General features: G+C 36.7%; 1 pseudogene across 1 annotated transcript; it reads left to right on the top strand.

Annotated features, from left to right (window-relative positions):
- The first annotated feature begins 28,566 nt into the window (after positions 1-28,566).
- Positions 28,567-45,581, top strand: LOC308337322 (small ribosomal subunit protein uS5-like; annotated as a pseudogene). Its single transcript has 2 exons — positions 28,567-28,666; positions 44,826-45,581. The product of its transcript is annotated as a small ribosomal subunit protein uS5-like (transcript).
- The last annotated feature ends 11,621 nt before the right edge of the window (positions 45,582-57,202 follow it).

The following is a 57,202-nucleotide window of genomic DNA, read 5'->3' on the forward strand; positions in this document are numbered from 1 at the left end:
TCTATGTGTCAAAGAGACATATTTTGGGGTGCTAAATTCTGTTCCCCTTTATTATTAAATTACTATTATGTACCAGTCACTATACTAAATGCTGGAGACACGACCCCCCAAAATTTACCTTCCTGTACCCAGCTTTCTATTAAGGAAGGCTCATAATAATTAATTAACAAATATATTTGTTAAATAAATAACCCTTTTATAATGTGACAGATGATATGAAGAAAATTTAACACAGAAGGATTAGAAGTGGGAAAGGAGAAAGATTGGGATCTTTCTGATAAGGTATTCAACAAAGGCCTTTCTAAGAAGATGGCATTTGAGCAGAGACCCAAGTAATGATAAGGACTCAAATTGGGGAAGAGCATTCCAGAATGAGCAAACAGCAATAGTCTATACAGGAATAAGTAGATTTTTATGCATGTTAGGCAGGCAGTAAGCATTCATTATTATACAGATGTACACTTCTTTAAGATGATGAATCTGTAAAATATTCTCAGGCAGTAAGTGAAAAAATTCACGAGTTCCTTAGAAACAGAGTTCTGCAACTAACTGAAGGATGCTTGAAGAAAGCCCTGAAATACTTAATTCCCAGTGAATCTAAAATGTTAGATCAATTTCAGCAGCATGGATGTATAACCTAAGTTTTATTTCATTCATTTATCTAACTCTGGAAACAGCAAATGAAGGAAACTTAGCCAAGGAAAATAACCTCTTAGCCTTGTTCTGCATCTTACTAATCGTATGACTTTAAACCAGTCATTTCCTCTTTTGGATTCTTAATTTCCTAGTGTGTGAGAAAATGAACATTAATTCCTATTTTACTTAGTTTACCAGGTGGCTATGGAGATTAAATGCAATAATAAATGTGCAATACATTTCTTGAACAAAAGGCAATATCAGAAAAAGAGCTTTATTTGAAACAAAATGGCATTTCATAGAATCTGCAAGTAGTTGTTAACTGATCTATCATAGCCTCAAATTCAGGAACCAAATAGGTGAGCCCTGCCACACTGCCATAGCCAACTGTTCCATTCTGGAGAATCATGAGGGGGCTGGAAAAGTCGAAATCATAGCTCCTGGCTGGGTTTGCCAATACTGTTGTGAAACAAACTCAGATAAACTCATGTCAGGAGAAACCAATAACTCAAGATGAGTTTGGAAAAGAAAAAGTGTGAAATTTATTTTAGGTGCCAGCAGCTAGAGGAGTTGGCAGGCTCAAGCTTTACTACCTGACCTCTCTGTCAGCAAGATGGACACCTAGAGTTTTAAAGGGAGAGTTTCAGGGGGTACAGGCAAAAGAGAAGGTAAAGAGTGCATGATTGTAGTTAGGGAGCAGTATGTGTTCAGCGCAGGCATGTTCATCATGGGCAGGGAAAGGGATGTGTGGAGTGTGGTCTTCTGGCCTTATTGCTGTCAAGGTTTTTCTGGCCTGGTGGTTGGAATGTTCTGGTCATTGCAAAACATCTTCTTCAGTGCCTCAAGGAAGTACAATAAGAAATAAGCACAATGGTTTTCAATTAGAGCATGAGTTAAGTGGTCTTGTCTATTTCTGGTTTTAATTGTTGGGGTCTATAGTTGAGCAAGAGACTTACTGACATAATTAGATAAACAGAAATAATATTTATTGAGCAACTACTAAGCAACAGGAATGTTCTTTGCACCATATATACATCAACACATGAAAAGGGCAAAATTCTTGCCCTTATGGGGCTTACCTTCTAGCAGAAAAGCCAAACAAGAAAAAAGTAAAAAAAAAAAAAATTGTAATAAAAGAGTAACAAGTGTTATAGAGAAAAAGCAAAGTAAGAGGATAAAATATACTTAGCCAGGAATGAGTTATTCAGTTTTAGATAGGTTGGCCTGGGAAGAGTACACAGAGGGAATATGAGGAAGGGAACTTTGTGGATAGCTGGAGGATGCATAGGCAAGGCAGAGGAGACATTAAAAGGCCAAAACCTTGGTGTAAGAATATGCCTGGCACAGTTAAAAACATTGCTGAGGTCAGTGGGACTATATTGGAATGAATTCTGAGGACAGTAGTAGGAGATAAGATCAAAAGGAATTACAGGCCAGAAATTAGAGGATGTTATTAGCCCCTATAAAGATTTGGGTTTTACTGATTAAAATGCAAGCCCATTGAAGGGTTTGAGAAGATGAGTTGAAATAATCTGACTTAATTTTTATTTATTTATTTACTTATTTACTTAAGATTTTATTTATATTCAAGATAGTTAACATATAGTGTATTATTAGTTTCATGGTTAGAATTTAGTGATTCAGCATTTGCATATAACACGAGTGGTCATTATATCAAGTGCTCTCTTTAATGCCCATCACCCAATTACCCCATCCTCCCACTTACCTCCTTTGACTTAATTTTAGAGGAATCACTCAATTTATATATTATTGTTATTTTATTCTATATATTATTGCTATCATTCCAAATCCTTTGTGAAATAGAGCAGAATACATAAAAATAGAGTATACTAATAGTTAACATAAGTAGAATATTTGGTAGGGTCTTATGGATGGAGTACATGTCTACATTTTTAAAAAATGTTACTCAGAAACTCATGGAGTAGATTTTAGATGTTACCCCCATTTTATAGATGGAGAAACAGAGATCCTAACTGGCCCCAAATCATATATCTGTTAAATTGCAGAGCCAGGATTTGAACCAAGATCTGTCTGACTGCATAGCTGATCCATAGACCACTAAAAAAAATTGTAGTCTGATGTGAAAAAACAGACACAATGTATAAATTATCTTTTCGTATTTTTAATAATGTTTATTGAAAGTCTATACAAACTTCCAGTTTTCCAAGGCACATATTTTCATTAGTATTTATACTACTCACCAATGTAGGGACGGAAAAGCAATTTTCCTTCTACTCTTCTAGGTTCTTCCAGAGATTCTCTCCCAAAATCCCATAATAAAAGACAAATTAACAGAAGAAAAGCAAACAGAAGTTTAATAACATGTATACCTCCTGCAAACATGGGAGAGACCCAGGAAAACTGAGTAGCTCCCCTTAAATACTATCTCCAACTAAAGACAAAAGAACATGTTGGGGGGGTAGAGGTGCCAGTTATGGGAGGTTACCATGAAAAGCCTCATTAACAATGATATAGTTATGAAGATTTATGTTTTGCCTTTTTTACTGATCGAATTTCAAGAGATTTAGAGTCATCCTCCTATTCCTGCAACAGAGAGGAAGACACCCTTACAAACAGATTTCCCTTAAAAATAAAGTGTCTCTTACAAAGGGTAACTTCTACTCTGTTTTCAGAACTTCTCCTTTGCCTGCCATTTCTTAAAAATAACCAGCTCCAGTGGTGCCTGTGTGGTGCAGTCAGTTATGCTTCTGACTCTTGGTTTCGGCTCAGGTCATGATCTCAGGATCCTAAGATCAAGCCCACTGTGGGGTTCTGTCTCAGCATACAGTCTGCTTGGGACTCTCTCTCACTCTCTCTCTGTACCTCCTTCCCCCAAATAAATTAATAAATCTTTAAAAAAAAAAACAGCTCAAGATAATCCTTATGCCAAAATGGCATATTTTAGGGTGTCAAATTCTGTTCTCCTTCACTAACTATCTAATATTTTCTCTAAAGATGAAAAAGATATTTTTAGATGAAAACCTAAAGAGTATGGTAATAGTCACTTATTTTTATTCTCAAATCCTGGTCATTCTTCAAATCCAGTTGTGAGCCCAAATTCTCCCTGGAAACTTTTCCATAAATGTCAGACTTTAATGATCTTTCTCTTTTATAAACTATTAAACTTACCATACAGATTTTTGCTTAACAGTTCTCTAATAGAACTATTTCCATTTAGTGTATTTTCCCAAATAAGAACCAACTTTCCTAAAAGTAAAATCTATATCTTCTGTTTATTTTGCACTGTATACAACATTTAAAGAAATTTGTGGTCCAATCAACATCTGTTGGTAAGACTGCTTGATAGTATAAGAAATTATTCAATGACTTGTAAAAACTGGTGATTCTTGAGGACACAATTCAATAAAGTACCTAAGCATTACAGTACAATTTCATATAACACTTTGCCAAGAATTCCAAGAACAATTTTGGTGATATTTTAACTTTGTTAAAAATGCTGTTTGAATTACAAAGCTTTCTCAATGTGTAAAGAATATTTTAGGGCTTTCTGATGTAAATTAGAAATTCATGAACTTCTGATGTTCATGATTTAGATTTTACCATTCTACTTGCAAAGGGAAGTAATTTTCACAATAGCAGGGAAGGCTATCTTTGCTAGAACCAAATGAAAAAATATTGATTTGAAGACCCTTAAAGAAAATTTTCAAAGCAGTGTGTGAACAGTATTGGAAACTTGTCAGAGCCATTTTTCAAGTTTATACTAAAAAACAAACACCATTTCCTATACCACAGTGAGGAGCTGAATAAAAGTTTTATGTGTTGTACATCATTTTTATTTTGGAATAAGCTAAGTGCATAAAAGTAGTGTAAAATATCAAACCTCGTTTTTAATTATGTTCTTTCAACTGTAAATACAAAGGAATGAGTTGAGACAAAAACTCCCAGGTTTAATAACCATTCTTTTGATGGCTTTATTATGTCTGAAGTATAGGTGTCAAGGAGCATATGATATTTCACAGTTAAGTCTTTATGCAGGTTTTACTTAACCAAGCAATGAGAAATGACAGGCCTCACTGGACTTGAAATTCAAATTATCTTTTTAAAATTCTCAGTGTTTTCTTCCAGCTATTATGTGCAAAAAATTATATTGAAGTGGATGGCAAGTAACTGACATATCAGTTATCTCAAATAAAATAAATGCTTAGCTCATATATTTAATACTAAAGTCTTAGATAAATAATGATTATGAGGTCCTAATTTTAATTTGTCAAATTAGACATTTTAATATGAAAATAAATGAAACATATTAAAAGGGGAGTTGTATTTCTAAAAAAATTACCAAAGAAACCCCCATAACTGATTATTTATTTCAAATAAGTTGAGCAATGATTTTTAGCACTACAGAACAGAATTAGATGTTCAAAATTCATACATTCTAACTTTGAAATTAAAAACTTCTGATCTTTCCTAATTGGTTTACAATGGCTGATGCACATCTAACTATCTATAAGTTGTTTAACTGAACATCTTCAAAGTTGGGGTTTTTTTTACTATGTAAAAAATTTTTGTTTTTCCTTGTTTGCTGGGGGAGAAGTTTCAGCACACAACAGTGCCTTTGGTTACACTAAAAATCTACATAGTCTTAGTCATTCACTAAATGGAAGCCAACTGATTACGTATGAATTTATCTTGCCAAGATGTAGAGTTAATCGTTTAGTTTTTGAGATGAATGAGGATACTAAGCATTCTGTAGCTGATTGGTATGTCAAGGTTTCTGTAAATGTATACTGCAATCATCCATTCTTTTTAATATTTCAGAAGAAGGGAACACAATAACAGTTTGACTCTACATCAGAAAAGTCACAGAACCTATGCAAATCTGGTGTATGACAGAATAACAGAAACAACAAGTGCAGCCATAATACCAACACCAGTGACAGTTAACACTTACTGAGCACTTACTATATGCCAGGCACTCTGATTTGAATTTTCCATGCATTAACTCATAGACTTTTCGCAACATCCTACAGGGTGGGCACTATGTTTATATTCACTATGTTTATTTTATATGACTTGCTTGAAGGCATATAAATAAGCAGCTGAGTGTATATTAAAACCCAAATTCTAAATCCTAAATTCCTAATGACTATGATTAATAATCAGAACACTGCAAAGTCTCTGAAACACGGTAGGGACTTAAAAATATTAAGTGAGAGTGATTAAATGCTACTTTTATGAATTAGTACATTAAAAAAGAGTAGCTTCCTGTTACATGCAGGCAGGCTGGGATATTTAAATCACTCCTATCATTTTTTTTTATGGGTTAGGGATTCTCTTGTCATTATTGTTAAATTTGAGGCAGATGGGAGAAAATGGAGAAAGGATAAAATGCATTCTGGAAATGGGTTCGTTTGTTTAAAAATATTTTAAACACTGTCTTAAATCCTGTATTAGATGCTAATGATATAACCTGTGTAATTCAGGAAGAGTCCTTCCCTTCTCAGAGTTCACAGCGGAGCTCTTCTCGCACAATAAAATAACCTACCAAATCTTTTCCAGGGAAACTGTTATAAAAGTACAATCTGTTTCTTTTGCTTAAGATGCCCCTCATTTCTTTTCATCCTAGTGGATACCTATTCATTCATTCACCTGCAAGAATTTGTATAAATATTAATTTCTCTAATGAGACTTGCTAATGATAACCACTCCCTTCTTAGTAATATCATTTTATTTTTTTTATTAATTATTTTTATGAACATATAATGTATTATTTGCCCCAGGGGTACATGTCTGTGAATCGTCAGGCTTACACACTTCACAGCACTCACCATATCACATACCCTCCCCACTGTCCATAACCCAACCACCCTCTCCACACCCCCTTTCCCCCAGCAACCCTCAGTATGTTTTGTGAGATTAAGAGAATCTTATGGTTTGTCTCCCTCCTGATCCCATCTCGTTTCATTTTTTCCTTCCCTAACCCCCCAAACACCACACTCTGCCACTCAAATTCCTCATATCAGGGAGATCATATGATAATTGTCTGTCTCTGATTGACTTATTTCACTCAGCATAATACCCTCTAGTTCTATCCACATCATTGCAAATAGGAAGATTTCATTTCTTTTTATGGCTGTATAGTATTCCATTGTATATATTTACCACATCTTTTTTATCTGTTCATCTGTTGATGGACATCTAGGTTCTTTCCATAGTGTGGCTATTGTGGACATTGCTGCTATAAACATTTGGGTGCATGTGCCCCTTTAGATCACTACATTTGTATCTCTAGCTAAATACCCAGTAGTGCAATTGCTGGGTCATAGGGTAGCTCTATTTTCAACTTTTTAAGGAACCTCCATGCTGTTTTCCAGAGTGGCTGCACCAGCTTGCATTCCCACCAACAGTGTACGAGGGTTTCCCTTTCTCCACATCCTCTCCAACTTCTGTCATTTCCCAACTTGTTAATTTTAGCCATTCTGACTGGTGTGAGGTGGTATCTCACTGTGGTTTTGATTTGTAGGTCCCTGAAGCTGAGTGATGTTGAACACTTTTTCATGTCTTTTGGCCATCTGGATGTCTTCTTTGCAGAAATGTCTGTTCATGTCCTCTGCCCCTTTTTTGATTATATTATTTGTTCTTTGGGTGTTGAGTATGATAAATTCTTTCTAGATTTTGGATACTAGCCCTTCATCTGATATGTCATTTCTGAATATCTTCTCCCATTCTGTCAGTTGTCTTTTGGTTTTGTCTACTGTTTCCTTTGCTGTGCAAAAGCTTTTGACCTTGATGAAGTCCCAGTAGTTCATTTTTGCCCTTGCTTCCCTTGTCTTTGGTGATGTTTCTAGGAAGAAGTTGCTGCACAGAGGTTGAAGAGGTTGCTGCCTGTGCTCTCCTCAAGGATTTTGATGGATTCCTGTCTCACATTGAGGTCTTTCATCCATTTTGAGTCTATTTTTGTGCATGGTATAAGGAATTGGTCCAGTGTCATTGTTCTGCATGTGGCTGTCTGATTTTCCCAACACCGTTTGTTGAAGAGACTGTCTTTTTTCCATTGGACATTCTTACCTGCTTTGTCAAAGATTAGTTGACGATAGAGTTAAGGGTCTGTTTCCAGGCTTTCTATTCTGTTCCACTGATCTATGTGTCTGTTTTTGTGCCAGTACCATACTGTCTTGATGATGATGCTCCCAACTTTGGCTTTCTTTTTCAACATTCCTCTGGCTATTGGAGGTCTTTTCTGGTTCTATATAAATTTTAGGATTATTTGTTCCATTTCTTTGAAAAAAAAAAACATGGTGTTTTGATAGGGATTGCATTAAACGTGTAGATTGCTTTAGGTAGCATAGACATTTTCACAATATTTGTTCTTCCAATCCATGAGCATGGAATGCTTTTCCATTTCTTTGTGTCTTCCTCAATTTCTTTCATGAGTACTTTATAGTTTTCTGAGTACAGATTCTTTGCCTCTTTGGCTAGGTTTATTCCTAGGTATCTTGTGGTTTTGGGTGCAGTTTTAAATGGGATTGACTCCTTGATTTCTCTGTCTTCTGTCTTGCTGTTGGTGTATAGAAATGCAACTGATTTCTGTGCATTGGTTTTATATCCTGATACTTTATTGAATTCCTGTATGAGTTCTAGCAGTTTTGGAGGGGAAACTTTTGGGCTTTCCACATCAAGTATCATATCATCTGCAAAGAGTGATAGTTTGACTTCTTTGCCAATTCAGATGCCTTTTATTTCTTTTAGTTGTCTGATTCCTGAGGCTAGGACTTCTAGTACTATGTTGAATAGCAGTGGTGATAGTGGACATCCCTGCTATGTTCCTGACCTTAGGGAAGAAGCTCTCAGTTTTTCCCCATTGAGAATGATATTTGCTGTGGGTTTTTCATAGATGGCTTTGATGATATTGAGGTATGTACCTTCTATCCCTACACTTTGAAGAGTTTTGATCAAGAAAGGATGCTGTACTTTGTCAAATGCTTTTTCAGCATCTATTGAGAGTAACATATGGTTTTTATTCTTCCTTTTATTAATGTATTGTGTCACATTGATTGATTTGCAGATGTTGAACCAAACTTGCAGCCCAGGAATAAATCCCACTTGGTGGTGGTGAATAATCCTTTGAATGTACTGTTGGATCCTATTGGCTAGTATTTTGGTGAGAATTTTCGCATCTGTGTTCATCAAGGATATGATGTGTAATTCTCCTTTTTGGTGGAGTCTTTGTCAGGTTTGGGTATCAAGGTACTTCTGGCCTCATAAAATGACTCTGGAAGTTTTCTTTCCATTTCTACTTTTTGGAACAGTTTCAGGAGAATAACTATTAATTCTTCTTTAAATGTTTGGTAGAATTCCCCTGGGAAGCCGCCTGGCCCTGGACTCTTGTTTGTTGGGAGATTTTTGATGACTGCTTCAGTCTCTTTACTGGTTATGGGTCTGTTCAGGTTTTCTATTTCTTCCTGGTTCAGTTTTGGTAGTTTATATGTCTCTAGGAATGCATACATTTCTTCCATATTGTCAAATTTCCTTGTGTATGGTTGCTCATAATATGTTCTTTTAATTGCATTTCTTTGGTGTTGGTTGTGATCATCTCTCCTCTTTCATTCATGGTTTTATTTATTTGGGTCCTTTCTCTTTTCTTTTTGGTAAGTCTTGCTAGGGGGTTATCATCTTATTAATTCTTTCAAAGAACCAACTCCTAGTTTCGTTGATCTGTTCTACTGTTCTTTGGTTTCTGTTTCATTGATTTCTGTTCTGATCTTTATTATTTCTTTTCTCCTGCTGGGTTTATGCTTTCTTTGCTGTTCCTTCTCCAGCTCCTTTAGGTGTAGGATTAGGTTGTGTACTTGAGACATTTCTTGTTTCTTGAGAAAGGCTTGTATCACTAAATATTTTCTTCTCAGGACTGCCTTTGCTGTGTCCCACAGATGTTGAATAGTTGTGTTTTCATTTTCATTTGTTTCCATGAATTTTTTCAATTCTTCTTTACTTCCCTTGTTGACCCATTCCTTCATCAGTAGGATGCTCTTTAGGCTCCATGTATTTGGGTTCTTTCCAGATTTCCTCTTGTGACTGAGTTCTAGCTTCAGAGCAGTGTGGTCTAAAAATATGCAGGGAATGATCCCAATCTTTTGGTACCGGTTGAGACCTGATTTGTGCCCCAGGATGTGATCTATTCTGGAGAATGTTCCATGTGCACTAGAGAAGATTGGGTATTCTGCTGCTTTGGGATGGAATGTTCTGAATATATCTCTGATGTCCATCTGGTCCTGTGTGTCATTTAAGGCCTTTATTTCCTTGTTGATCTTTTGCTTGGATGATCTGTCCATTTCAGTGAGGGGGATATTAAAGTCTCCTACTCTTATTGTATTATTGTTGATGTGTTTCTTTGATTTTATTATTAATTGGTTTATATAGTTGGCTGCTCCCCTGTGAGGGGCATAGATATTTAAAATTGTTAGATCTTCTTGTTGGACAGACCCTTTAAGTATGATATAGTGTCCTTCCTCATCTCTTATTATAGTCTTTGGCCTAAAATCTAATGTATCTGATATAAGGATTGCCACCCCAGCTTTTTTTTGATGTCCATTAGCATGGTAAATGTTTTTTACTCCCTTACTTTAAATCTGGAGGTGACTTTGGGTCTAAAATGAGTTTCTTGTAGACAGTATATTGATGGGTTTTGTCTTTTTATCCATTCTGAAACCCTGTGTCTTTTGTATAAGTACTGCGCACTAACCGATTGCGCTACTGGAACATACCCCGTGTCTTTTGATTGGGGCATTTAGCCCATTTACATTCCGGGTAACTATTGAAAGATGTGAATTTAGTGTCATTGTATTGCCTGTCAGGTGACTGTTACTATATATTGTCTCCGTTCCTTTCTGATCTACTACTTTTAGGCTCTCTCTTTGCTTACAGGACCCCTTTCAATATTTCCTGTAGGGCTGGTCTGGTGTTTGCAAATTCTTTTAATTTTTGTTTGTCCTGGAAGCTTTTTATCTTTCCTTCTATTTTCAGTGATAGTCTAGGTGGATATAGTATTCTTGGCTGCATGTTTTTCTCATTTAGTGCTCTGACTATATGGTGCCAGTTCTTTCTGGCCTGCCAGGTCTCGGTGGATAAGTCTGCTGCCAATCTAATATTTCTACCATTGTATGTTACAGACTTCTTGTCCCAAGCTGCTTTCAGGATTTTCTCTTCATCACTAAGACTTGTGTGTTTTACTATTAGATGACAGGTTGTGGACCTATTTTTATTGATTTTGAGGGGGGTTCTCTGTGCCTCCTGGATTTTGATGCTTGTTCCCTTTGACATATTAGGGAGATTCTCTACTATAACTCGCTCTAATATACCTTCTGCCCCCTCTCTCTTTCTTCTTCTTCTGGAAACCCAATTATTCTAATATTGTTTCATCTTATGGTATCATTCTTGGATTCTCCCCTCGTGGTCCAGTAGTTGTTTGTCTTGCTTTTGCTCAACTTCTTTATTCTCCATCATTTGGTCTTCTATATCACTAATTCTCTCTTCTACCTCATTTATCCTAGCAGTAAGAGCCCCATTTTTTATTACACCTCATTAATAGCTTTTTTTTATTTCAACTTCGTTAGATTTTAGTTCTTTTATTTCTCCAGAAAGTTTTTTATTTCTCCAGACAGCATTTCTCTAATATCTTCCATGCCTTTTTCAAGTCCAGCTATCACCTTGAGAACCATCATTCTGAGCTCTAGATCTGACATATTACTAATGTCCATATTGATTAGGTCCCTAGCCTTCGGTACTGCCTCTTGTTCTTTTTTTTATGGTGAGTTTTTCTGCCTTGTCATTTTATCCAGATAAGAATATATGAATGAGAGAATGAAATACTAAAAGGGTTGCAAAGACCCCAGAAAAATGTACGCTAACCAAATCAGAAGAGATCCAAAACTGGAGGGAGAAGAAAGTGGGAAAAAATAAATTTAAATATATATGTGTGTGTGTGTGTGTGTGTGTGTGTGTGTGTGTGTGTGTATATATATTAGATTGGTGAGTAGAACAGAGTCACCCACTCACCCACTTGATTTTGGGTGTATTTTGGTCTCTTAGAGGAAACTATCTCCCAAAATTTTAAAGAAAGAGGGGTGCCTGTGTGGCTCAGTGGGTTAAAGCCTCTGCCTTTGGCTCAGGTCATGATCTCAGGGTCCTGGGATCGAGCCCCGCATTGGGCTCTCTGCTCAGCGGGGATCCTGCTTCCCTTCCTCTCTCTCTCTCTGCTTGCCTCTCTGCCTACTTGTGATCTCTGTCAAATAAATAAAATCTTAAAAAAAAATTAAAGAAAGAAATATTTATATACAAAAATAAGGGTAAACATGGTGTAGGGATGGACTATGACTGTGAAGATGAAAATTTTTTTTAAAAATTCTAAAAAAGGAATTGATTCAATAAGTTGGTTGGAAAAAGAAAGAAAAAGGAGGGAATATGCTTAGGCTGGAGACTAGAACAAAGCCATGTCCTAGATTGGGGTATATTTTGATCTATTAGAAGGAATTTTATCCTAAAATTTTTTAGGATATACAAAAAATACAGGTTACAAAAAATATGTATACAAAAAATAAGGTTAAATACAATGAAGGGATAAAATATGACTATAACAATGAAGGTTTAAAAAGTTTTTTTTAAGAAAGGTATTGTTAAGATAAACTAGTTAAAAACATGTTAAAAGAGGAAAGAGTAAAAGTTTTTAAAAAACGAGATAAGAAAAAAAATTAAAAAAAATTAACTTTGCAAGACTGAAGGATCATGGGGAAAAAAGCCATGAATTCTATGAGTTGCTTTTCTCTAGCTCTGGAATTCTGCTGTTCTCCTTGATCAGTAAGCTTGGTCTTGACTGAATGTTCTTGCTGATCTTCTGGGGGAGGGGCCTGTTGCTGTGATTCTCAGATGTCTTTACCCAAGGTGAAATTGCCCCACCCTTGCCAGGGACTGGGCTAAGTAATCTGTCCTGGTTCGCTCTCAAAGCTTTTGTGCCCTGAATGCTTTCCGTACCACTTTGGAGGACAGGAATGAAAATGACAGCTTTCCATTCTCCAGCCAGAGGAACTGAGAGCTCAGGGCCCCACTCCTCAGTGCGCCCTCAGAGATAAGCAGTCAATCACTCCTGTCTCCCTGGTCTCTGGCCACACTCCGAGCTCACCTGGCCTATGACCTAGTGTTTCTATCTCTGGCACAAGGCCCCACCTGGAGTCTCCAAACTCAGCAGGTTCCTGCTGTGCTGGTCCTCTCAGAGCAGGAAGGTGAGTCTCTGCAGGTCTGCAACTTGTGGGGTCGCTGCTCAAAGAACAGTGGCCTAACTGTGCCATGGATCATGGTTTAAGGTAACCCCCGGGCTGAAAGCTCACTCCTTGGCTCCGTCTCTGCTGCCCGCTTCCTGGCTCTGATACCTGGGAGCTCTGCCACACTCAAACACCCCCAAACTTTTTGTGATCCTGCAGGACCTGAGACCGCGCTGTCCCCAGGAGGGCTCCACCTCCGCTTAGCCTCTGGAGCGAGGTCCTCAGTGGAGCAGAATTCTAAAATTACTGATTTTGTGCTCCACTGCTCTGCTGCTTGCTGGGAGCCAGCCCCTCCCCCCTGAGGTCTATCTTCCCATGGCTTCAGATTCACTTTTCCGCACATCCTACCTTTCAGAAACTGGTCGGTTTTCTATTCCTAGAATTGCTGCTCTTCTTTTCTTCAATCTCCTGTTGGGTTTGTAGGTGTTCAGAATGGTTTGATAGCTATCTAGCTGAACTCCTGGGATCTGATGTCATTTCAGTCTGCTACTCTTCCACCATCTTGCCTCTCACCAGTAGTATCATTTTATAATATATGTTTCCTGTGTTATAGCATAAAATATTGTGATCATTCAATTACACATTTGAAGGCAAGAGTTATTGTTATTACTTCACATCATGACTTAGACTTAACGGGTGCTTTTCTTAGGTTTAGAAAAAGACTCTGGGACAAGGAATCCTGATATAAGTGATTTATTAAGGTAGTGTGTGTGACTCAGAGGAAACTGGTAGGGGAGTGGGGCAAGCAGGACAGGCAAAGGGAGGAAGTCAAGTAAGGATGTGATTTCAGGGAAATTCCTGTGGAAAGTAAAACATCACCTGATCCCATGGGGTAACTCTGGAGTGAAAGTTAAGTCTCATGGTTATCTTGATCCAAGAAAAGGAATTGCCCTGCCAGTCAAACAGACTATACATCCTCAGGTACTTCCAGCCCTGTGTGTGAACTAAAACAAAGAGGCACCAGTAGCTCAAGGGCAATCCTGTGGAAATGACCCAAATTTGCTGGCTGTTGGAAGCAAAAGCACGTCAAAGTGTACAGAGGTACACATGTATCTGGTAAAACGGAATCAGATGGATTTGGACACAGCAATGATATTATCAGGTATGGTACCTAATTTTTGTTTCATGAATTAAAGAATGAATGATCTATTCTTGACTCAGGCCAAGGCAGTACCCTTGGAATAGTTTGCATCAAGAACCTATGGGCTAGAGGTCAGGGTTTAGGTAGGGATGAAAAATAAGCAATACCAGTTAGACTATGGACATTAATCTCTCTTAATATGCTGCATCCTTATTCAATTTTCATTACATAATCAGCAACTCTCCCCATTCTTCACTATCGGCTAGGTTAGAACAGGTGTTGTAAAGAAGCAGGTACAGAAGAAAGAATAATACTTGGTACAAGCATTTCCTCATCTGAAGGGCTGGGAGTCACAATCTGGGTCCATGGCCAAGTATTCTCAGATTCTTTTTATCCAAAAGAAGTGAAAAGAACTTTGAATGTAATGTGAATTTAGAGTCATTTATTTTTTTCTCTGTTTTCTATTTTGTTGTATAGTTCTCAGATTTATGTTAGCTGTAGAACTCCCCATTCAAGAAGTTGTATACCCAAATTGTGACTCTCCCAACAGGTTTTATTCTCCAGAGGCTAGGCATAACAATGGGAACAGTATGCATAAAATGTTATACTCACAAACTTCTGATACCTCTCAATTCCTTCCTACCATAAAGCAAACTCCAAATATTATACCTCTCCCCATACTTAGCAAACCTGCATAACAGTAATTTATCAACTAGGATTTTAACTGTGAGTAAATAGCAATAGTTTAGAATATGACAGGTGTGTGCCTCAATTTTTCCTCTGCCATGCATTGCAAGGAACATCTTATGGAATCATTTCACTTAAGCTTCAGTTTCTTCATGTATAAAATAAAAATAGTCATATTATCTAACTGGCAACATTATAAGAGCATTCAATGAGATAATCTGTATAAACTCCTACCTTCAGTGCTTAACAAACAGAAAATAGCCCATATTATGCTAAGCAAAATAAGTCAATCAGAGAAAGACAATTATCATATGATCTTACTGATATGAGGAATTTAAGAAACAAGACAGAGGGTCATAGGGGAAGGGGGGGAAAATGAAACAAGATGGGACCAGGGAGGGAGACAAACCATAAGAGACTCTTAATCTCAGGAAACAAACTTAGGGTTTCTGGAGGGGAGAGGGGTGGGAGGGATGGAATATCTGGGTGATGGGCATTAGGGAGAGTATGTGCTATGGTGAGTGCGGTGACTTGTATAAGACTGATGACTCACAGACCTGTACCCCTGAAACAAATAATATATTATACGTTAATAAAAAAGAAAGAAAGAAAATAGCCCATAGATGGCAGCACATTACCAACACTCAAGCCTCTCTCTCTCTTTCTCTCTCTCTCTTTTTTAAACAGGAGGAACTTTATCATTCAAGCCATAGTAAACTAGGCATAAAGGTCTACATATTTTGGCACAAAACAGGTTACAGATCAGATTTCCCAGTTCATCTAGTGTGAAAATTCAGAGCCTCCAGGAAGTAGGTGCAAAGATGGAGTTAAGTATAAGAGATTTATTGGGACATGACAAAGACTCTTTACTAAACTTTAGATCCTTTCGTCTGAATCAACTTTTCATCCACACCTCATCCTTGGGCCTTGACTTTTGCCTGCCCATCCCAGTTTTAGTAAGAATCCTGCTATGATAGTTGAGGGAGAATCCCCACCTCCCCACCTTGATCTAATCACCCTGACCTGCCTTCAGCAAGAATCCCATTAAGTCAATTTAGCAAGAAACCTCCTAGCCATGATGTCTCATCTTAGTAATTTTCTAACCACTAACTTCCCTCATTCTATTCATTGGCTCTAATTCACAGCTATCTTTGCTATATTAAAAGTTGAGCCTGAGCTCTCTCCCCATTATGATAGTGTTGACATCTATCGCAAAGATCCTGAATAAAGTCTTCCTCACCATCGTAATAAGTGTCAGACTAATATTTGTTACACAGGCAAAACCTATACAAGATAAGGGCTAGGAGAGCAGGAATAGGCAGGGAAAGCCTTCAGATCATGATACAGGCCTGACACCTGTGAAGGGAGGGGAGCAGCTAGGAGGAGGAGACTGGAAAAGCCTCAGACCACAGTGCAGCTCTGAGAAAACCCCAACATTCCAACAGGGAGCCCCAGAATGAAGATTATCCATAAAGAAGACATTGCATTAGGCAGAAATGGTCAGACCCAAATACCCTTGTCATGCTCAGTCATTGGCAGGTGGTGGGCTTCTTGGGGAGAATATATCTTAGGTTTAAATGCCTTTAGCAAATCTGGAATCCTGAAAGCCCTGCAACTGGAGGTTGTGTTTATTGTAGTCCTCACAGCTGCCACACCTAGCCAGGTACTCAGGTGACAGTGTAATATAATTGAAAGCAAAGCGTTTTGGGCCTGTCCCTTATTAGCTGTGTGACCACAAGAAAGCAACTGAAACTCTCTGAGCTTAGAAAAAATATATGTCAGTAGCTGTTCCAGGATAGTCATGAGAGCTCTGACCACCACAGTCCACTATAGGCCATGGATTCTAACAATGGGGTTATTACCAAGGATTTCTTTCCTCCTTTCTCCATTTCCAAGGTCTGACTTTTTCAGGTGCTTATAAAATTTTGATATACCCTTTATGAAAGCAATTGCTTTTTTTGTTATTGTTCTTCTTTTTCTATATACTCATATTTAGTTTTTGCTAGTACTATTGGCTAATAACTTGCATCAGTCAAGACGGTTTTGATTATGTTGCGGTGACAAACACTGAATATTTCAGTGGCTCCGTCATTTCACATGCCCAGCCGGGGTTAGATGGAGCTCTGCTCAACATTGATGGAGCAGCCTTAACCTGGAATAGTGTTGGTCATTGTCACAGAGGGAAGAACATATGGTGAACCACATATTCAGTCTTAAAATTTGTGCTAAAAAGTGACACACTGCATTTGGCCAAACTGAATCATATGACTAACCTTATGTTGGCAGAGCAGAATGCATCATCCTCTTATAGGATTATTCGATAATGAAATCTACTATATAGCCCCATTTTCACACCTTTAACCTAGTATCTGAATGTCATTTTTTCCTTACAACATATGTTCTGGTAGTAGTACTTTGGTTTATACAGTCAACAGAAACTAAGAAATTAACTGCATGTTCTTTGTTAAGAACTCTTTCTGAAGCTCCTTACTTGAGCTCTGTCATTTGTTTGCCTTCTTATCACTGCAGCACCTTAGCAAATATATTCTAAGGATATTGTGGGTTTTGTATGAAATGCATTAATCATTCATGCCATTTTGATTGGCTTCTCTTCTTTTTGCAGTATATAGCAGCCAAACAAGGTCACTTCTATAAGATTTATTACAAAGTATCTTACTGACAATTGATTTTTCTCCTTCTAAAACCTTACTGTGATACATTAGCCTATGAGTTTTACTGGTCTTCTTTTTAGGAGGATAAAAAATAGGACTCTATCCACCCTAATTCTGTGACAGTCAGCCATTGTAAAAGGAAAAACAGAGGGGATGAATTTTTTATGTTCTAATATCTCCCAAGGCATAAATGTGAGATAAGTTGATAAGACCAATAGATTCAGAATATCGACTGGGCCCAGCAATTATTGCCATAGGTACTGGTTCTGTTTTAGTTAGAAGTGTACTAAAATTTTAAAACTACATTAATACGAGGTTGTATCTCTTCTTAGATGGGCCTCTCCCCATTTTTCGTGAGAATGAGTTTGTAATTCCATTGTAATATTGAGCATAGAATGCTAATTTATTGAAGTAGTTTTTTTTTTTAAATTCCAAAGATTAACTGATACCTTATAATGTACTTTTTTCCATGAATGTGTTTTCAGGGAAAAAGCATATAAATAAAAAATATGTTATACAGATCAAATATTTAACTTTTTAAGAAGACATTGAAAGACACATATTGCAACTTCCTGGTTTTTTTTTTTTTAAAGATTTTGTTTATTTATTTGACAGACAGAAATCACAAGTACGCAGAGAGGCAGGCAGAGAGAGAAGGGGAAGCAGGCTCCCTGCAAAGCAGAGAGCCTGATGTGGGGCTCAATCCCAGGACCCTGGGACCATGACCCGAGTTGAAGGCAGAGGCTTTAACCCACTGAGCCACCCAGGCACCCCAACAACTTCCTTTTTTTAATACTACCTGTCACCTCCTCATATTTTTAATTGGAGAACCTGGCTTTCCAATTCTGAATTTTACTCAGTCTTCTGTTTAACAACTGTCACTGCAGTTCCCAAACTGTGTATGAAGGTACCCTAGGACACTAAGAGATATTTTGAATTTTCAAAAGAAGTCCAGTAACATTTATCATAAAAAATTTTTTAAAATTTTTAATTTCTTTTCAGCGTAACAGTATTCATTGTTTTTGCACCACACCCAGTGCTCCATGCAATCTGTGCCCTCCCTAATACCCACCGCCTGGTTCCCCCAATCTACCACCCCCCGCCCCTTCAAAACCCTCAGGTTGTTTTTTATCAGATATGATCTGCACTACTAGGCCAAAGTAGTTCATAGTTCTACCTTTAGATCATATGAAATTCCCTTTGATTAGATTGTGTTTTTGTGAGGCTGGATTTTGGCAGTTGCCATGATAAGAAGCAAGCACCGTACGCAAGTCAATATAGAACAAGAAATGAGGGTGATGGTATCCAAAGTGATTCCAAGATTTGAGATGTGCTGTGCCCAACAGCCAAATACAAATTGTGGTTATTTAAGAATGAAATAAAAGTTATATTTTTTCTTTCAATTTATATGTATTATTTTTTTCCAAATGGTTACTAAATCATTAGTACAGAAATGTTTGTTTGGATCTAATAATCCAATAAACAGAACTCTAGCATATTTATTTTGGCCTAGGATCCCACATGAAAATATTATTAAACACTAAGAGCATCTTGATGTGAGAAAGTTCATATATATATATACATATATATATATATATATATATTATTTCCAGTGTAATATTTGAATAAGACAAGGGATGTTATAGTGGAAATTTTTTTTCAATTTACTCAAAATTATGGATAATGTGGATTTATAAATGTATATAAGATAGTATTATGCTGGATACCTTACATTCTTCATGAATTTAAAAAGGAAAACTTTTGTTACATCTTAATCCCATCTAATACTATAGCCATACATGTTGATAAACAAAAATATTTATATGCATTCATGAATTCTGACTTATTAATGCTTATTTGATCAATTGTTTAAATATGTTATTTTGAACAGTGTAGTAGACATTGATGATTAATTTCCCTGGAATCTACCTACTTACCATCATACACACACACACACATACACATATACATACACAGGAGGTAATCTTGTCATTTGAGCAAGGCTGGCCATCCCCACCCCACCCTACCTATCCCCCTGGTTCCAGTTCTGGGTCTACCCAAACCAATCAACATAACCCTTTCCCATTTGGACAATTATTGGTTAAGGATGAGCATGTGGTATGACCTAGTTGGTCTAAGTAAAGTGTTAACCCCATTCTTTCCCTCTGCCTCACCTCCATCTCGTGCATGTGTGCCTGCTCTCTTTCTCTCTCTAAAATAAATAAATATATATTTTTTAAAGGAAAGTAAGATTGATTTCATATTTCCATGAAAATATTGTACTTATTTAGTGTTCTGTAACTATATGTATGTTTGTTTGTATATGTGAACGTATCTGTAAATACATAGATTCATTGGAAAAACAAAAAAGAAACTAACATCTATTGAGTTTATATCATATACCAAACAAGATGATCATATTTTAAATATGTTTTATCATAGTATTGTTCTACTAAATACCCTCAGACTGTGCAAATGATGAGTAGAGAAAAACAGGTTTTTAAAAAAATATATTTATTTTAGAGAGAGCAAGAGCATGGAAGTGAGGGGTAAAGACAGAGTCCCAAGCAGACTCTGTGCTGAGCATGGAGTCTGATGTGGGGCTTGATCTCATAATCCTGAGATCAGGACCTGAATTGAAACCAAGAGTTGGATGCTTAACCAACTGCACCCCCCAGATGCCTCAAGAAAAATAGTTTTAAATAATTAATTAAATATTCTCAATTTAAAATTTGCCTATCACAAGGATACGCTAGAAAAAAAGTTACGATCATTTAAATCAGTGATTCTCAACCATGGCTGCACATGTCCATGACCACCTCTAAATATATGGATTTATTTTTCTGTACCAAGGTCCAGACATTACTAACAGCTCTCCAAGTGTTTCTAAATGTGGAGTTAGGATTGAGTAACTCTATTTTATCTGATGTAACTCAGAGAGTCTAACTTTGTTTCCACTACCTATGTTTTCTTTAACCTTCTCTGCCAGCTTTCTGACCTAGAAATAGTAAGCCAGATGCTGTTATCCTTTTTTGACTCAGAATGGAAAGTCAGATTGCAGCTACATGCCGGACTTTCTCAAGAACTGATGCAAGGTGTGACCAGCTGGCTTAGTCGGTAGAGCTCGGGGTTGTGAGTTCAAGACCCACTTTGGGCAGAGAGTTACTTAAAAAAAAAAAAAATTGATACTAAAATATTAAACCTATTTTTTCTTTCTACATCTTCTTGCAATAATTCACCAGCTGTCAAACAGCTCTTGTGGATTTTCTGGCTCTTAAGAGTCAGTACTTAACAAAAACACCAGATTACTTCCTTAGCTGGGTTGAAGGGTCTCGCTAAGAAATCTGGGAGGTGTAAGAACAGACTTGGGCATAGACCTTTCAGTAATTTTCCTGGCTATGTCCATGAAGTAACAGTGATTGGATGATTGCTTTTTCCCATATTTCCTCCCAGGCTCTTAAAATGCTAAGCATTACTAATCAAAAGCAGGTAAATTAGTTTCAGTGAAACTGCTGGTGTTTATTCTCAAACACATTAACCACAGAAGGTCTGCTGCAAGCATAACATCTGTGTTTCACTAAAAGAGAAGGTAGGAGAACCATGACTTTATAGCTCAAATCATTGCCACGTTTTGTTTTTGTCTTAATAATGCTTTCTTACCAGTTTTTCCAAATTGCAGGAATCTCTAGAAATGAAATAAATTTCAGTCATAAGTATTATATCTCATTACAATAGGAGAAACAAAAAGTCTTCAAAAATAATTTGATTCCTAATTTTGTAAGATTCAATAGAGATTTTCTGGATAAGGTGGAAACAGGATATACTCTCATTTTCTTGTGATCTGAAGCATACACAATAGTACCAGCTGCTTCCGTTTTCTTACACTGAACAATTGTCTTCACATATTGTCAATAGAGAACAGCACTCTCGGGCATATTAAAGTCATTTGTAAATTGTTGAAGGTAAAGATCACAGTTGAATGTACATTTCCCGGGATGCATTGTCATTAGGAGTTGGACTTATTAAGTCACTTCCTGTCACATCAATGAGATTCTTGGGTCTTGTATATAAGTATTGTGAAAATATAATATAACAAACTACTGAACCATATTCTTCCTGGCTCCTTCAGTAATTCACAGAACAAGCCCTTTAGCCAGCATTGTGAAATGTAAATAAAGTGTAGAATTTTATAGATACAATATCTAGAATATTGGCTACATTTATTTAGTTCTTGATGAAATCATTAAAATCCAGCTAAACTCTACTTTATGTGACATTAAGTGCTGCTAGAACCAATTTAGAACTTTTCCCTATTATTTTGTGGCCTTAATGCAGCCATCTGATATAAGCAGTGATGAGGGAAAAACAACTTTCTCTCATTTTCTATACCTTCTGAAAGACGTTCTGATTTGAAGAAAAAAGCGTGTCTTAGAGAATGAGGTACAGACAAATAGAAGAATCTACACTTGAGAGATACAGTTAAAATGGCATCTGCAGCCAGCAAACTTGTTCTTCCCACCTGACAGACAGAATTCAACTCTTTTCATCAGCATTCAGTTTTAATGCATTTCCAGCAATGCAAACAACAATAAACAAAAGGAAAAGCAAAGGAAACATATCGCTTAGAACCAGACGTCTGATTCAATTATCATGTAATCAGAGGAATCAAAAGCCAGTTTCACTCAATAAAGAAAAAGTGGATATGGAACTTTTATAGCCTATGGTTCTTTCACTGGAGAAGGAAAAAGGTTGTTAATGTGATTATACATATGAAGGTTTACTACTGTCTTTAACAGAGGCTTGCAATATTTTCAGTGCCAAGAGAAAATACTAAAGAAAAAAGACTCATTTTCTTCTTTAATAAGCAAAATCAGTAGCACCTTAATATAGCAATAAACTGAAGATGATTGTGAGTTATACTTTCTGTCAAGGATTTAGAAGGCCCTCTAAATTGGCCTCTGGGTATTTGTGTTGTAATAGGTTACAGGAGAAACATGTAACACATGCAAAGTTCAAAGGATTTTTGAATATGCAAATGCATTGCTGATACTATTGAGAATCCAATTAAGAAGATTTACATATTATGTTCTCAAGTTGGTACCAAAAGTATCATGAAAATTTTGAGTCAGGTAGATCAACTTCCTTCATTTTATAAAGAAACTCAACTGAGAGAGATCAAATGACCTTCACAAAATGTACAGCAGTGAAGTCTCTCAGTTGAGTGGTATGTTTGCCACTACAGCACACCTCACATGGAGGAATCTGAAATGCCACACACTATTGCCATATACAAAACAAAATACAGTGCCTTGAAACACAAACACAACCTTATCATAAATATTAAGATTTCTCTCATTAGACAAACATATTAAATGCAGGAAGCATAAAAGTGAAAGTAAAAACCACCCAGTCACTAGTGTGATTATTTTATTGTTTCCTTGCAGATTTTTTCCCTTGACTACTCCTCCTCTTCACCTTTTTAAACAAGCCTTATTGAGGTATAATTTAGACACAATAGAATACATCATTTTTCTGTAAACAGTGTGATACATTTGTCCATTATATACATGCATGTAACCACCACCCACTCCAGATAGAGTATTTTCATTACATCTGTCTACTTCCTTTATGCACATTTACAGTCAATTTCCACAATTACTCCTGCCTCAGGCAATGCTCATTTACTTTCTATCTCCATAAACCACCTCCTATTCTCAGATTTCATATAATGGACTTATACAGTGTGTACACTTTTATGTCTGACTTCTTTTACTCAGCAGAATACTTTATAGATTCATCCACATTGTTGAATATATTGGCAGTTTGTTCTTTTTATCACATATTCCTTTGTATGGCTATACCACACTCTTTATGCATTCACTGTTGACCATTTCGGTTATATCCAGTTAAGGGCTATTATAAGATATTATGAACTTTCCTATCCATGCATCTTTTTATATGATTTCTTCCTTACCTGGGGTTTGTCTGGTATTCCTCATGCTCACGTTTGAGTTTGCGACCTTCACAGGGTGTCATATCCTATCCATCTGCCCTACATTGGTAATGTTAATTTTGATCACTCTGCAAAAGGTTTATCAATTTTTTCAGTGTGTAATTAGTATTTTTCTCACCTTGAAATTCATAAGCAATCTGTAAGTAAGCACTTGAAGGCCGTGAAGTTATCCCATTCCTCATTAAAACTTCACCCTGGATTTAGTATCTATTGATGATTCTTAAGTGACCCCATTTTTATCATTATGGTTACAAAATAATGACTTTCAAACTCCAGTAATTCCCTTCCCATTTACCAGTCAATCCACAGAATTCTATAAGGGACACCTGGGTGGTTCAGTTGGTTTAGCATCTTCCTTCAGCTCAGATCATGATCCCAGGGTCCTGGAATCAAGCCCCATATCTGGCTCCTTGTTCAGTGGGGAGCCTGGTTCTCTGTTTGCCTGCCGCTCCCCCTGCTTGTGCTCTCTCTCTCTGTCTCTGTGGCAAATAAATAAATAAAATCTTAGAAAAAAAAAAAGAATTCTAGGGGCGCCTGGGTGGCTCAGTGAGTTAAAGCCTCTGCCTTCGGCTCAGGTCATAATCTCGGAGTCCTGGGATCGAGCCCCACATCAGGCTCTCTGCTCAGCAAGGAGCCTGCTTCCCCCTAAAAAAAAAAAAAAAAAAAAAAAAAAAGAATTCTAATATAAGCAAGGCCTCTCCCGCCCCACCTCACACCCATTCATTTATTTATCTATTTATTATGATTGTGAACCCTTGAATTTCTATTTTATCAGTGGTTCATTATGGGTCTTAATTATTTTGTTGCTCAAATTGTCCTAGATTTGACCAGTAGGAGCCCTGTCAAGTTATTCCTATGCTCTTATGAACTGACTTACCAACTTTTTCTTTACTCTTTGTTACTTTCAGACGGAACAAGATGCTCTAGGCTTATCTTGTATCTGTCTGCCTCATTCCTGGACTCAACCATTTCTCCAAGGAGTCCTGACTCCTTCACGAGAAATGGTATTGGAGATCTAGATCTGGGTGTCATATGTGCTCATTGCCCCTGAAGTAACTTTGCTCTGTGGCCCTCTTACTGGATAGAGCGAGGAAAATATGCCTGTTTATACACAGGTATCTAAAAATATACAACAAAACATGCATACACACATACATACACACATGCACATGGATTAGTGCACACACACACACACACACACATTTTAGAAATCATGGATTCTCAGTGACACTTCCAAATCTAATCCATCTCCACAGAGCTTTCTGTTGCCTTTTCCACATTTTATGCTTTTTTCCCCTCACATTCTATACTTCAATGCCCCTTCTTCCACAGTGAGAACACTGCCTCTCAACATCATCAGTTTTGCTCATATGCTACTTTAAGAGTTGTTTCCTCCAAACCAGTAAAATAAAGAAATCTTTTAGAAAGAAATCACAGGGTGCCTGGTGACTCAGGTGGTTTAGTGTCTGCCTTCAGCTAACGTCATCATCATGGGGTCCTGGGATCAAGCCCTGCTCATTGGGGAGTCTACTTCTCCTTCAACCCCTACTCCTTCCCCTGACCCTCTGCTCGTGCTCTCTCTCTCTCAAAAATAAATAAATAAATAATTACATACATACATACATACATAAAAAGAAAAAAAATCTTTAAAATAAATAAAATTTTAAAAAAATTTTTTTAAATCGAAATTTGGGCACCTGGGTGGCTCAGTTGGTTGAACGACTGCCTTCGGCTCAGGTCATGATCCTGGAGTCCCAGGCTCAAGTCCCACATTGGGCTCCCAGCTCCATGGGGAGTCTGCTTCTCCCTCTGACCTTCTCCCGTCTCATGCTCACTTGCACTCTTTCTCCCTCAAATAAGTAAATAAAAATCTTCAAAAAAAATAAAAATTTGTTTACAAATCTCCTCTCCTCCCCACAACCTTGCCCAAGACTAAGACTATATAATCAGGGGCGCCTGGGTGGCTCAGTGGGTTAAAGCCTCTGCTTTCGGCTCAGGTCATGATCCCAGGGTCCTGGGATCGAGCCCCGCATCGGGCTCTCTGCTCGGCGGGGAGCCTGCTTCCTCCTTTCTCTCTGCCTGCTTCTCTGCCTACTTGTGATCTCTGTCTGTCAAATAAATAAATAAAATCTTAAAAAAAAAAGACTATATAATCAAATGCCTCATTCCTAAATTAATTGTATTAGTCCTTTCTGCCTTTCTCCTCAATGTAGATATGAAAATCATTTGAAATAAAATAAAGTTTATTTATTTCCATTTGCTTTCAGTTTTAGATTTTTTTCCTTCCTCATTCTGATTTAATTTCATTTTTTGAATATGTAAAACATTAGCATATGTTCAAAAGTCAAAAATATTCAAAAAGATGCATTCAGGGAAGTGTCATTCATTCCCTTCTGTATTTTTCCCACCCTATTCCTCCATATGTGTAATGATTCATTGTTTTCTGTGTTTCTTTTTGTAAAGATAAGCAGACATGTGCACGTTTTCTTATCTCCATCTTTCTATACATGCAAATGGTAGCATATGTTTGTGCCCTTTTGCACTTTGCCTTTTTTACTTAATATCATCTCCCTGGAAATCACTCTTTATCAGTTCACAGAGATCTTCCTCATTATGTTTCACAACTGTATAATCCTCATGCATACGTATCATAGTTCATTCAACCTATCTCTAAGCTCAGGCATCTAAGCAGTTTCCTATATTTTGCAATCATATGTAATCCCAATAAATCACCTTGATCATATGTATTTTCACATTGTTTGAGTCATATGTTTAGAGTAAATTCTGAGAACTGGGACTGCTAAATTGAAGGACAAATGCCTTGTGGTTTTGTTCGATATTACCAAATTCTCCTCCATTTCTCAAAGCTGGTGGCTTTGCCACCAACAATCTATGAGAGTACCTGTTTCCCCCAGCCTCTATTTATACAAAAATTAACATGACATGGGGTACGTGGGTGGCTCAGTCCGTTAAGGGTCTGTCATTAGCTCAGGTCATGATCCCAGGGTCCTGGGATGGAGCCCCACCTCAGGCTCCCTGCTCAGCGGGAAGTCTGCTTCTCCCTCTCCCTCTGCAGTAGCCCCTGCTTTTGCATGCTCTCTCTCTCTGTCAAAAATAAATAAATAAAATCTAAAAAAAAAAAAGTTTAAAATATGACACCAAAACCAAAGCACGAGCAACAAAAGAAAAAAAATAGATATTCTTTCCTAATTAAAAAATATCACACTGTATCACAGGTACTTTCACACGCCACTAGAGCCCTTTGTGAATGTGATTCTATACAGTTGCATGATAATGCATTGAACAACTATACCATAACTTGGTTTTGGATATTTAGATTTTTTCAAAATACTAATATTTTATATTAAGTGACAATGGACATTTTTAGTGTATAATCATTTGCCCATATGTAGAAGGATTATGTCACTAGAACAAATTTCCAATTTTCCCTCAATATCCTCATTTTACATATGAAGGGCATTGAAGCTTGGAGAGAGAGCAAAAACTTTGCCCATATGTTTGAGAAGTTCATGCCTTCTATGAGACTACTTCAGCAGAAGTATTTTGCTAAAACCAAATCATTTACACCAATCCGTGGGCAATAATATCTTTGTCCAGTATAGTCATTAATGCAGGGAAGAGAGGAAAACTTTAAAAAGTATCAACTGAAGCAATCCCCTTTACCTCCACGAATAATTCAAAATGACTTTTTTTTCATCTGATGTGCGGGGTTTAGTGAGCTTTAGGGTTTTAATAAAGAGCTTCAGAATGATTGCCAAGTACTTCAAGTGCTCTCGGAGTGCACTTGGTGTTTGCAAGGATTTTCATTTCATAGATTACTTTGTGCAGTAATTTGAAAAACTAAGTGCTTTCCTTTAAGCATCCAAAGTTATGATACAATCTGCATTGAAAATGTGTGGCCTTGTATTGCCTTCCTATCTTAGCATTGGTCACTCTCTGAGAAGCAAGTTGAATTTTTAATAGAATTTGCCTTTTCCTTAGGAACCGTGGTAGAATACCTGCTTCCATTAAAACTGCAACACGGCTGTTGGGATTGGAAGTTTTCTCTGTGGATGCAATCATTTTATAAGCTACAAAATACTGGTATTTACACTGATAATCTTGTATCAGTCCTATTCAATGACATGACTGTCCTTCCCTTTGCTGACTGACACGTCAGGCCTCCAGCCTCCCATAGTGTCACACTCAGTAAGGGACCCCTCACTTAAAACCTGCTGGTGTTTCTGCCTCAAACCTTGCCTTGCTGCCTGGCTGCCACCTTTGCCTTGGATTTTGCTGGTCTTAAGCTCAGGTTTGTTTGACAAAGCACCTGCGAACTTCAGCTTTGGTTGTTTCAAGAATCTTACTCCAAATTGCATATTTCTTGGCATAGGGCACATCCATGTCATGTCTCTGGCCTGTTTGCATTGGGCCACATCTGAGGCTGGATCAGGCAATTTCCATCAATAACTCCCTGCCATGAGATGGAGGTGCTCACATGTCAAACTGCAGACTGCATCCTGCTGGCAAAAAGATTTATAACCTCTGGGTCCAGAACTTCAGAGTCACTGTTGCAATCAATATTATAGGTTCAAATATTGACCAGAGAGGTTTTGTCAAGGTTTTATGCTCAGCCCAGTTTTTCCTGGAGTAAATGAGTTGGGTTAAGCTCTTCTACACATTTTTTTAAACCAAAAGGCCAGTTAGTCTCTCACCAAGATAGAGAACATGTTCCTACCTCCCCAAACCCCTAACACTCTCCCTCTTCTTCCCTCTCTCTCACACAAGAACACTATAATTGCACTATAATTTAATTATATTCACAAAATTTGTTAACATGTCCTTCTCTCATTCTAAGCTGTGTACTCCTCATGGGTAAAAAATGAGTCTTATGCATGTTTGTGCTCTGCCCCCTTAGGTCTAGCACATGACCTAGAATAAAGTGGGTTTTCCCGATTATTCTCTTTGAGTGATTAAAACCATAAATACAAGTGTTGATTCCTTTGAAATATTTGTTATGAAAGTTAAACAGGTGTTCAAGAATTATTTCCAAGCTCAAACAGTTTTTCAAAGACTAAAGCAAAAGGAAGACAAATAACAAATTCTGGAGATCCTTTTAGCAATACTTCAACCAAATAGCAAATAAGTACATTCCTTCCATTGATACTTATGAGCTAGAGAATGGTCCCAATTGGCCAGTTTCATGCAGGTCTGAATATACACATTTGGGTTGAATTTGAGCAAGAGACGATATCTGTGAAGATGGTCAATCATACTATCCGTGAGTGGATCTATAGTAAGGACGTTTAACTGTTTCAGCGTTAGAGAGATAAACTTAAGAATTATTACTGTGAGAAATGGGTGAGGGCTTCAATTGATGATAATAGAAGGTAATGCTGAGCAACAATGAGGTTTGAAATCATACATTTATTATGGAGTTATCAACCCATGACTCTGGAAATTTTGATATATTTTTGATATATTTGAGTTTCAAGAACAGTTTGCAAAACCTTGTATTTTATGCCCTGTTTTCTCTTTCAGTATAAACCTTCAATAGGGAGTGAATAAGTCACAGGGATGTAAGGTACAGCATAGGACATATAGTCAGTGGTATTGTAATAGCATTGTATGGTGACAGATGGTAGCTACACTTGTGGTGAGCATAGCATAATGTGTAGAGTTGTTGAATCATTATGTTGTACACCTGAAATTAACATAACATGGTGTGTCAAGTATACTTCATTTTAAAAAAATGAAATAAGTTAATTAAAAAATATATATGCTTACAAAATTGTAAGCTAGTTAATAGTTGGGACCATGTCTTTGCCTCTTTAATAATAAGCACACTCTCATAGTTGGTATCCAAAAATATATTATTGATTGCTTCATACATGAATGGAAGAAATAAGAGTAAGAATATTAAACATGATAGAATTCTCCATATAGCCATTATGGAGTAACAGGTGTCAGACTTACCCTCTTATCATGAAGTACTATAACATTTCACAAATTATTTGTGGTAATAATGTCTAGGTATTGAGCATAGATAGCTCAAAACTTTGATACTTAAGAGAAGGAAACACATGAGGTGAGTTGCTTTTCAATCTGGCTTTTTATCTGGGGCCACTTTTGAGGAGATAGAAAAGGGAGTTGGAACCTAAGTAGAGTAATGGGAGAAACAATACAAATGGTGATTGACCTTTCACCAAAGGTAGTTGATGCCATAACATTATGGAACAACATCTTTAAAATGCTGGAGGAGGGGCACCTGACTTTCTCAGTAAGTAGAGCATGTGACTCTTGTTCTCAGGGTCATGAGTTTGAGCCCCATGTCAGCGTAGAGTTTACTTCAAAAAAAGTAAATAAAAAAAATAAAATGTTGGAAGAAAAAGAAGAAAGAAAACCTATAAATTCAGAATTCTATATCCATTGAAAATATCCTTCAAAAAAGAGGATGATAGAAGAAAACACAAGGAAAATATTTGTGACCCTGAGTTAGGCAAAGATTTCTCAGACATAACACCAAAGGCATATTACAAAACAGAGGAAACTGGTAAGTTGAACTTTATCAAAATAAGGAAAGTTTTGTTTTGTTTTGTTTTTGTTTTTTTTTTTTAAGATTGAGAGCAGTAGTTTGTTACTATCACATGCACTCACAGGCAAGGGAAGGAGGATTTCATATGCTATACAGAACCACAAAGAGGTTGCATTTGGAAATAGAGTGAGAAAACAGAGGCTGTGGGGAGACAGGCTTTGTAGTATCAAAAGGATGGAGTGCACCTTGGTTGTCATTGGCTCCTTTGAATAATTCTGCCACTTGGCAGTGAACTGAACCTTACTTCTGAAATAAATGGGAACTGAACTTGATCTATCTGATAGGGAGTGCTATTTGGCTAGGGAATATTTTCCATGAGAGCAGAGTGGGAAAGAGAACTCACAGTCATCCCATTTGAGGCTCTCCTACTTTTACCTTATGTCAAGGTAGTACATAATATTGGAATGAGTTCACAAGTATCCACTTAAAAAATTTTTTTAACTACATACACTTTCTCTCTCTCTTTATGTCTCTCTTTTTTAATATGATAATTTAAATATAAGAAGAAGTGGTGCTGAAGGAAGAGCGTGAAAGTTGTTTCAATTAGCAATTTAAGTGAAACTCTAGATTAGGTGTCTTCAGAAACAAATATGTGTGTGTGTGTGTGTGTGTGTGTGTGTGTGTGTGTGTGTGTGAGATATGGCTGTTATTGGAATGTCTGCCCTTCAGAAGACACTGTTGAGGCAATAAAATGGCAAACCAAAGACAGGGAAAAATATATGCAAGTCACATATTTGAGAAAGAATTTATGTCCAGAATATATTAACCAACATCAGTAATATGGAAAAAAATTTTAAACAAACAACTTCACCAAAGAAAATACACAAATGGCAAATAGTGCATGAAAAGATGCTTGATATTATTGATCATTAGGGAAATCCAAATTAAAATCATGATGAGGTATCACTACTCATCTATTAGAATGACCAAAAAAAAAAAAAAAAAGAATCCTGATAAGTACTGGCAATGATGTGAAACACCTGGAAATACATCAATAGTGAATGCTAAATGGTACAGCCACTTTGGAAAATAGTTCAGTGGTTGCTTATACAGTTAAATGTACAAGCCATGTATTTACACAAGCAAAATGAATGAAAATATATGTTCACACAAAAATATGTTCACATATGTTTATAGTGGCTTTCTGCATGCATAGTCACCAAAATTTGAAACCACACAAATGTTCCTCAAATGCAGAATGGATAAGCACATTGTGGTGTGTCCACATGATGAAATACTACTCAGCATAAAAAGAATGAATTATTGATATATGCAATGATTTGGATATATCACAAATGTATTTTGTTATGTGAAAGAAGCTAGCATCAAATGGCTACATAGAGCGTGATTTCATTTATATGATCTTCTGGAAAAGGTGAAACTATGGGGACAGAAAGTAGTTCAGTGGTTGCTTTTGACTGGTAGTAGATGGATAGGTTGACTTTATTATTTTTTTATCATCAAGCATTTTTTATTTTATTATTTCTATTAACACATAATATATTATTTGTTTCAGGGGTACAGGTCTGTGATTCATCAGTCTTAAACAATTCACAGTGCTCACCATAGCACATACCCTCCTCAGTGTGGATGGGTTGACTTTAAAGGGTCACATGGGAATACATTTTGGGTGATGACATTGTTCTATAACTTGATTAAGGAGACATTTGACTATGTGAGTTTGTCAAAGCTAGCAGAACTATACAAGAAAAAAAAAGATTTGGAGTGCCTGGGTGGCTCAGTTTGTTGGGCATCCAACTCTTGGTTTCAGCTCTATAGTGATCTCAAGGTTGTGGGATTGGGCTCTGTGCTTAATGTGGAGTCTGCTTGGGATTCTCCCTCTCCCTCTGCCCTCCCCCAGCTCTTTCTCCCTCTCTCTTTCAAACTAAATAAGTAAAATCTTTTTTAAAAAAGATTAATTTTACCTTATGTTATTTGTACCTTTAAAAATGAAAAATAGGGCGCCTGGGTGGCTCAGTGGGTTGAGCCGCTGCCTTCGGCTCAGGTCATGATCTCAGGGTCCTGGGATCGAGTCCCGCATCGGGCTCTCTGCTCAGCAGGGAGCCTGCTTCCCTCTCTCTCTCTCTCTGCCTGCCTCTCTGCCTACTTGTGATCTCTCTCTGTCAAATAAATAAATAAAAAATCTTTAAAAAAAAAAAAATAAATAAAAATGAAAAATAGTAGGGTATAATGACCATTTTCAGATAAACAAAAGCTGAGGAAATTTGTTGCCGGGAGACCTAACCTCTGAAAGATGATAAAGAAAGTTCTTCAGGCTAAAGAGAAATGGCACTAGAAGAAAACTCGAATCTATAACAAAAAAAAATGAAAAGTAATAGAAATGGTAAATATGTGGGTGAATATAAAGGCTGTCTCTTTTTCTTTTAGCTTCTATATTTCTTTAGGAAAAAACTGATATTTGGGCACCTGGGTGGCTCAGTGGGTTAAAACCTCTGCCTTCTGCTCAGGTCGTGATCTCAGGGTCCTGGAATCGAGCCCCGCATCGGGCTCTCTGCTCGGCGGGGAGCCTGCTTCCCTTCCTCTCTCTCTGCCTGCCTCTCTGCCTACTTGTGATCTCTGTCAAATAAATAAATAACATCTTTAAAAAAAAAGAAAAAAAACTGATATTTAAAGCATAAATAATATATTTTGGTATTTTTAATATATGTAGAAGTTAAACGTATAACAAAAAAGCACAAAGTATAGGAGGGAAAATAAAATCATACTCTTTTATTTATTTATTTTTGAAAAGAAAAATAGGGGGAGAGGGAGAGAGAGAATCATTTTTTTTTTTAAGATTTTTTATTTGACAGACGGAAATCACAAGTAGGCAGAGAGAGAGGAGGAAGCAGGCTCCCCGCTGAGTGGAAAGCCCGATGTGGGGCTTGATCCCAGGACCCTGGGATCATGACCCGAGCTGAAAGCAGAGGCTTTAACCCACTGAGCCACCCAGGTGTCCTGGGAGAGAGAGAATCTTAAGTAGGTTCCATGCCCCCAGCATGGAGCCCAACACAGGGCTCAATTTCACAACCCCGAAATCATGACCTGAGCCAAAATCAGAAGTTGGACACTCAACCAACTGAGCCACCCAGGCACCCTGTGAATCATACTCTTTTAAATGTTTCAAGTTTTACATGAAGTAGTACGATAGTAATTCTAAGTAGACTGTGATAAATTAGGGATGCATATTATAATCCCAGGAGAAAGTAGTACAAGTAGGACAAATATAAGAATCAAAATCCAATAGAGGACATCAAATAAAAAACTACAAATGTTCAAATAACACAAAAGAAACAATAAATGAGGACTGAAAAAAATGTAAGGGACAAATAGAAATAGCTTAGAAGGTAGATTTAAATGAAACCATATAAAACCCTGCCAATTCATTAGGAAGACATCACAATCTTAAAAGTGAATGGATCAAATAAGAGAACTATAAAATAGATGAAATAAAAGCTGACAGAACTAAAATAAACACAAAAGGCCACATAGTAGGCAATTTCATTACCCTTCTCTCAGTAATTGATAAAACAAGTGGGCAAAAGATCATATAGGGCTGTAGACTATTTGAACAACACTATCAACTAACTCAACCTTATTGACATTTATAGATCACCTCAACAATTACTGAACATAGTTTTCATGTGCACATAAAATTTCTATCAAGATAGACAATATATTGGGCAGTAAATATGTACCAATAAATCTGAAAGACTAAACACAGAGTATGTTCTTTGAAAACAACAGAAATAAATTAGAAATCAATAATAGTAGGATAATTAGAAGATTCCCCAAACTTTGGAAATTAATCAACACTTTGAAATAATCCATGGGTAAAAGAATATATCACAAAGAAAATTAGAAAATATATCCAACTAAGTTCACATGAAAACAGCATGCCAAAGTTTGTGGGGTGCTACTAAAGTGATATATAGAGGGAAATTTATACCTTCACATGTTTATTTTAAAAATAAGATTTAAAATCAATGACTAAATTTCTATTTTAAAGGCCTTGGACTACCTAATTTCAGGGCTCTCTATAATGCTGCAGTTTCGAGGTATTGTGGTATTATAAATAGATATGCAAATACATCAGAGGAACAGAACAGATCTACCAGAAAAAGACTCACACTTACACACTCAACTGATTTTCAAGGAAGAGTTCAATGTAATTCAAAGGAAAAAGGAAAATATCTTCCACAAGTTGGGTATAATAACCATATGGGAAAAAAATTAACATTGACTCCTTCCTTACATGATACACAAAAAATAATTTGAGGTAGATTAAGATCTAAATGTAACAGTTAAAACTGTAAAAGCTTTAAAAAATATTGCAGAATATCTTTGCAAATACAGAATCAGCAAAGATTTCTTAGAGCAGCCACACAAAAAACATTGAACTTAATGATAAACTGGACTTTGAAATAAAAAAGAATTCTGTTTTTCAATTTTTGTCTTTATGGAAAAGAAATGCAAGCAACACAGAGTTTGAAAATATTAACAACACATATATCTAAGGACTTGTGTCCAGAATATATAAAAATCTGTCAAAAATGGCTAATAAAAAATGGACAAAATACTTAAATGCTACCTGAAAGAAGATATGTGAATAATCTGTAAGTACATGAAAAGATTCTCAATGTTATTAGACATCATGAAAATGAAAATTAAAACCACAGTGGTACAACCACCTGGAAAACTGGTTGGCAATTTCTTAAACAATTAAATATACACCACCCTTATAATCCATTGATTCCACTTCTTGGTATTTTTTTTCCCACTCCTTGGTATTCACTTGAAGTTAAAAATATTGGTTACACAAAGCCTTATATGAGAATGTTTATAGGAGTCTTATTCATAATAACCAAAAACTGGAAATAACCCCAAAGTCTATTAGTAAGATAGTAAAGTGATATATTCATATAATGAAATAATATTTAGCAATAAAAAATAAGGCACATTTACAATAAAATGTCATTGAATTGTGCACTTGCATTAATGCTTATTTCATTATATATAAATTTAATTCAGCAATTTAAAAAATTTATACATTAATTCTTTGAGAAAAGATATTTAAGCTGAATAATACAAGGTGACATTGGTTCATCATGTAATTATTTTTCTTTTCTGATCCAGTTTGTTTGACCTACAAATATTTTATGATATATACCTATGAAACCTTAGTGAAAACAACCTTCTGTTCTCTGGCTCTATTCTTAAGAGTTATTCAAGGTCACCAAAGCACATTTATTGACTCTACAGTCAACATTAGCTTTTCTTTTCTTAAATCTTTTTATTTTTCTGGGACGCCTGGGTGGCTCAGTTGGTTAAGTGGCTGCCTTCGGCTCAGGTCATGATCCCAGCGTCCTGGGATCCAGTCCCACATCGGGCTCCTTGCTCAGTGGGGAGCCTACTTCTCCCTCTGCCTCTGCCTGCCACTCTGTCTGCCTGTGCTTGCTCGCATGCACGCTCGCTCTCTCTCGCTCTCTCTCTGACATATTAAAAAAAAAATCTAAAATAAAAAAATAAAATAAATCTTTTTATTTTTCTTTTAATTAAAAAAATTTTTTTTTCAGTACGTTGCATGCACAGCACGGAGCCCAACACAGGGCTTGAACTCACGACTCTGAGATAATATCAAGAGTTAGACGCATTACCAACTGAGCCACCCAGGCACCCTGTCAACTTTTAACTGAAATCTACATAAACCATATAACTACTGTTATTTCTGTGAATCTAAGTTATCGGCTTTGGCAAGGGGAGTGGGGAGATTAATTTATTTTGCTCAGGGATATTGGAGAATACACCAGGCAGATTATTGAATAATGCTCCCTAAAATACCTTTTAATCTGCAGTGCTGGATAAAAATTAGATAAAAATCACAAACTACATTAGTGGTCTGGATAAAATGAATTCAAACTTACTTTTAAGTTAGTTGGAGTAGAATTATCCTATTTTCCTGCTTATCACTTCTCCTTTAGGAGATGTGTTAATTTGCAAATGGAGCTGTTTCTGGAGGAAATATCAACTATTTGCAACTATTTGCAGCACTTAGATGCAGCAGACCAGAGGACTCTCGACACAAACAATATGATTAGGTGTGACATTGTAATTCACCATAGCAGGTTGCTGAAAATTTAAAGAGGCTGCCCTTTTTTGGTCCTGATTAGAATCCCGTCATTCATCTGTTCTAGCTAATCTCAAAAAGGAAAAGTATGGGGAAACTTAGATGTCTGCAGCTTTCAGAAATTGGTTCATCTGTTGCCAGGCTAGGTGAATTATTTATCAATGACTCAGCACATCTCTGGTGTTTGAAGACATATTGCACAAATTCAAAATAAGCTTTTATTTATTTCTGCAGCCAGGAAACACACCCAATTAAAATAAACAATTTGGAAAGATTTTTGTTTCTGAAAGTTATGAATAATTTCTTCAATATAAAAGTTCAGTGTCTGCATTTTGTGAGCCACTATGTACTTAGACTCCAATGCAATTTCAGTTCCCACCTTTTCACACGTTAAATGGCATGAATAGCTGTTAAATGCCCATGTGTTATAAATAAAATCTCAGGAGATATTAGAATAGAAAATAAAGCAGAATGGAAAATAGCTGAAGCCACACTTAACTCCTTCCTAACAGAACCTCAGTTTTGTTTAGGTATGTACTTCATTTCCTGCTCCAGAGGGAGTTCCCATTTGCCAAAGGAATAAAAGCATAGAATTTCTTCTGGTTATTCTTGCTCCACAAAGGTCATGTGACCTAAGTTAGATAGATCAGAATAAATTTTATTCCATGTTTTGAAGAGAAGTTACTCTTATTTGTTTTACTAAACAAGAAAATAAATACCCCCGTTGCTGTTGGCATTTTCTTGAAAAGAAGTTGTTGTTTAGAAAAGCAAAGAAGAAATTGATATTTTACTGAATCGGTGAATCACTGATGTTTCTATACTTGACCCTGCACTACCTCTAGTCCTCCTGGTATGCAAGAAAATATATTTCCTTATTGTTTAGGAAAGTTTAATTTAGTATTTCTTATCAAAAACTATTCTTCTAAACAACATGGAAGTATGTCATTATCTACTCTGGCCTTGATTCATAGTAAAATATTTTGTTGTTGGACTGAGTTTTAGGCTAAAATGATTCTTGTCTACATTGTTAGCAACAGAAAATAAGTGAATACATTTTAGTTCATATAATGTAATCCAATTCAGAAGGGGTTTACCAAGCCATCTCTAGGAATGTAAGAAGATAGCATTGTTGGTAGCTGAGAGACTGATTCCAAAATCCTCAAAATTACGGAATACCTCGAACTGAAAAAGCCTCAAGTATTAAATTGTCACACATACACACAGAACATAGAGGCAAACAATTATCAACCGAAGGAAATTGGACTGAAGTATAGTAATTTTAGAATATTGAGATTCAAGGAGAAGTAATTTGTATTATATCTACTCTATGACTATTGAATGATCATATATGGCAATGGCCTTGTTGGAAGTTCTCTGCACTGTTAGGGAATTGTGATTCAATTTCATTGAAGAAAGAGCATGAGATCCTGATGAAAAACAGAATGGAGATTATTTCTCTTAAGTGTGACAAATAGGAAAAATATGACCTGTGCATAAACTATCATCAATACAAAGATAATTTTACAATGTGAACTTAACTTTCACAAGTTAGGAAAATGATAATCATTGGTAAATCATTAAAGAGTCAGGCTACTGTGAGATGATCAGAAGAAAGGAAGATAGGAAAGAAACAAAATCCTAAAAAAAAAAAAAAAGGCACAATCTTTGTCATCCATGTAGCAGAATATCAAGGGTACTATTGAAGCCATAAGAAGGATTCCAGTACAAGATGGTGACATAGGAGGCTCCTGAATTCACCTCCTCTAATGAACACATAGAATCGACAGCTACGCACAGAGCAATTCTCTCTAAAAGAAATCGAGAAACTGGCTGAGCAACTCCAACACACTGGGTGAACAAGAAAATACCCACATCACAGAATCAGCTATTTTCCTCACTTCCTTTGTCACTTCTATGTCCCTCTCACACCCGGATTCTTGAAATGCCTACCTACGGGGTCCTTTGCTCTCTTCTGCTTTCCAGTCCTTCTCTTTCCACTATCTTACATTGTTTTATTTGAACACTCCCCTAGCAAAATAATCATCTATTCTTTCATCCTTTCTGCTTTTTTTTTTTTTTTTTGCCTTCACCCATTATCTTCTTTCCAATCCAGAAATAACCTACCATTTTCCTGCAGGCCAAGTCTATCTTGAGACTTTGTCTACATAATGCTTTGAGATGAACAGAATGTAGTACTACTAAGCAACTCAAAGCAACAAACCACTGATAAATGTAACAACATGGATGAATCTCAAAAACATTATATTGAGCAAAAAGAGCCAACCTAAATTGGCCGTGTCATTCCATTTATATTAAGTTTTTGAAAAGGTCAATCTAAGTTATCGTGTTAGAAATCAAAACTGTTCTTAACTGTCAGGTGGGGAATTGATTGGAACTGAGAATAAGGGAATCTTTTTTGGGTAAAGGAAACATTCTGTAACTTGTTTGGGGTAAAGGTTAGATGAGTATATGCATTATCAAAATTTATCATAGTACATATTTAAAATCTCTATAAATAATATATGTAAATTATATCTAAAAGTTTGGAAGAATGAGGACTCTAAGTTAAAAAAACTAACAAAATTTGGGGAGTCTGGCTGTCTCAGTCTGGAGAGTGTGCGACTCTCTGTCAGGGTCGTGAGGTCACATGACCAGTGTGGGGCTATTTAAAAAACAAAGAGTCTTAAGAGCTCTATCAAACAACTGCAGAGTGTGGACCTTATTTGGATTCTGAATTAAACTACCAAAATGAAAAGAATAAAATTTGAAAAAAAAACCTTAACAAAAGTTATTATAAATTAATGTTTAAGTAATTTTTTAAAATGGCTGCCAATATTTTCAACTTAGAAGTCTGTGTTTCAGGGGTGTCTGGGTGGCTCAGTCGGTTAAGGATCTACCTTTGGTTCAGGTCGTGATCCCAGGGTCCTGGGATGGAGTTCCCTGTCAGGCTCCCTGCTCAGCAGGAAGTCAGCTCCTCCCTATCCCTCTGCTGCACCCCCTGCTTGTGCTCTTTCTCTCTCTCACATAAATAAAATCTTTTTTAATAAAGGAATCTGTTTGGGGCGCCTGCGTGGCTCAATGGATTAAGCCGCTGCCTTCGGCTCAGGTCATGATCTCAGGGTCCTGGGATCGAGCCCCGCATCTGCCTCAGCATCCCTGCTGAGCAGAGAGCCTGCTTCCGCCTCTCTCTCTGCCTGACTCTCTGCCTACTTGTGATCTCTCTCTCTGTCAAGTAAATAAATAAAATCTTTTAAAAAAATAATAAAATAAAATAAAATAAAATAAAATAAAATAAAAAAGGAATCTGTTTCTAACTTTTTATAGAAAATAGGAAGACCTAGAAACATTGAACCTACATTTTCAAATAAGCCTAGCAGCTGGGCTTAGGATCAAATAAATTCTTACAATCCCAGTGGCACAGAGACCCTGCCATTCTCCAATGTGTCTTTCATACAACCAATCTCATTCATTTATGTTATTTCGGCAGGCACATAGGTACTTGTGTTCATGACTCTGGTCATATCCATTTCATCCATTTAGGCTTTTTTGTTTGTTAGTTTGGTCCTTTGGCCCAAATTCTAGTTCTTAGAACTGATGTGACCATTTTCATTGTATTTGGGCAAACTGGAGTGTCTTAAGATTACACATACATTTTTTTTTAAGATTTTATTTATTTGTCAGAGAAAGAGCACAAGCAGGAGGAGCAGCAGGCAGAGGGAGAAGCAGGCTCCCTGTTGAACAAGGAGGTCAATGCAGGACTCAATCCCAGGACCCTGGGATCATGACCTGAGCCGAAGGCACATGTTTAACCAACTGAGCCAACCATGCACCCCAGATTTCACACACATTTCAACAGCATACTCGCAGTGTCACTGAAGTAACAGGCCCAAAATTTATCCCATACAATAGACAGGAACCTAAACAGAGATGGGTCATTACCACTGAACCAGAAACCTGGGAATTAAGCACCTTTTATAAGGGTACAAAGAGGTAATAAAATAATAAAAAATACAGACTGCCTACACATAAAGAAGACACTACTTTGTGAATAATAAACCTTTCCCATATTTTTCCTGAGGTTCAATTTATTAAGATATCAAATCCTAAAATTTCTCTCATTGAAATCTGAGTGTAACTCATTCCATAGTGATAGTTTTTCCAAAGGTCTTGTAATTAAACACGGAACACTTAAGTGATTTTATTAATGAGATTTCCTGCTAGTTTAAATTTATTTCATCTTTAAGGCTGCCTGAACATTTTACAGGTCACAAAAATATTTTTAAGGATTTTTTAATGGAAAAGTAACTGAAATAGGTTGGATCAAAATAAGCTTCTCTTTCCATCAGAGACCAGGCATGAAATATTTCCATTCAGATGGAGGATTTTTTTGGCTTATAGTCACCTGATGAGTGAGATATGAAAATCAGATTTCTAGCTTAGCTAGGGAGTTTTATGTAGGAGACTATATTACTCTCATTTCTATTCAGTAGCATGTACAGTGAAAACAGAAACACTGCAATTAAGTAATCATCCAGTTTCCTCATAAAAACACATTGTTTCAGATGATATCAAGAGGACATGATAAGCAATCTATAGGACTTAGAAATATAACATACCAGCAAAATGTTTTGAAACCCGTTGTCAACAGTATTTACGAGGCATGGCCAAAGAGGGTGGGTGATAAGAAATGACATAATGGCTGGAAAGGTCTGTTAGCAAACACCTGTAGATTGCAGTTTGAAATTAAATTTTCTTGTCATTAAAGAGAAATTAATTTTAAGTAAGCATGTCATTTGCTTCCCTGTAAGCATCTCCACCGATTCACTTATCTGGGTTGCTAGCCAACAGGGTCTCAGTTGCATTGTGCATTGTAGCATCTACAAGGCAGAAAATAATAATTTGCATTACTAAATTAGGGAGAAAATACAAATTAAATTAAGTTGAATTTCTGCTTCTCGCACTAGTAGTGAACGGGGAGAGTTCTGGTATGAAATAAGACATTTGGGTTTGGCCAAGTATTCTAAGCCCAGGGAGGTTAAGTGACTAACAATGATACACTTTTCTTAGACACACTCGGAAGGTTCAGATAAATTTAAACTTTGAGTCATGCTGGGAAATGAAGGAGGATAAGGAGTGAGAAGAGAGACCAGGGTGACATTGCAATCAGTCGTGCAATGGTGTTTACAAATGTTGGCCTGGATTTAGAGCTTTCAGGAACAGAGTTAAATTATACCAGGCCAGTGTCCTGAATGGCTTTGCGCAGTGAGGCACTTGTCAAGTTCCAGAATGATGCTTCCAGAGCATTCATGCCCTTTTCCACCAAACTAGGACAGTGGTGTTTAGATATTAAGTTGGTGTCTTCATGGATATTAAACATCCTAAAATAATATTTGATTTCTCTCTACATGACATAGTCAAGAAATTTGAGATCTGAAATGTCCAGGTTAATATCTGACCTTTCTGAATTTAATAAAATACATTCAGATACATTTTTAAAACTTTATCTTTAATGCGATTAAAGGTAGTGATTTGAAACCCCCAAATAATGAGCATATACTATACTTTGTGCTTTATATTAATTATCTGATATAATCCTCACCATGTCTCTATGAGATAAGGTTTATTTCTGTTATAATTCTTATTCTACAAATGAGGAATCTGAGAGTTTAATTTGTTCACAGTCATTACGCTAGTAAGTGGATGATTTGGGATTTAAATTCTGATCTGTCCTACTTCAAAGTATTTTAAAACATATGTTGTGACACATTGCTGCCTGGATACTGATCAGCCACTTTTTTTTAATTTTTAAAAATTACAGTAGAACAAGGCAGAGTAGAAAATATTAGGCAGCAATGCAGGTAGCAACAGTTCATGAAACTTTTCTTTCAGATGTGTATATATGTATGCAGCATGTATATAATGATCTAAAATAAAAACGCATTTCTTGCTGTATCACAGTAAGAGAGAAATTTAAAAAACACTGCAGTCTACATTCTCAAATCAAAATAATCTGTGGTAATTATAATATGCAAAAAAAGAATCCCCCTAAAATAAAGTACCATAACTGGAAGATTTGATGGGTAACTTCCTCAGCTTTAGAGGCTGTGTGGGCTGTTTTACATTTTCTCCTTTACTAGATATATCAGCCTCTATTTCTCAGATGACTCTGGATTCTGCAGTCCATAGCTCGACCAACTACTGCATGGCACTTAAGTGTACACAAGATCTCATATGATGCCATTTAACACTGTGTGTTACAGCTTATTCAAATATTAGAGAATATAGAGCTTAAATATCTTTTCCATAGTCACCCAACTAGTACCAGACAGAAATAGGAATCAACTATAGACACTATGATGTGTCCCCTTCTCCTCATACTTCCTTTAGATGGCATATGGCAGGTGTTCCATGCACACACATTTTTCGGGCCCCCTGCAGAGAATAGGATGCTTAAGAAGTGTGAGTCTTCTTTGCTCTTTCATAGTTTGGCTATTGTGGACATTGCTGCTATAAATATTCAGGTGTGTGTGCCCCTTCAGATCACTACATTTGTATCTTTAGGGTAAATACCCAATAATGCAATTGCTGGGTCGTAGGGTAGCTCCATTTTCAGCTTTTTGAGGAATCTCCATGCTGTTTTCCAGAGTGGCTGTACCAGCTTGCATTCCCACCAACAGTGTAGGAGGGTTCCCCTTTATCTGCATCCTCGCCAACATCTGTCATTTCCTGACTTGTTAATTTTAGCCATTCTGACTGGTGTGAGGTGGTATCTCATTGTGGTTTTGATTTGTATTTCCCTAATGCCGAGTGACGTTGAGCACCTTTTCATGTCTTTATTGGCCATTTGGATGTCTTCTTTGCAGAAATGTTTGTTCATATCTTCTGCCCATTTCTTAATTATATAATTTGTTCTTTGGGTGTTGAGTTTGATAGGTTCTTTATAGATTTTGGATACTAGCCCTTTATCTGTTAGGTCATTTGTGACTATCTTGTCCCATTCTGTCTGTTGTATTTTGGTTGGTTTTGTTGACTGTTTCCTTTGCTGTGCAAAAGCTTTTGATCTTGATGAAGTCCCAATAGTTCATGTGATATATATATATATATATATATATATATATATATATATATATATATATCAGCCATCACTACCCCCCCTCTGAAATCTTGCCATTTGCAATGACATGGATGGAACTAGAGGGTATTATGCTAAGTGAAATAATCAGAGAAAGACAATTATATGATCTCTCTGATAGGAGGAATTTGAGAGGCAGGGCAGGGGGTTATGGGGGGAAGGGAGGGGAAAAAAATTAAACAAATGGGACCAGGGAAGGAGACAAACCATAATAGACTCTTAATCTCAGGAAAGAAACTGAGGGTTGCTGAGGGGTCAGGAGGGGAAGGATAGGGTGGTTAGGTTATGGACATTGGGGAGAGTATGTGCTATGGTGAGTTCTGTGAATTGTGTAAGACTGATGGTTCACAGACCTGTACCCCTGAAGCAAATAATATGTTATATGTTAATTTTTTAAAAGTGTGAGTCTTTAGTGCATCACTAGTGCTGATAAGATACTGTGGCTGTTTACACCAGTAATAAATATATGTCTGTCTTGATCTGACAATACCAACAAAATAAATCTTTGCAATCATTTAATTTAAAAAACATTAAGTAACAGAATTCTGTAGTCCTAAAATTACCAGTTTTTCAGAGAATGAAGAATCCTTCCGAGATCCTGACCCTAGTGTGAGTAGAAAGGGAGGAATGAAATTAGATTCGTTATAAATAAGATACTGACAGATAAGGAAACTTAATTCAGCAGCAATATATTATAATGAGGAGCTTTAATAGCTTATTGCTCCTTGCAAATATTCTCTCCTTCTGAGCTATATGAAACATGATTGTAAATGTAAGAATAATTAGATTTGGATGTTCATTTAATTGACTCATCCAAATCCACACATAGGGACATCAGTTGTATTGTAACTATATGTCTGTTTACTAATCTAAGGCAATTTGTTGAATAGAGGCCATGTGAAAGACAGTGCACAGAGCATCTCTAGAAACATTGTGATGCATAGTTTTTTTCGTTTGTTTGTTTTAAGATTTTACTCATTTACTTGACAGAGAGAGAGAGTCTAAGCAGGGGAACCAGCAGGCAGAGGGAGAGGGAGAAGCAGACTCCCTGCTGAGTAGGGAGCCTACTGGGGCAGGATCCCAGCACCCTGGGATCATAACCCGAGTGAAAGGCAGAGCTTAACCAACTGAGCCACCTAGGTGCCCTTGTGATGCATAGTTTAATGTTAAATATGTAGTAGGCACATATGTAAAAATAATCCAAATGTGTCTTTATACAGAATGTATCGATTTAACTGGCTAAAATATAATTAGATATACAAACAAGAAATAAATGTGAAAAAATACCATAGCCAGCATGTTTAGGAACATACAGGTGAGATAAGCAGGAAATAATGTATTTAGCTATAACTCATAAATTCTCAAATGCTTTTGAGATGGCTTTTCTGAGAGTACCAATATAGCATTTAGCTACTACCAACTTCATTTCTATTTCTGGGAGCTAGTAACCAGGAGATAGAATGCTACAGGGTTAGTGTTGGCAAAAGACCAGGTGTTTCAGATGCCTGTACTCACTGGCACGGCATGAGTTTTATGAGGATAAAGAGCTGGGAAATTAGCTTTTTCTCTGAGAAAACACCAAATAGCAGATGACGCCGGTGCTTCAGGAGGGCCTGGAGGGCCCTGGGGCCCTTGAATGGGAGGCTGCCAAGGCTTCACTGGAAGATTAGGCAGCAGCAGCCCAGACCTGGTCTTGGTCGTGGTCGGGGGTGGGGCTCTCAGAGGCAAGGACAAGGACAAGGAGTCCATCGACAAGCTGGGCCGCCTGATCAAGGGCATGACAATCAAGTCCCTGGGAGGAGATCTGTCTCTTCTCCCAGCCCATCAAGGGCTCTGAGATCATTGGCTTCTTCCTGGAGACCATCCCTGAAGGATGAGGTTTTGAAGGTTATGCCTGTGCATAAGCAAACCCGTGCTGGCCAGCAGACCATGTTCAAGGCATTTATTGTCATGGGCGATTACAATCAACACACTGGTCTGGATGTTAAGTGCTCCAAGGAGATAGCCACTGCCATCTGTGGGGCCATCCTCCTGGCCAAACTTTCCATTGTCCCTGTGGGGCAAAGCTACTGGGGGAGCAAGATCGGCAAGCCCTGTACTGTCCCATGCAAGGCTGACTGGCCTCTGTGGCTCTGTGCTGGTGCGCCTCCTCCCTGCTCCCAGAGGCGCTGCCCAAGAAGCTGCTGATGACAGCCGGTATTGACACCTGCTACACCTCACCCCAGGGCTGCACTGCCACCCTCGGCAGCCTCACCAAGGCCACTTTTGATGTCATTTCCAAGACCTGTGGCTCTCTCACCTATGACCTCTGGAAAGAGATTGTGTTCACCAAGTCTCCCTAATAGGAATTCACTGACCATCTTGTAAAGACTCACACCAGAGTTTCTCTGCAGAGAACACAGGTTCCAGATGTGGCCACCACAGGGTTTTTTATAAGAAAAATAAATTGAATTAAAGCCTGCTTAAAAAAAAGAGTTAGAAAATTATGACTCTGTTTTATATATAAAGTCATGTCATAGTTACAATCATTTATCTATCACCAAGAATCTCATAATGGTGCTGTAATGTAAGAGAAGACAACTGAATTTAGAGTCAGAAGACTACACTGAAATAAAAGGCTAAAATTTATGAGCTGAGTAACCTTGAAAATTAATTAGGCTTTAGATTCTTCCACTGAAAATTGTAGATGGTAATTCTTTTTTACAGGAAGTTGTAATGGTAATTTGAGCTTGAATCATATAAAATTGCTGATATTTGATCATTTTTATCTATAAAAATGATCATTTCATTTGGATCAACCTAATAGTAAGAGTTATACATTTATTGAATCTTGTCATATAAGCACTTTGTTATGTTCCACATGTTGTAGTAGATTACAATGATAGCATCAATGTTTTACCCCTCTCTGTATTTGTGCCCTTTGCAAAAATATATTTTCAGTGTCCTCCCATCACTAGTTGGCTGACCTACCTTGGGCTCAACATCTTGACTTATTTTTGTCAATGGAACATTATAGCGTGGGTGAGATCGTGCAGAGGTTTGAAGTGAACTTTAGCAATGGGGCTTGCCCTATTTTGCTACGGGAATCTGTCCAGGACAGACTGCTACAGAATAAGATACATCTAGACAGAGTTAAGGACATCCAGTCATTCCAGCCTAGGCCATTCTAGATCAACTGACATTCAGCCAACTCCTAGACCTGTTCAGGAGACCAAGTATGATTAGTATAGCCAACCTCCAACTATAAACTTTTAGTTGTATACCCTAGAGGATTTATATCAGTACTCATATTATTGTAGCAATAACTAACAAATATAAATGATTCTCTCATCTCATGCACACAACAAATCTATAGGCTCTATTATCATCCTCTCTGGACAAAAGAATACACTGTGACCCAGAGAAAAGTTCAATGAACTGCCCTGGGTCATATTAACAGACAATAAATGACAGAGGAAAGGTTTGAAATTATGGAGCTGGGCTTCAGAGGCCATATCCTAACTAGTATACTGAATGGCTTTGTTCTTGTGAAGATGAAATGAGATTATTTTTTTGAAAGTGCTTTGTCAATGTTAAAGCACACTAAAAATATAAGTCATTATTATGAAGCTGCACCTCTTTTTCAAAGATGCTGTAAAATTCCAACTAAGTTTTTTCTTTGTCTCATAAAAAAAGAAACCCCAGGCAAGCACTAGATGATTTAAAATGCACTGTTCTTTGATGTGCCAGTTACATAGGGAAAACTGATAAATGGTGAAATTTAGCATGCCACCTTCCTTCCGAATCGGTGATAGACCGCTGCTATTTGCTCGGCAACTACCAAGTAAACAGAAAAATGAAGCCATGGTTTTCTTGGCAAGTGTCATTAAAAATAGATTAAGTTTACAGTAAATGTAATCTGTAGCATAGATCATACAGACAAAAAAACCTGAAGGGGAAATGAAGGCATTAATAAGATATTTCTTAATTTTATGAAGCGTTACACACATCAGACCACTGAACCAAAATAACCTAGGGAAATAGCGATGAAACAGGCATTTATTCCTCAGCTTCGAGGAGGCATGCAAATACAAATGGTGCAAAACAAGAAGCTGATTATGCCTAGAAATTGGAATAAACATAAAAAAGAAAAGTCTGGAGATGCTAATAGGCATTAAGTTTATGAGCTGTGACTTTATTTACATGGAATATTCTCTATGGGCATGAATTTTGTTTTAATTCCATTCGACTTTTCATTTATATATATATCAAACATCCCCCCCCCAAAATTTATTATTTTCTTAAAAAAATAAAACTAGAATGCTACACTGGGTGAAATGAATAATGGGGAGAACTGAAGAGAAATAGGACTCTGTGGAAGGGTGTGCCTAAGCTAAGCAAGGTATGACCAGAAGAGGGACTTCTTGATTTGGGAGGCTTTTGTCTGCAGGAGTCCTTTTTTCTTTTTTTTTTTTTTTTAATAAAACACAGAACTGACACTTTTAAAAAGAGAGAAAGAAAAAGTGAACTTAGAACAAAAGGAAAGAAAAAAAGGAACCTAAAAAAATAAAATAGATGAAATAGAACAAGGAAAGAGAGTTCTCCAGAAAGCATAACTGAGACTTAAATGATTTATACAAAACCTATTGTTTCATAGGTGTCTCCAAAAGATCCTAGCCTTGATTTCACAGTTTCCTCTTTAATCATTTGTTTCTCCTCTGATAATTGTCACCTAATTGGCTCTGTCTTCTGAAATGGGAAAGAGGAAGAATGCTCAGAAGAGCTTTGCTCTTGAGTCTTTCTCTAGTATTCAGCTTTGAACACAAACTATTCAGTCATTCCTTCATTCAACTTATTCGTTAACTAACAATCATCTACTGAGAGAAATGATAACTTTTCCTTAGGGCCTGGGCATATACAAGCTCTGCTTTGAGAAAACTGACCCTGCTTAGTGCAGTTTTGGATACCAATTTTTTTACTGACCATAACACCTTCATAACTTCCCACCATTTTTTCATGTGAAATTCTGTGACACTTAGTCTCCTTGTATTGTGCTTGATCAGATGAAGTAGCTTTGTATCATTCCTGCTGAATTTTATCTTATTGTCATTGTTTCGTTGTCTGAGCCTGTCAGTAGTTTTCAATCCTGACAGTTTAATCCTACAATGCTATATGCAAATTTGTATTTATTCTTAAAAGTCATTGAAAAAATTTTCCACAGGCCAGATGACTAAAAACAAACAAACAAACAAACAAAAAACCTGAAAAAATTGGCACTTTATTGCATGGCTGATGGGCATACAAATTGATACTACTGCTTTCAAAAACTGCTTGGAAATACTTATTAAATTGAACTTGTGAATTCCCCCAAGAACCCATCAATTATATTCCAAATTATAAATACACAGCAGAAGTGTGTGTACAGCTTATCAAGGGATCTATACAAGAATAATCATATCACCAATACTTGTAGTAGTCCAAAGTGAGAGCAAACTATATGTCCAACCACAGTAGAATGGATAAATAAATTGTGGCATCTTCATATAATGGAATACTAAAGAGCAGTGAGGTGGACAAACTACAGTTTACACACAACAATACGGATAAATCTCAAGGGTGTAATATTGAACAAACTAAGACAGAAACAAAACAACTACTGCATGAGTCCATTTTCCAGGGTTCAGAAACCAGACTAAATAAAACTGTTATATATAAGGATGAATAGTTACATGGTCAAGCTATTTGTTTTTTTTTTGGAAAAGGAAACAAGGAGATGACTCTCTAGAGTGGGGGAAATGGGGAGGACAGTGATGAGAGAAGCATGACAATTTCAGTTTTTTGATCTTGGTTATGGTTATATGGATGTTCACTCCATGATAAATTACTGAGCTCCACATATGAATTTGTACACTTTCGTGTGTGTTTTATTTCACAATAAAAAAAGATTTAAAAACAAACAATATTAATTAAAACATCTCATATGGATGCACCCCTACATGATTATCTTCTGGTTTATCTATATTCCATTAGCCTAAGCTGCTATTAAGCACCACGCGTTTTTAAATGTTTGCTTTTATAGAGAACAAATCTTTCAAATGAACTACTTAAATTCTTATCTAATATTTTCACCATTATTATTTTGTGAATAAGTGACATAGTAGCCTGGGATTGCTATGCTGGAAACGTATTTCAGAAGATGAATAGATAAGTCCCCTAAAATTAAAGACACTGAAAAATAATAACTAAGACATATGATAACTCTTCTTAAATCTCAGATATTTTAATCATAAATAAGAGCTAATTCTGAGGTGAAAGTCTTTTAATCACTTACAAATAAGTAATAACCATATTTCATTAATCCTAAAACATATTTTATTGCACCTGTGAAATCAGAGTGTCTCTTATAATCAAGTGAACCCTCAATCTTTGTCAGCTTAGGTCAAAGTTAAGGACTTCCAGAGAGAATTTTCATTTGCTTTTGCCAGCCAACTTCAGGCACAATCCATCTGAGACCATTTTAAATTAAATTCTCTGCTTGAGGTTTCTTGGACCATACTAAAAGTGTGAATTTAGACCTCAAACCTGCATGAGTACTGACTAGTCGTTCAAATTTGCCACCCAGTGTTGAGGTTGTAATATTAAGTTTCCCTTGCTGGTCCTTTCTCTGTAGCCACTCTATCGAGTTGCTTAGTTTCATACTGAAGCTATAGCCTTTGGTTAGACCCAGTTTTAATCAGAGGACTCCTGTTAGACCATTCCTCCACACAATCTTGATTTTTCCTTTCTTATTGGTACATAAGGTCTTAACAACCAGTGGTGTCTTAGATTGTACAAGATACAAGTCACAGGTAAAGATTTCCCAAAAGAAAATATTAAGCCTACAACTGGACAGGAAAACCCAGACTGACTCTTATATATATCATTTTGTTTAACCATGTATTAATTTTGGTCAAAATATTGCTATATACTCTATATTGTTAAAGTATCAGGTTGTAATAAAATCAGTGGGCTTACTTTGAGAACTACAAGTATTCCATAATTTGAGGCAAAATTATTGTTTCTGTGTGCAATGCTTGTGTTGCCTCCTTGAATTAGAAGACCTGTGAAATCTCAGATTATACATTTAGAAATGTCCCTTGATCTTGTACAACATTGGGTCCATATTAAAGACACAATAAAATTTAGTGAATATTTAGAGGACTAAAAAACAAACATGCAGGTTGCAACAAAGAAAACTTCTGGAAATAGGGTCATCCATGTGTGTGGGCACCCAAATGCAAAGGAAAGGTCAACATGTGGGCACAGAAGCAAAAAGCACTTCTTGGTTCGTCTTCGTTATGAAAATATTTTGGCCTTGACAGGATCAGATATTATGGAAGAGTGCTTGAGAGGATATTGGGAATCCTATCTACAATGCTTGCTCCAACAGATTCAATTCACAGCCTTAGCAGGTAATAAAAGAAGCCTCTGGACCATGTAAGGGATTGCCCAGGCATAGCTAGGTGTACTGAACATTTTATGTATTAATGCCAATCTCAAATAAATCACTTTTCTGGTCTGCTGTGGGAGGGAAGGATATTTCTGTCAGGAAGTGAATGGAGGATTACTGACTTGCTGACCTTTCCTGACTGTGATAAAAGATGACTTCTTTCCTTTCAGCAATACTTTAAAAATGGAAATTGCTCTTTTAAATGTAGGATGTGAGAATGAAGGAGGGAGCCCACTATTATTCCATAAATAGATGGTGGCAGAGGGCACCCCTTGGGAAAGGGAGAAATTCTCATTAGGGCTATTTTTCTGAGAGTTGTCACTATGCATGTGTTTGCATTTAAAGACTGGAGAAAGGAGGAAGCAATTCCTGACCTGATGTATTTTTAAGACTCTATTCTTATTCCTGAAGCATTTAAATATAGTGTGTAAAATACAGCACTCCTAAATGCCTTGTACTGTGATTGTTATGTGGATTCTTATGTCATTTTCCTGATGAAGGAGTCAGGATTGCAAAATTGTTTTGCCTCAGATTATTAGATCCAAATAAGAATGGAAAATACCAAGACATGTATTTTCCCTTGACCGAGGAAATGGGACAGTTGCTGGTATTTCAAAACACAAATGGCCTTTGCTGCACAGGCCAGGGAAAAAAGAATGTGCTAAAGGATTGGACTTTTTGTTAGATGTGTTCAAGGATCTTTTAAAGGCCTGAGAAATGTAAATGAATGAGTAAAATGATGATGTAGGATATTTAGTAATATCAGATACTGAAACAACTAAAATGGGCCAGAGAAAGTCCCATCATATCCCTGAAGCCTTCTATCACTTAAGTCTTAAGGGGCCCTTTTCCCAATAGTACTAGTTGTCAGAACCACTCTTTGTCTAATGTTGTGTGTACATGTGGCTTCTCTGGACTATCTGAAGATACTGTTCACAGAATGAAGGGATTGTATATTATACCAGCAGTAGTGAATCAGTTGGTCTTAAGGGCACGAGGCCATCAGCTGTCATCCATAAATGTCCATCAAAGCTAAAATTCACATCAATCAATAGAACTTTATTTTGAAATTAAATAGAAAAAAAAAACAATAAAACAAACAACCAAAAAAACCTCTCAAAGTGGATCACTTAGCCCCTGGATGAAAGCTGTGGAGATGACAGATAATTTGATTGCCTATAATACTTTGCACCAAGAACTAAAAATTTCATCCTATTATGTCATGTAAACACCTAAATATTGTTGGTCTGATGTTCTTTCTTTTAAGAACAATCCTCCTCTTGAAGTTGTTAGTATCTGTATCATAGATTAAGTCTTTGACTTTGGGTTTAGTTGTCTGTGCTTGTATATAACTACTTTGTCATGTGTTGGAGCCACTATGTAGCCAAAGGATGATTTAAGAATAACTGTAACCATCAGGTTGACTTGCTTAAGGAGCCATGCAGATCAAATCTCCAGAGAAGTTGGATGAGTAGACTCTTTTACTATATGCTGTTACTGGGTTTGCTCCAAAATGCTTGATTCTACTTGGTCTTGATTCACCTGAGCCCAAAGCAGCAGTAGGGTAAAGGTAATGGAAACTTTGGTTGATAATATTGTGTATGTGAGGGACGCCTGGGTGGCTCAGTTGGTTGTGTGTCTGCCTTCAGCTAAGGTCATGATCTCCAGGTCTTGGGATGAAGACCCTCATTGGGCTCTCTCCTCAGCAGGGAATTTGCTTCTCTCTCCCTCTCTGTCTCCCTCTGCCCTTCCCCCCTGCTCATTCTCTCTCTCTTTCTCTCTCTCTCTCTCTTTCTCTCCCTCAAGTAGATAAATAAAATATTTTAAAAATATATTGTGTGTGTGAGATATTAGTCTGAAATCCTCAAAATAAGCCATAAATTCAAAGAAATGGGCAAAGTCAGCAAGACTGGCATTCTTGGAGAACACATGAGAATGGTGCTCTCTGGGGTTGTGCAGCACAACAACTCTTAGGGGCTAATGTAGATTGCCAGTACATTCTAGATATAAGATGGGGGAGAAATTACCATAAGTGGCTTCTGAGATTCCAGGGCAACTTTTCTGCCATCTGATAATTATTGATCTTTCCTCCTTAGCGTATGACTTTGATCCTGGAAAATATATATACAGAGAAGGGGGAATTTACATTAAAATTTTTTCACCGAGCTATATTATACTGTGAATGAAGCATTGTAATGTGAATGAGACAAGTGGGAGTAAATTTTGACAGGGAAATGGAGTGTTGGGCACCCTGGGTTGGGATGGGAAGTGTGCCAAGAAATCTTCCCAGTTCTCTTTTGGACATTTAGCACAACCTACATATTGAACCCTCTAATGAAGGGTGCTTTGTCTAACAGAAGTTCTATTGGTTCCAAATAAAACTGGTTTAATCAAAACAGGAAATTACTGGAAGGACACGGGAGTATTTCATGGAACACAGGCAGCTTGGCTTTACTAGGAACTGATACTCTTTCCCACTCTCTGGGTCTTACATGGTCCTTCTTGTCTGTTTCTTTCTGCATATCTATTTCATTCCTTTATTCTCTGCAGTTTTTCTTTGCATCCCTGCACACATACCCCAAAACCCCATTGTTTATGCATTTTATTGCTAGCTACATACAGAGACCAATTCCAAATTAATGGGCAAGAGAAACAGAGGAGGCTAGCTTAAGGCAGGAACCATCTCTGCAGTAATTACCTCTGACCAGGGGTGCAGGGTCATGTGGTGCAAATATGGCCGCCTGCCAAGTCCTCCACTGTTCTCAGAAAAATCATTATGGGTGGAACACACACTCCAAAGCTGATCAATTACACCAACCTGTCCGGTTTCTGCTTTCATACCTTCACAGTCTTAATACCACATAGTTATGACTAAATGGTAAGACTTGGAAGATCTAGCTGTTTGATCTCCTTTTCCTATAGATTTTTTTCCCCAATCGTTACTCTAACTGTAACTTTGTATTTCTATTAAGTTGTAAATCTAAAAATGTTCCAGTTTCAAAATAGATAATATGAAAACCATTCTAAGCATATAAATGCATGAAATTTTTACATATTTATACCAATAAATCAAAACCAGCCTTTGTTTAGGAAAATAGCATGTTACACGTGTTTTCCCTGTCCAAACGGCACAATAGTCAAAGAAACGTAACTGAAGCCAAACTGTGCTTTTGGTTTGAATGGGCATGAGAAGTCTTAGTGTTTTCTTCAACTTCTAGAACATTTCTAATTCAAAAATGTTATCCAATCATTGGCAGTAGGAGGTTGGATCCTGCTGTGTAGGATCATACTTGAACTTGCTAAAGCTCAAAGGCGTGGCCAAATTATGTACAAATATTTATTGACTTTTGATACAGATAGGGAAAAAATAATTTTATACAGTCCTGAAGAAATGGGAGAAAGTAATTCAAAGTATTCCATGTCTTGAAAATTGGCTAGAAAGATGTTCTAAATATTGAGGCTTGCCCAGAAATACCCTGAGAATAGACTTTTCCAAAATTCTGCTTCATTGAGCAGCATTTAAAAATATCAAGGTCTTCAGAAAATATAACTGAAAATTTTATATGAAACATTACACCTCCATAAGGATTTCTATATTATGTCAAATTTATGCCAAATTTTTTCCAACAGTGAACAGCATTCAGAGGGTGGAGTTGAATGAGAAGCATAATTTTCATTATCGTAAGTGTTAAATGTTTTATTATTTAGGGAAGCAAAATTTTCCTCCTCAAATGTGTCTTTTGGCCTGTGGATTACTTTAAGCTGATTGTTTTTAAGAAACAGACGACTCAAGGAGTTTTTCGTTTTTGCTTCTTCCATAACTGCCTGAAAGGATTTAGACAGAGGATCTGCTCCCAGAGAGAGCTATCACCACAGATAACCATAGTATAATATGAACTAGGTGCAATAGATAGGGAGGAACGTAGCTAGTCCTGTTTGAGCCAAGTCCTCTATGTCCTATTGTTTCTGGAAGGCTCAGCAAATACTGCTTACCAAACATTGACTTTTTCATCTTCCCTTGAATTGCCTTTCTTCCCTTTGTAGCCCCAGACCCCTTCCCGCTTCTTAGCTCCAATGCCTGACTGCCTGTGGGCCTCATAATCTTATAGAGTCCCCATATGTACATAATTAAATTTGATTTTCTCCTGTTTAGCAGTCTCATATCAATTTAATTCTTAAGACCAGCCAAAATAAACTTGAATGGTAGAGGAAAATTTTTCCTTTCCAATGACTACAATTTCTCATTTTGCTTCTTTCGGACACATCACTATACAAATAAGTAACGCGATCATAATAGCTAGATAATGTTTTAAGAAGAATCACCTAAATGGTAGAAATTGGAAAACTGTTCTTGATGTCCGGAGTTGCTACATTCCCACTGAACAGTGATATGGCCACAAAAGTCTCCAAAAACACTTTGATAGAGAAGTTTGTGTGTGGGAGAGGTTCTCAAGCATGAGAGCATTATGTCTTTTCAGTTAATACATGGTATCAACGAGTTAGCACAAGGTAACTGTTAACACAAGTATCTCCTCCATTTATCCCTTAACAATGTAATCCCTCATTCATAGTGAGCTCAGGTCTGTTCAGACTTAAAACAATTTCTTTAAACTCTTCTTGTGAACCGTATTTTTATTTAAAAGTAGGCTGTTTGTTTCTTATTTTACCTTTATAATGATAAATTCAAAGCTGCCAAGGGGCAGTCTTCAGTACCACCATCCCATATATGTAATGTATAATTATCTACTATATACGATTAGTATATATGGCTATTAGTATATATATATGTTCAGATACTATTTTCTTCATTAATTCTGGTCACATGCAGAAATTGATGTATTCAAGGTTTTTGCTGGTTTGATGACATGATTTTCCAGCACTTGTTCCAAGTTTCCTTTATAATCATTATTCCTATGAAGTCATTCAACTTGGAAATAATTGCTTGCCAAAACTGAGTTTCTCTGGTGAACCACTCAACACAGCTTTAGTTTTATAAAGAACACCATTCTTTGTGTGCTGTTAATCTTGGCTTCGAAACACCACATATTATTCTTCCCTCTTGAACAGTTCAGCTCCTGTTCTCTTAGTTATACTTTGAAACTATTAGACTTACTGCTGGAATATAAATGTGTGAGTCACCCAGCTGGTGACTCTTGGAAAACAGATTTTCTAATTATAGATATATGGACTCTCTTCTCATAGCAACATGTAGTTGTTAAAAAAATCTGAGGACTTCCCAGTCTGAAGACCTGTCTCATATAAGAAAGACTGTTGGCATTTTATTAGATGGTGTTTTGTTACTTAGTCTGATCTTAGCTTTGGCATTAAGTAGCTATGATACCACATTCCAACAGTTGTCATAAAAGTTAAATTATTCAAGTAAATTAGTGCTTCTAGTGAAAATACTAAGCACATAATTCTAATTTTTATTTGCTCTTTTAATCCCACCTAAGGTTCTGCTTCTGAAAAGCTATTAACAGAAGGTCATGAGAATTTGATAAATTCAGAAATTCAGGTATTCAGTGGATTATTCTACAGAATAGAAAATGACTTCACTACCAATTTACTTTCTAACCCAAATGACTTAAATGGTATGCTGTATTGACATAGGATGGACCTGGCTTAATAAAAGAAACTGCTAACAGGCTATACAGCCATCATGGCAGAGCAAATTGAAAACGCTTTCCTGTTTCATGTTCACAACGAAATCTCTGAAGGCAAAGGATTTTCCCTTGTCAAGTCAGAGCAAAGTTATGTCTCCATGTCTTCCATATTCAGAGAAAGTGGGTCATGGATAATTACCAGGCAGGACATGTTTGTAAAAGTGTTTTGCTCATGAGAATTCTACATACAAATGAAAGTTACTTTATCTTGAAAATGTAATACATCGTATGAATGATGTTACTCCATCAAATTAGGGTATAATAAGGCCATTGAAAGGAAAAGTGATGGAAAATATTAGAACTTATGGCTGTCAAATATGCATACTTTTGGAAGTTTGAGATTAAATATAGCATAGGATTGCAGATGATTTACAATATTTTTTGGCAGAAAAGAGTTCTGTGAACCTTTCAAAATTTAAGGGTTCATAAGAGACATGAAAGGATATTCTAACAAAAATATGTACTTTTTGTTCAAACTGACTTTATCAATATAAGAAAATTTATTCAATTACATGTGGTTCTATTTAGGTCTTCAAGAAAAATTTCTGGCAACCATATAAGTGCATTTTATTGCCTCATTTAAATTTCCTTCCAAGTACACCCACCATTTATATACACAAACGTGATGCAAAATTTCAATTTTATGGATTTGTTCATATGCACATGCATGTGTACATGGCAAATGGAGTGTACTTCTCTAATTAAAAATGAGAAATAATGCAGGAGAGACTGTTTTAACCTACCTTGCAAACACCGAAAACTAAACAAAATCCAAAACAGAGTATCGAGCCTTTTGCTACTCCTGTTTCTAATTGTATCATTAGAGTATGAA

Source organism: Martes martes (assembly GCF_963455335.1).
Source record: "Martes martes genome assembly, chromosome: X".
Classification (NCBI taxonomy): domain Eukaryota; kingdom Metazoa; phylum Chordata; class Mammalia; order Carnivora; family Mustelidae; genus Martes; species Martes martes.